The sequence below is a fragment of the Mustela nigripes genome, chromosome 5 (genome assembly GCF_022355385.1).
Source record: "Mustela nigripes isolate SB6536 chromosome 5, MUSNIG.SB6536, whole genome shotgun sequence".
Classification (NCBI taxonomy): domain Eukaryota; kingdom Metazoa; phylum Chordata; class Mammalia; order Carnivora; family Mustelidae; genus Mustela; species Mustela nigripes.
Window position 1 is genome coordinate 131245990 of NC_081561.1, and position 68732 is coordinate 131314721.

General features: G+C 40.7%; 1 protein-coding gene and 1 pseudogene across 1 annotated transcript; one reads left to right on the forward strand and one right to left on the reverse strand.

The window, feature by feature from the left end:
- Positions 1 to 29992: 29992 nt before the first annotated feature.
- Positions 29993 to 33407, forward strand: MARCKS (myristoylated alanine rich protein kinase C substrate). The gene is made up of 2 exons (XM_059401235.1): positions 29993 to 30555; positions 32410 to 33407. Exons 1-2 carry the CDS (start codon positions 30454 to 30456, stop codon positions 33307 to 33309), a joined length of 1002 nt encoding a protein of 333 aa, XP_059257218.1. The 5' UTR covers positions 29993 to 30453; the 3' UTR covers positions 33310 to 33407.
- A 25623-nt stretch (positions 33408 to 59030) lies between these two features.
- LOC132018722 (high mobility group protein 20A-like) lies at positions 59031 to 59520 on the reverse strand (annotated as a pseudogene).
- Between the last annotated feature and the right edge of the window lie 9212 nt (positions 59521 to 68732).

The window sequence follows — 68732 nt, forward strand, 5'->3', positions numbered from 1 at the left end:
TGAGCCAAGCAGCTCACACACTCTTGCCCTAGCAACTACTTCTCATTCTCTCTGCTGCCACGTTCGCACGCTACCTTGCATACCATTACGGGAGAAATCTTCCTAAAATATCTCTTTGGTCTTGTCACTCACTTGGGCATTTTTTAGTAGCTAGCCTCAGAAGAATCTAATTGCCTTAGCTTGACACTGGCAATGTCCCATCCCCTGGTGGTTACTCACTGTCTCTCATGGTCCCCGGGCTCCCCAAAGATGGATTATTTTCCACTTGTGCCATATGCTAATGTTTTCTCTCTACCCGAAGTGCTTTCACTCTGCCCCCACCCATTACCAGCCTGCCTACTTCCAAGTGGCTGTCCCTCCTCACCAGTTCACCTTCTCCTAAGTCCCTGAACATTTATTATCTGAGCCACTCATCTGCTCATACAACAGCATATATTGTCTTATGCCACTGTTATTTTTCTACGTCTTCTATGACATATTTGCTGAGTTATCTGTAAAGTTCAAGGGCATGTACAGATTAGGTACTTGATAAATGGGAATCATAGTATAGGAAGTAAACATGTGCACCAATAACATTAATATTTTTCATCACACAGTAAGTACAATAAGAAATTTAGAAAGTAGGAAACCAGCACAGAGAAAAATCACCTGCAACTGAGGGTATCAAAAAACAAAACAAAACAAAAAAATGACGCAGAAGGCAGCATTCGACTAGAATGCCTAATTTTGGATAGCATTCTATGATATCTTAGACATACTAGATTCTCCAAGAATATGTGTTGACTGAATAAATAATAGTGAATTAGTAACCCATGAAAACTGATACAAAGCACAAGGGAATTCTTCAAAAATCACCCGCTCACTTAAGGAAAAGACTAGAAAAGCGTATGTAAATGACTCATGAGCAGTTCTCAATCCAAGTAGACATTCAAGCATTTTTTTATCCTTTGATCTTCAAGTCTGCCCAGATCTTGTCTCATGATCTACTAGAGATCTGAAGTATTGTTGTGTTGTTCCAGCAATGGGCAGTCTCTGAGAGCCAACAAGGGAAGGGCACAGACTTGCCTGTCCAGTGTCTCTAACCACAAGATCGTCCTAGAAGTCTCTTCTTCCAGGGAGAGGAAAATACTCTCATATTAATCTTCCTGAAACAGAAGACTGTCTTAAAGGCTGCTCCACAGGCATGCCACCTGTCCTGTTTCTAACAGTTTCCACAGAGAGAGTCCTTCATTACAGTTGGGGAAATAGAGGTATCACACGTCAGGGATCTCCTCAAAGTCACAGAGCGAACCAGCGGCAAGTAGATATTACATCAAGATACTGCCCCAGGTCCAGTGGGTCAGGCCACCTGCAATTAACTGCTCGGAGTAGGCAGAATTAGTCCCAGGACTTCCTCCGACAGTGGAACCTTTCAATGACCCTGGTTTCTTCATGGGTTAACAGACTGTATCCAACTCTCCTGCCTGCTATGGACTGAGCTTCCTACCCCCACAGGCACTGACATTACGGGTACCTAAAGAGCAGGCTATAAATATTAATCAAGAGAGTGAAGTTCATGCCTGAGAATGTTATGACAGTCGAAGTAACACATGAGACAGAAATTGCTTCCCCTGAACACGGAGACATCTTTTCTCTGCGGGAAGCCTCTGCCTGCCATGTAATTTCCTATAGAGGTGGCGGTGTGAAGGAAAGAGTAGAAAAGCAAACCAATGTGGTTCTTTATAATGAATACACTGATGAGGTCTTATGAAAGTAAATAAAGTCCCTGTAAAACACTAGGAGATTTCTTGGAAAATAGCCCATAAATTGGTCATAAAGGTTACCCCTCGGCCTGAAAGCCAAGGCCATGAATATAATTAGGGCTCACCAACAGAATCCAGGCCAAGGGTGAGGTGGGGCCCAAATACTCAGCAGTGTGAAGGGAGCACCCAGAGAAAGCTTGGGTAGGAATGTTAACTGCCTCTTGAATAGAGACCTAAGGAGATTCTGCAGGCCCTCTTCATCCTTTTTTGGGGTAAGGCCCAGGGATGGGGAAATTAATGATAAAAAGTTCACTGCTAGCCTATGTTCCTGGCTTCATGCAATCAAGAGCAGTTGTGATTATTCCCAAACTTGGAATAGTTCTCAAGTCCTATTAATCTTAAAGACATAAGAAAGGTACAGAGTGTGGTTCAAAAATGCTTGAATTTTTATAAACTTAATAATTAAGAATTTAAAATAATTATACTGGCCCCTCTTATTGGTACTTGGTTGAGGAGGTGTGTTTATATTAATAGTTCATGTTTTTGTATCTTATAGAGATTTACAAATGATTTTTACCTGCATGATTTCATTTGAAGTCCCACCAAGCGTGTAAAGTAAATTAAGAGGCTGAGAAAATTAACACGTCTAGCTCAAGGTCAACTAGTGTCCCTGAAGGCTCAGGGGGATTCCCCCGTTAGAACTTCTTTGGGTCATTCCATCAAGGTGACCTACTGTGCTGAGGAAGGTGTTGGATGCTGGCTGGACATTACACCACGGTCAGAATCACTAGTCCATGCAGGAGATAATCTCAGTGAAAAGCGCATGAGAAACGATAAATATTCTTTCATTACTGTGTGTCCATGCAGGCTTAAGGAAGGCTGATCTGTAACGGAAGAAGCCTTGGGGACCTACTTCTCTCTGATGCTATGTATCAGAAGCATGAAAAGTCTACAAGTTCTGTAGCAAACCCATGACTGTATAAACTAAAAGATAAGAAGCTATATATATATGTACATATGTTCACACACATACACATACATAAATGTAATTTTAGTATATATGTGTGCCTGTATATGTGTATATATGTGTATAGATATAAATATATATATATATATTTCTTACTGTAAAATGGATCCAGGCATTACTAATATTTAGGATCCAGAAAAATGTGTGAAATTCAGCAATTCTTGTAAAATGTGCTAACATATAAGTGTAACGTGGAAATAACTGAATACAGGTATTAACAACTTCAGAAATGAATGATAGAACACCAAGTTCTTTTTTTTTTCTTTTTTTTTTTTTTAAAGAGAGAGATCACAAGTAGGCAGAGAGACAGGCAGAGAGAGAGGGGGAAGCAGGCTCCCTGCTGAGCAGAGAGCCCAATGCAGGGCTCGATCCCAGGACCCTGAGATTATGACCTGAGCCGAAGGTAGAGGCTTAACCCACTGAACCACCCAGGTGTTCCGAACACCAAGTTCTTAATGAGTGTATTATTTATATAGAACTTATCCCTAAAAAAAAGAATTACAGACCTTCAGACTTTTCATTGAGTGACATCATGATGTATAAGCAGCATGGATTAAAAACTGTAGAGATCTTTAATAATTACCTTTAATTGTCCCTCGTTGCATTACCTGACCAATGGGGCACCCTGGACTCCTGGGTACAATGTGGAAACATGGATACCAGCTTTAACACCCAAAAAGCTAAGTTCAAAACCCACTTCTCTGACTAGGTAGGTGATTGTGGGTGAGTTTCCTAACATGTATATGTGCATGAGTTTACACATCTATTAAATGAGGTTAATGACCTAATACCTATCTCTAAAAAAGCTTGAAAGATCTTTTAAAAAGCAATATATGTGAACATGCTTTGTAAACTGTGAAATAACATAGAAATGTTAGTGGATTTTCTCATTTTCCTTCTTAAATTCAGCCTTCTAAGTAGGTAGCTTTTTTTCCCTAAGTTTTATAGACTTAGCTTGTAACAAACATTGCACACAAGTACGATAATTTTTGAAGTCATACACATTGTGTTCACTGCTATAATCTCTTATTGAACATCTAGACTAATTTCTACAGTGACCGGTTGGGAGCAATTTCAAAATGACTACAATTTCTCTAAGCACTGCATGTGAGCCCTTTTGTTTTTCCCACCAAGAGGTGGAGTCTACGTTTTCAACCTTTGAATCTGGGCTTTGCTGTATGATCTGCTTTGACCAAAAAAATATTAGAAGATGTGACTCAAGCAGATAGGAAAAAGGCACATGGGGACTTGCCCTCTTTTGCTGCTGGGACCTTAACGAACAAGTCCACACCAGCCTCCTGCGTGATGCCACATGGAGAAAGGCCCCAGCCACTTCAATCATCCAACCCACCCAGATGGCACCCCAGCCATGGGAGTGTGCAAGACCATCCTCGATCATCCCACCTCAAACATGAAAAATAATCAATGTTATTTTCTTAAGCCACTAAATTTTGGAATTTTTTTTAATGCCGTTAAAGCTAATGGATACTTTGCCCTAAAGTGGTTACCATAGCTACAGAAATTTCTAGAAACATCTCTTCAGTGACTTGTTTAAGAAATAACTACTCCTATTTTCAAAAGACCTCTAAGACTTTAAAATGTTATATTTGTATGCAGTTATCATTTTATCTGAAAAAGTTACTTGACTAATAAGTTAAGGGACCAAGCAAATCCTATAAGACGTAGAGTTATTAAAGATGACCGGAGGTGGCACCTGGGTGGCTCAGTGGGTTAAAGCCTCTGCCTTCAGCTCAGGTCATGATCCCAGGGTCCTGAGATCGAGCCCCACATCGGGCTCTCTGCTCAGCAGGGAGTCTGCTTCCCTTCCTCTCTCTCTGCCTGCCTCTCTGCCTACTTGTGATCTCTGTCTGTCAAATAAATAAATAAAATCTTTAAAAAAAAAAAAAAAAAAGATGACCCAAGAAGTAAACAGTAGTTTGGTTAAATTTCTAAAAAAACAAACAAACAAACAAACAAAAAATTGCAGAAATTTAGCAGAGGCCCCCTTAGCTACCATTTCTCTTCAACTAAACCCTCAAATTCACTTTTCACTGCACCCTCCTCACTCACTCCTCACCTACCTCTGCCCCTTACTTAGCCAAATTCTGAACAGCTCCCTATCAAGCCTACCAAGATTTTGTTGTTTCTGAATTGTGGATGATCCTGACTGTTACACTCTAGAGAATGTAAATAAGAAATCTTTCCAACAAAACAAAGCCTGAAGTTTCTATAATCAGATCATATTCAGAATTATATCAACAGAGTTATAAGATTTGTTGAGTAAATTCAGTACTATAAATATGCCACAGTGATAACTCCATGAGAAACTGAGAAGAAAAGTAACAAATCACTGAATCAACAAAATATGAAGAAATGTGGAAAAATGTGGGAATATCCATATGTGGGAATAACATACTGGAAACAGCATTCTTCCAAAGATGATCTAATTTAAATTGCATTGAAAAGAGACACATGGTAGAATTTTTTAATCACACACATACAAAAGAAATCTGTAAATCATCTCAACAAAATAAAAAACAGGGACTATTTATTCACATAAGGTATGCATAAATGTAGTAAAATGCTGAGCACAAGAGACACATAACTTCAACTAAACATGGAAATACGATGTAATTAAATAAGAACACATAGTTATGACCCTTGCGCAATTAGTAACCATCAAAAGCAAACATATCTGGATTAAGTCCCACCAAAAAAAGAGCCAAACTACATTATTCAAACTGTAATGATCAATTAATAACCATAATACAATACATACAATAAATAATGATACTAACTATCATACAAGCCAATGAAGTTTTATTGTACTTTACAGAATTGGGTAATTATTATATTGTCCTGAAGTTTCATATCAAAAGTAACTCTAGAGTAACTGGACCACTATATAAAAATATTTAACCAGAATTTACTCAATGCCTACTATCTATAAGTCAACCATTACACAGAATTTCTTTGTTCAGTTTGGGTTCCAAATGTTTATTTTAGTCTTGTTAATTTGAAGTTGGACCGTGTTTTATCCCAAACATCCCAATGGGATTTATCACAAAAATTCATTTATCCCCTTACGTACATTTGACTTTTATTAGTACTCCAGCTACCACAAAATGCACGGCTGCATTTCAGTAAAAAAAGAGGTGCGACAGTACAGGAACTTTCCTGTGGCATCCTCTGGTCTCACTTCTTCAGGCTACCTCAACCACATTAAACTATCCAAGCTGCCACACTCCTTTAACACCATGGTAACTTCTGCATTGGCTGTTTTTTCCACCACCTCCAACTATCATCACCCTCCCGAACACATTCTCTCTCTCACACATACACACACACACACACACACACACACACATTGAACTGCTTTTCAAATCTTCAGTACATGCTTCCAGGCTAGATTCAAATATCACACCACCTTTATGAAGCCTACATGTTTCCCCAAAGCTAAATCAGACCACTATTTCATCCATTTTTAATAAATACATATAAAATAATTCCATTACAGCATCTAACAAACTGGACAATAATTTATCTGTTTATGCATTTGTTTTCCATTAGATTGTAAGCTTCTCAAGACAGTCTGTATTTTATTCTCCTTTATATTCTCAAGTTTCAGCACAAGACCTGGAAGTTAACGGCTGCATAATAAATGATGAATCAAGTATGAATAAATGAATGAGTGAGTGAATGAATGTTGAAGACTGGGATAAGGATCTAAGTGTCAAAATTACCCTTCCGGGCCTGCCACCAACCACCTGAGGAACCTAAGAGCAATAAGTCTTCTGAATCCAATTTCTTCCTATTAAGTAAGAAAGCTGGATTGGCTCAACTAAAAACCTCTCCCATAGTAGCAATAAAAAAGAAATTACATTTTTTGAGCTCCTTCTAAGTGTGAGACACCGGCTGGGTGTTTTACACTCCCATTAACACTAATCTTTGCGACAATCCTACAAAGTGGGTCCTGCTTATTCCCATTTTGCAGATAAGGAAATTCAAATTTAGCTTAAGTAATTATGGCCCCACAGATAATGAGAATAAAGTCAGGATTCATACCCAGCTCTGCCTGATTCCGAAGTCCATATTGTTCCCTAAGACACTAGTAATAGAGTATGTTGGCAACTTGTAGACATATTGTAAGTGTTAAGATTATCCACTTTAGTGTACAAGTGGAGGATTATCTATCCACTTTTGTATACAAGATTTTTATGTCATTAAAAAATGGTGATAATTCAGCCATTCTGTTCTGGGCCACTAAGCGCATATACCACACAGTTATAATTGAAATCCACTTGCGATCCTGGCAATCAACTTCTCCCTAAATCAAACTGAAGGTCACAGGATTTTCTCAATTCCCAGTTGGATAAAACCTCTACTAGTTTTGTGTTATTGATGGTAAAAACTCATTAAAATGTTAATGCTATTGAAGAAAGTTGATATCTGTTTAGAGTCTCTGTAACAGAGTAAAGACTCATTGCCAAACCCAAGGCATAGTAAGTTTCTGAATAGCATGACTTAACTATATACATATGTAAGTTATTATTTATATTGGGTCATTCTCTGCCTATTGGAAACAAAACAAAAGATATATTCCTAAAGATCAGGAAATGTGACTTTTTTATATCCTGTTATCAGCATACAATGAGTTCAATGTATAATAGGTATTTACGTCTCTCTCTATTCCCCAGGGGTTACCTCCTGATTAATCCATATTAAGACAATATCCTAAGTTAAAACTGCATTTAACACACCTAACCTACCGAACATCACAGTTTAGTCTAGCTTATCTTAAGCATGCTCAGCACATTTCTATCAGCCTACGGTCGGGCAGAATCAACACAAAGCCTGTTTTATAATAACTGTTGAATATCTCATGCAATCGATTGAATACCATACTGAAAGTGAAAAAACAGGAAGTCTGTATTGGTACAGAGCAAGGATCAGTTGTTTGCCCTCACGATCACAGAGCTGACTGGGAGCGGTAGCTTGTTGCCACTGCCCAGTAGAATGAAAAAGTATTGTACTGCTTCTCGTTAGCCTGGGAAAAGATCAACATTCAAAATTCAAAGTACGGTTTCTACCAAATGCATACTCCTTTTGCACCATCACAAAGTCAAAACATCGGAAATCAAACCATTGTTCGTTGGGGACTCTATATACCTAATCATATTTTGTTCTTTATGTTCACGTGTTTTGTCCCTAAATCTCTTTAAAACATGAAAAATATCTGTTCAGTCTACTTTTTGACTTGCTTTCACAATAACATGGGGTGGAAATTTTTGGAAAAATAAATACCAATATCTCAGAAATTATCTCCGGGAATTGGGATTATAGGAAACTTTTACTCTTTATATTACTCATTTTGGCACCATTTAAATTTTCCATAAAGATTATGCATGGCTTTGTAATCAGAAAGAGCGTATATACAATCACAATCTTCCACAATTTCAAAAAAGTGTAGCATAAAAACCTGGTCAAAAACAATATGCGTGATAAATCAGAAAGTTTAGATTTATTTTGCTCCTGGATAACTTAGTAACTCTTAGCATTAGAAGATAATGCAGATGTGCGGAGTATTATCTAATATCTGGCCTTGAATGGGTATCTAGGGATTGACAACATCTCATCAGAATGCCATGTAGTATTGAGTCACAAATGCCTTTAATTTAAAATCACCTCAAAAGTATACTCAGATATTTGGCACAGGGAATACTGTGAGTCCACGAGGGAAATGTTCTAATCCTTCAACATAAGGACTCCAGGTCGTGTTCGTCATTTAAGCCTGCATCACCTCTTAATCTTCACAACAAAATCCTCACCAAAATTTTGGCAGGCACTGCAGGAATGATGCTGCCAAACAGGCATCATTACTGATCAGTCTGGTTTCCTCTCTGCTGAAACATAAAGCTACCTAACAAAGATTGCTGGATGCAAATCACAAACAGGTTTTCTGATATTTGGCTCTTTAGTTTATGAGTAGAAGGAGGAAAAATTACCCTAGAGTTACCTACTACACTAGGTAGTAGTGCCCACCGACACTCTACATCAGACATTCGCAAACTATGACCGGTGGGTGAAACCTAGCTGTTCCCCACCCCATCCCTTCACTGTTTTTGTAGGACCCACAAACTAAGAATGGTCTTTTAAATTATTGGATAAAAATTTTAAAAGAACAACATTTCATAACATGTGAAAGTCACATATAATTCAAATTTTGGAGTCCATAAATAAAATTTTATTGGAACACAGTCCACTCGTTCATCTATATATTGTCTATGGCTGCTTTGGTGCTACAGTGGGGTTGAGGAATTCCAACAGGGACCACCGCATGGCCCTCTGTAGTGGTGGAACAATATCTCCCAAAAATCCATGTCCACCTAGAACCTCAGAATATGACCTTATTTGGAATCAGGGTCTTTGTAGATGAAATTAAGTTAGGATGAGGTCATACTGAGATAGGGCAGGCCCTAAATCCAATGGCTGGTGTCCTTATAAAAAGAGGAGAGGACAGAAGAAGGGAAGAATTCATGTGGAGACAGAGGCTGAGATTGGAATGAGGCATCTCCTAGCCCAGGAATACCAAGGATTCCCAGCAACCACCAGAAGCTTGAAAAAGGCACGGAATGGTTTCCCTGTCAGAGCCTCCTTACTCTGTAAGAGAGTAAATATCTATTGTTTTGAACCAGCAAAAGAAATAAATTTTAGTTGTTTTGTGGTATTTTATTAAGGCAGCTTAGGAAACTAATATATCTGCCAAATCTAAAATATCTGATCCTTTTCATAAAAATGTTGCTGACTCTTGATATGGAGAATTGTGCCAGAATTGTGGAGAATCTGGAAAAAAAAAAAAAAAACCTCAGCACAGGATGAAGTTACCCCAGGCTAACGTAACCAAGGCTATAGTGGGTCTAGAAAGGGAATAAAAGCATTTTTTTTTTAAAAAATTGGGGTGCCTAGGTGGCTCAGTGGGTTAAGCCTCTGCCTTCAGCTCAGGTCATGGTCTCAGGGTCCTGGGATCTGGCCCCGTGTCCGGCTCTCTGCTCAGCGGGAAACCTGCTTCCCCCTCTCTCTCTGCCTGCCTCTCTGCCTCCTTGTGATCTCTCTCTCTCTCTGTCAAATGAATAGATTAAAAAAAAAAAAAATCACATCACAGTTAAAGGACAGGGCAGTTCTTACCACATATACCCATTCTTAACTTACAGTTTTTCTTAATTTCACAGAAGAATTCCATTTATTTATTTTAGTTGATGATCAGACACTGTCAGGGCACACTGCATGAGCTTCAATAATAGCACTTCCACTTTAAAGTCCGTGAGTACCTCACCACTCTATTTTCCGTGCATGTAACAGGAATTCAGTGTTTTAGTATTTGAGGCCAGTAATCAAGAGCAGGGGTGGGAGAGGTTAGCTGACTCTGTCTAAAGAGTGATCTCCAAAACTAACTATATCTGAATCTGGCTCAGTAAGAATGCTACCCCATTCCAGTTTCTAGGAAGTATTGTTGCCATCACTACAGAGTCTAAAAGCAGTACTTTAAAATCCTTAAACTCAGAGGCACTCAAGAAGTCTATGTTGATTGATTAATGAATATCCATTTCTATTTATCAGTACTATTTTAAAAAGACTCAAGTTTTTAGTAACTTCTATCATATTTGATTACAAGAATCTCCACTGCTGCTGTTTTACTGGGTATAAAAACACAGTATGAGGGGAACAAAATGCTTCTTTCTCAATAATCATTTAATTCTTATGTAACCTGAATTTATCTTGCTCAAGACTTGATTGGTGCTCTCTTGGCTTAATTATTCAGATGAAAGATGAAATATACCTAGTGAGAGGAAGATGAAACTTCACATGTAATTATAACACAAAAATACCCATGATGCTGGCTAAGGGAGCATTGGGAACTCTGTGCCCAGGATACCAAGCAATTCAAAAAGAAACTCACATTGCAGTTACAAACCAAAGTGTAATTTGCCTGGCATGACAAAGAACTTCAAAGACTTTGCTGATTCTTACCCCAACCACCATGATTTTCCAAGTGGAGCTGAAGGTTCAAATTTGGTTTGATGAGCCCCTTGCTTCTTGGCTAAGAAAAAAACAAAATTGCCAACCAGGCAAGTTACATGACGCAAAGCTCCCTTTCAAATGTTCTTCAGGAGAGAAGATACAAGTCAGCTAAAGAAGCACCAATTCCCCAGTGAAAAGCTAGTGAAAAGCTGGTACCCTGAGAACCTGGGATGACTACTTCCAGCTCCTGTCTGGGCAGCAGATCCCAACTACTCTCATTCCGGGGGTAGCTGCCACGTGCGAGAGCGGAGGCTTACCTGACTGAGCTTAAGGGCTCTGTGTGCGCAGCCCTGGGAACAAGGGACAAAGAGAAGAGATACCGAAGGAGAGATATTGAGAGTAGAGATATGGAAGCCTACATATAATGCTTGCAGACATTTTCACTTTTAAAATGAAAACATTCCACTTTTTTAAATAATACATTTTCTGTCAAGAGGAACTGGATGGAGGACAGCAGAAGAAAGAACAGGAGTCATAGTTCATGTCCCGGATCACCTTCGGCACCATGTCTTCCCATTTCAGCAGAGAAGAGCCGCAGACACCAACAGTAGGAGCCAAAAAATACTCTGTGAGACTCCTGCAAATGGTGACGAGGAGCTTTCATTAAAACACTAGACTTTGCCAAGTCCCATCATTTACTCATGGGAGACTCCACCTGGCTTCTGAACACCAACAGGTGTCACGGAGGGGTTCACACCTGACTCACACCTGAGGTAGGAAGCGGCCCTGAAAATAAGGATGTCAAAATCCTCATCCTCACGTCCTGCTTCAACAAGACAGGTGGACTTTCTCAAGCGTTTGATGACAATCTCCACAAGTACTGGAAATGCAGATGCCTCCTGAGTCAAGACAAACCATGTCTTCTTTACTTGATTCTGTGATCTTTACCTCTTCAGCTGGCCTCTGTTCCGCGCAACCTGCCTCCCCTCACCTTTGATCCATTCAGTCAGTGCCTTTCCTACCTTATTTGGGTTTAGAGCAAGCATGTGTTTTTATCATCTACTAAATCTTTTTTTGACTGCATTAGCATTTTTTGGATTAACATTTAAATGAGCTGACTACACCATGCATCTCATTTATTTTTAATTTTTACATTTGCTCTGATCTAACTGGCATCACGAACATCGTACCTGAGGCACTGTGTTTAAGTGAGAAAAATGACAGAGGTAGCTAAATCTTTCAGAATTTTTCTGCAATGTGGAATTAGCATACATACCTACTTACTTTAAAAAAAAAATGTCTAGAGACCTTTGCATAATCAAGGGGCACAATGTATCAGGCATTCCTCCTGACTACCCACCTGTAGAAATTGTTAGGATACATCGCTAAGCCAGGGTCAATCCATTACTTGCCCTTACTTTAGGTTTTGGTAAATAATGCTGATATTGTATTTATGTATTGAAATTTGCAATTTGTCCTAACATCAAAGAACTTGATGAGTCAGTGTCCTGAGAACTGCTAGAACTCCCCTCACTTTGTTGCGTGTGGACAGCGATCTAACAACTCTGCTTTGCAACCACAGTAAGTAACAGACAAAGGCTAAGCTTAATTGTAATTATAATGGCTTTCAATTTTGTGGATGGAATGACATTTTATAACTTTATTTTGTAGATGAAGTTTCAAATTAATATTTAAGTTTTTCTGAGATTTCACTTACGCGAATCCTTTAAAGAAATAGCAGGTTAAAAATAAGTCTCCAAAGACTCTATCAGCATACATATCACTCATTTTGAACATGAATCAAATGTGAGAAATTTTAACCATAGAAGAGTCTATTCTTCCAATGGCCTGTGATTCAGGGATTTGTGGAATTATTATGTGATACTTCTTTCACTCAGATTCATTATTCAACATGAAGCTAACCTCAGAAAGAGAGACAGCGGCAAGAATTGGACTGCAGGAAAAAGCTGATTTGTTGCGTAAGTAGAGAGTCAGAAGAAGATGTGGTTTCTAATCTTCATTCTGATATTAACCAGTTAAACGTAGGCATATCACCCACTATTTTTGGGACCTGCTCTTACTTGCAGCACATATGTAGTAACCCATTTAAAAACAACAGGGGATATAATGTATAGCATGCTGGCTATAGTTAATAATACATTAAGAGACTAAATCTTAAACGACTTCATCACATACAAAAAATGTCATTAACTATGTATGGTGATAGATGGGAACAGGATTTATGCTGGTGATCATTTCATAGTGTATACTAGACTTATTATGGTAATCATTTTGTAGTGTATACAAATATTGAATCATCATGTTTATATGTCAATGGTAACTCAGTAAAAAATAAATAAATAAGACAATAGGAGAGAGATGAAACAATAGGTTATCAAGGAATAACTTACACAACATATAATGAACATGGCTTTATATCTATACCTCAGAATATAAGAGACCTGAAAACAGAGACATCTGATGTTCCTAAAGGGTAAACTCAACACTATGAAGATGTTAATTTTATACAAATTGATTTTTAATTCAGCATGATCCCATCAAATACTCAGAGAGAAAATGTTTCTGGAATTAAAAGGTTGACCCTGGGGTGCCTGGGTGGCTCAGGTCTTGATCCCAGGGTGCTGGGATTGAGCCCCGCCTCGGACTCCCTGCTTAGCAGGGAACGTGCCTCTCCCTCTTCCTCTGCCTGCTGCTCTGCATACTTGTGTTCTTGCTCTCTCTGTCAAAATAAAATTTTTAAAAATATAAATAAAAAAGTTTGACCCTAAATTTCACGTGGAAGAATAAATAACTAAGAAAATTTCCTTTTTAAAACAAAGAATAAGAAAGGATAACTTTCCCTACCAGATAATCAAAATATATTACAAAGTTACCCCAAGTAAACAAAGATCTATCGGTGTATAAATAGGAAGATAGTTTAGTCGAACAGAAGAACCAATCCAGTGACAGACCCATGGTTTTAGGAGAACATTAGTATACACCAAAGAGAGCATTCCAAATTAATTGTGGTAGAAGAGGAGAAAAAAATCAAGTGGGAGCCCTACCTCACATTACATTTCAAAATAAGTTCCAATTGAATGAATCATCATAACATTTAAAAAATTATAATAAAAATGAGGAAAATATAATGAACTTTTAAGGCAGCAAAGTCATTCTTAAATAAGACAGAAAACCCCGAAGCCATAGGGAAACAACTGACAGAAACTAAACTTTTCTGCTCAGCAAAAGAGCACATAAACAAAGTTAAAGGAAGTGACAGACTGGAAGAAAGTCTTTGCAACATGGAACAGAAAGGGGGAATTGGGGCACCTGGGTGGCTCAGGCGTTAGGCGTCTGCCTTCAGCTCAGGTCATGATCCCAGGGTCCAGAGCTAGAGCCCAGCACTGAGTTCCCCATCAGGCTCCCTGCTCAGTGGGAAACCTGCTTCTCACTCTCCCACTGCCCTTGCTTATGGTCCCTCTTTCCCTGTCCCTCCCTCTCTCTCTCTCTCTCTGTCAAATAAATAAATAAATAAATAAATAAATAAATAAATCTTGAAAGAAGAAAGGGGGAATTACTTTAACATTAAAGACTAAAAATCTCCTTCAAATCAACAATAGAAGGACAAACAGTGCCATATAAGTAGGTAAATGCGGTGAGTAAAAATGAGCAAAAGAAAAAAGTAATCAAAATGTAAAAAAATACTGACCCTGCTAGCGATTTTTCATCAGATTACACGAAACTGAACAACTGATATTATGCAGTTTTGACAAGGAAATGGCAAAACAGGCATTTCATCGCTGTTCATTGGACTATAAACAACCACATTTTGTAGATCAGTTCAGCAACACCCATCAGTATGTTACGGCTTCTGATGAGTAATCATAATCTTTTTTTTTTTTTTAAAGATTTTATTTATTTATTTGACAGAGAGATCACAAGTAGGCAGAGAGGCAGGCAGAGAGAGAGAGAGAGAGGAGGAAGCAGGCTCCCTGCTGAGCAGAGAGCCCGATGCGGGACTCGATCCCAGGACCGTGAGATCATGACCTGAGCCGAAGGCAGCGGCTTAACCCACTGAGCCACCCAGGCGCCCGAGTAATCATAATCTTTGATCAAGCAATATTACTCTGACAATCTGGCAAAAATATCTACACATCTGGATAAATGATATGAATATTAATGATGTAGGAGCAAAAAAATTTTAAAACAACCTAAATAGTCATCCATGGGGGAATGAGTAAATAAATTTTAGCAGTTCTATATGAACTCTGAAACAGGACGTGGCAGTTAACAAGAATGAGGTTTTTCTGTTATGTACTCGAGGGGGAATCTTCAAGATACGAAGCTTTAAAAAGAAGCTACAAAATAGAATACGTGGACCTTACTGAATAATTTCATTCACTGCATTTGTAAAACCCATGTACATATCTGTGTGTGAGCATGAAAACAAACAGAAAAAACGTCCAGAAAGATATATCGTGACCTGTGAATAGAGGGTAGAGGAATAATGAAAGGGAATATTTTTCAGTTTTACTATATTCTTTTGTCATTTTTTTTTTAAAAATTGTAACAAGCATGTATCTTGTTTCTCATTAAAAAACTTTTTTTTTTTAAGATTTTTAAAATGTGGGCGCCTGGGTGGCTCAGTGGGTTAAGCCGCTGCCTTCGGCTCAGGTCATGATCTCAGGGTCCTGGGATCCAGTCCCGCATCGGGCTCTCTGCTCAGCAGGGAGCCTGCTTCCCTCTCTCTCTCTCTGCCTGCCTCTCCGACTACTTGTGATTTCTCTCTGTCAAATTAATAAATAAAATAAAATAAAATAAAAAAGATTTTTAAAATTTATTTGTTTCTCAGAGAGGGAGAAAGAGCAAGCAAGGACAAGCAGCAGGCAGAGGGAGAAGCGGGCTTCCCGCTGAGCCAGGAGTTCACGGTGAGACTCCATCCCAGAACCCTGGGATCACGACCTGAGCCAAAGACAGCCCTTTAATCGACTGAGCCACCATGGCTTCCCTCTCATTAAAAACTTTAATGGATAAAATAGGCATTACCACTATGTAGTATTTTTACTAACATAGCTCCCACCTTACCCAGAACTCCTTGGTCATATAACAAACCAGCAGTTACAACGCCTCTAGTCTAGTGTTTTCTTTTGTTACATGTTCATTGCTTTTCCTTATTTTTCACTTTTATGTAGATACCTTTAGTTTTTTGGTTTTTTGTTTTTTTTTTAAAGATTTCATTTATTTATTTGACAGAGAGATCACAAGTAGGCAGAAAGGCAGGCAGAGAGAGAGGAGGAAGCCGGCTCCCTGTTGAGCAGAGAGCCCGAGCCCGATGCAGGGCTCGATCCGGGGATCCTGGGATCATGACCTGAGCCGAAGGCAGAGGCTTAACCCACTGAGCCACCCAGGCACCCTGATACCTTTAGTTTTTATAGGTGTAAGCTAATGCAGAAGCACTGAAAAGTGGTACAAGAGAATCTTTCTGGATCCATTCTAAATACACACAAAGCCACACTAAATACACACAAAACTGTCTTTTGATAAAGTCTAAAAGTCCCTATTTCTTCCTAGAGGAAACAAGCACTCCCAGCTGCCATTGCCAAATGACACTGTCCGAGTAGCTGTGCCCTGGGCCGGACACCAAGCTCGAATCACGTGATAATGATACCTCTGCAATAGTGAGAATGTGATTTGAAAGTGATGTCTTCCCTTCTATGACATTCCAAGGTTCTTGCTCTCTAAGGGAACGGGCATGTTTAAACACAGTTACCAAGCCTTTGAGACCACTTTTTGCTACTTTTTGCAGCGTGATCTAGGGAAAAACTGCTTCACTTTTCCAGGCCTTGCAATCTGTCCCATCACTGGAATGATAATACTGCCGGGATGCCTGGGTGGCTCTGTTGGTTCAGCATTTGCCTTTGGCTCAGGTCTTGATCCCAAGGTCCTGGGATTGAATCTGGCTTCAGGCTCCTTGGCTCCTTGCTCAGCAAGCCTGCCACTCTCCCTGCTTATGTGCACTCTCTCTGACAAATAAATAAAATCTTTAAAACAAACAAAAAAATGAAATGATACCCATGTAAACGTCACAGAGCTTGGACCCAAAATTAGTGTATTTGATTCCAGAATTCCTCATTGCTACACTAGACACAGTCCTGCCTCCTGAGGTAATCGCATATTTCATGTTTTATAATGATGACAATAATAATAACTATGAGGATTACAACTGGTATAAATTATCTTTTTAATATTTTTTCAAAATTAAAGAAGAAAGCAAAACCTGTAAAAATAAAATTTGCACACGGATAACAAAATGTTGCCCAAAGAAACCCAGGGTACAAATAAATTAATAGACTGCTATTAACAAAGTTTTTAATTAGCACCCAGGAAAAAAAGAGAGAGAGAATCTGAAGAAAGCTCATTACTCTTTCTGGACTCTCTATGAAAAAGGTGGGATTTTTTAAAAGTCCAAATTTTTCTAATTGTCTTTATCCTGACTCTCTTTGCTGGCTTTTCCAGCGAAGGCCCAGCGGAAATGTCGACGGAGACAAGACAAACACATACTTATATTAAACAACTCTGGTTTGTAGGATATTTAAGGAAAAGCGTAGATTAAGAAAAGATGGAAGAAAAGCAAAATGTGGGGATATAGCATTTGCTTAATCATGTAGAAGTCTAAACGTTAATTAAAATTGACATTAATTAAGAAATATAATCCCATTTGCTTCATGAGAGCCGTTGGCTTGCTGGAAGAAAAACACAACTCCTCACATGGAATCACCCATTCTGTTACAGGCCTTCTAGAAGTCTCTGGTCAGCTTCTCTCAGAATTGCTTCAGGAATTCTGCCCAAGGAATGGATTCACTGAAAATCCTTACTTTACAAATAAGTATTTAAGAACCAGTTCTGCTGATAGATGTTTTGTTTGTTTCTTTGACTTCCAAATATATTCAGAGGTTTTCACTAAATCTCTCTTATTCCAAGATGAAAAGGAAAAGCCCCACATTTATTGAGAGTTTACTAAGTGCCGCCCCAGGCTATTCCCATGAGTTAAATCAGAACACTCTACTTATCTCCTGCCTATTTTCATTCAAATCCCAACAGAAAACATCTTATACAACACACCTTAAGCAACAATAATACGTTCCCTTTTTTTAAAAAACAAGATTTATATATTTATTTGATAAAGAGAGAAAGAGAACAAGCCAGGGGTGGGCGCGCAGGGAGTTAAGCAAACTACCCACTAAATGCAGAGCCTCTTGAGGGGCTCCATCCCAGGACCCTGAGATCAGACCTGGGCCAAAGTCAGAAGCTTAACCAACAGAGCCACCCAGGCCCCCCAATAATACATTATCTTAACAACTCTTTAGAAATGAATTTTTATCCACGTCTCACAAAGGAGAAAACTCAGGCTTAGGAAACCTAAATCAGCGTGTAAGATCACAACATAGCTGCCACCTGTCTGAACCTGAAATTGAACTCCTGTCCTGAAATACCGCAATCCCACCACCCACAGCTGTCTCCCCCTGGGAGTGGTAAATTCTCTGAAGACAAGTATTAATTTTAGAAACACCCAAAAGCACTGTAAATAAACCTGTATTTTGAAAGTTAATTGAATACTGAAATGCTTAATGTACCTAGAAGGCATTAGTATTTTTTTTTAAAGATTTTATTTATTTATTTGACAGAGAGAGATCACAAGTAGGCAGAGAGGCAGGCAGAGAGAGAGGAGGAAGCAGGCTCCCTGCTGAGCAGAGAACCCGATGCGGGACTAGACCCCACGACCCTGAGATCATGACCTGAGCCGAAGGCAGCGGCTTAACCCGCTGAGCCACCCAGGCACCCGACATTAGTATTATTAAAGTGAGTGATCAAAGTGGGTGATACAGTTTATAGTAATAAAAATCATCACCATAAAGTCCAATTATAAAGTATGGAGACAGAGTTTCTCATGTGACTAGTGAAGTCCATCCCAAAGAGAAATGTTTCCCTAACTGATTTGAAGATTGGTATTGGTCTGCTGGCTATTCTGATTAAGTAATCATTTCAAAGGATAATTGCTTGTTCCTGAGGGCTGATACGATGACAACGGAAACCAATATTCTCCACTTCATATTGTATTGTTTATGCATAGCCACACACTCTAATAATTATATTGGAATATATAATATACATAATAAATGAATAATTAATAGTATATGGAGAGATATAGTAGATATACTATTCAAAATGTTATATATATTTATATTATATATTATGCACACACACACACACACACACACATATATTAATGACCATACAATGACAAAAACTATCTTTTAATACGCTTCATGAAATAGTTCTGAGATTCATGAAGGGCTTAATACTAAGTTCTTAAATAGGAATTAAGTGAAAAAATACGGAAAAAACAATATAAGTAGATGTTTGCCTATATCGTGTCAATTTTTTACTGTTTTCCCCCACAAAACTGAATGAATCTTTTGATCGTATCGGTAAAAAGAAGATAAAGTGAAAATCAAATTCTTTTCAAAAAGTACTGATGATGTCTAAAATATAACAATTATTTGCTTATTACGGGATATTCTCAAAACATCATAGTTATAATAATACAGATATTGTAAATTCAAAGTTGCAGATCTGTTTGCTTCTGATGAAAAGAATACAAAAAAATTTTGGGAAAATCACTACCTGTTTTAGTCAACTAGCAGACACTATATAGTTTAAACTCATTCGAAATACTTAGGACAGTACAGTGAAAAAATAAAAAAAATGACCCAGCCAGGAAAAGTGTTAGTGTGAGAAAATGAAACGTTAAAAGAGTATTTTGATCAAGAAGGAAAAACTTGGGGCACCTGGGTGGCTCAGTGGGTTAAGGGCTCTGTCTTCAGCTCGGATCATGATCCCAAAGTGTTGGGATCCAGCCCCGCATCAGGCTCTCTGCTCAGCAGGGAGCCTGCTTCCTCCTCTCTCTCTGCTTCTCTCTCTCTGCCTACTTGTGATCTCTGTTTGTCAAATAAATAAATAAATAATTTAAAAAAAAAAAAAAAAGGAAGGAAAAACTTGTCTTATCTACAATCGGGGGGGAAGTGTCTATTACTTACTAAATGCTATTTTTTCTTCTCTGCCTCTTATGGGAACATTTTGCCCCTACCGGTGCAATTATTGCTGTGGTTGAGTCAAACACATAAGACTGGAAAAGGACATAAAAAGTTCCAAGTCCGTGCTCTCTCCTCAGCAGAAAGGGAAATCAGCCAACATCTTCCTTTGAAACCTTCTCCTTTTCAGTCCCTAAGAAAAGAAGCTGGTGGAAAACTGGCTTCCTCAATTGTCTTAAATTATGAAAAATCTCGAAGTTCTTCACTCTTCTCTCTATAAACTATACTTAATGGGGCTATGCTCAAAACTTGTAATTACTGGTTCTTTACCAGGAGGCAGATAACACAATTTTAAGGAGGCGTTTAATATATTGCCACTCAGTAACCCAAACTAACCTTCTGCTTAGAGATTACAGAGACAGATTATAAAGAATCTTGGAAGTCGGGAATGGGGGGATTAGATCCCAGGCAACTGAAAGTCGGTCTTTGATCAGGGGAGTTCCAGGGGAGATGTCTATGGCAGAGAATGCTCTGGAGCAGGGACAGATTACCTCGGAGGTGATTCAGACAGAAAACATCAAGAACCTTGATTTCAGTTTGGCACTGAGAAGGGGGAAAATACCAGAGATGTTTGAAAAAAAAAAAAAATCAGCATGATTTGACAAGGATGATCCATGGGGTGTTCGGGGCGGTAGTAAATCATGCAGTGAGAACTCCAGTCCTCTCCTTGCTACTGGATTATTTTTGTATTTTGCAAAGTCAAATCAATGGGAATTTGAGAGGGAGAAAAGGCAACATAAGGGATCACGCGTCCAAGAAAGAGAGATGGTGAAGGTCAAAGAGGTTTGTAGGCAGACCAGACATGCAAAAGCTTAAAGCTTTTGGTTTGTCCGGGGAGTTTTTTTGTTTTAGTTTTTATTTCTAATTGATTGTAGAGTGGTTAGCCATACCGAACTCTAACAAGGCCTTCTATTTATTTGGTTCTGTTCTTCGTCTGGAAAAAGAAGGAGAGGAAAGTCCAAAACATTTCCGGGAAACCTACTAAAATTCTTTCAGAAGGTGATGCTAACTTGGATGGGAAAATGATAACCTCAGTTTAAGGCAGTGCTTAGAAATATACACACAGCAATGCCCCGATCCGTGAGCAGCAGAAGATACAGATCTGGGCTTTGGGCTGGCAGTCAGGACAAGAAATGCTGATCGTAGTGTCATTGGCATAGAAGCAGTATTCGAAGTAATGAGAATGAAACTCAAAATCGATTAGAAATGTGCCGTGACTATCTTCTTATTGAGTATCAGAATGGCATAAAAGCGGAGGACATGCTACACCAGGGCCGAGACAGGACAGGGCAGTAAGAATGTCTGCCTGGACCCGCCAACTGCAAGATACCGACTGCTCTGGGCAGCTACATTTGGAACTTCAAGCAAATTACTTAACTCTCTTATAATTAGAGATTAATTTAATTGATATTTGAATTTACTGTAGCTATTAAATGAAAAAAATACATGCGATACTGCTTTAAATTTAAAAACCAACAAGTGTTTATACCTACCACCAAAATGTAAACCCAATTCCAACTGTAGCCTTAGTGGAAGAATGCCCCTTGTCATCACCCCTACAGGTACAGCTGAGATCCTCTTCCTTCCCAGGCATCCTTACCGTCTTACAGTGGCACTGCGAAGGTCTGCACCTCCCCATCCCTAACTGCACCGTCTGGCCACGTCTCACATCTGGACTTTCTTCCCAAGTGTAACTTCCTCCCTATAGTTCCACACTCTTTGACCTACATTCCAAGTGACTTCACTTCACCCGAGACAGCGCTCACACTTTTGTCCCCAGGGAAGGTAGAGGTTAAGTTCTGGGTGCAACCTAACCACCTTTTTATCTTTTCTTTTCTTTTTTTAAGATTTTTATTTATTTATTTAACAGACAGAGATCACAAGTAGGCAGAGAGAGAGGAGGAAGCAGGCTCCCCGCTGAGCAGAGAGCCCACGACCCTGGGATCATGACCTGAGCTGAAGGCAGAGGCTTTAACCCACTGAGCCACCCAGGTGCCCCCTAACCACTTTTTTATTCAATTACACAAAATCTAATTTGCAGTGACTATTCTGGATAAAGTTACTGAACATGTATCCAGACTCAAGAATCTGGCTGGTCAGATTCTATGCACAAGCTTGTGTGTGTGTGTGTGTGTGTGTGTGTCTTTAAATGTTTACTTCTCATTTTATAGATGTGGCCTTAGATACTTCTCTCACAATACATAAACACACTTTCATATCCTTCGGTTAATTTTTAGTGTCTCTTGGGCATTTTCATAGCCTCCAAGAGAACTGGAAACATCCCATAAAATTCTTCTTCTCTCTAAGGCAGCATGGTAGCTAGGGAAACAGGGCCACAGGCTTTGGAACTACCATCAGTGAGATCCAGAACCCAGCCCAGACCACTACTGAGCAGCAGAACTTAAGCCCGTTACACAATGCCTGGAGGGCTTGGTTTGGGAATACAAGGGAAGCAATGGTTTCTACCTGTGGGGCATAAAAGGCAAAGCACTATCACCTAGTGCCTGGTATAAAGTAGACACTTAATAACTATCTGTTGAGCAAAGGAATATCAGTGTCCTTCTCAGCCCATTAGAAAGTCAGCCCAACAGCACTGAATGCACTAGAAGATCCCTCAAACCCGGGCAGGCCTAACTGAGGTCTGGTCTAGCAGTAACTTCATAAAAATGTGTCAATTTATTGACAACAACAAGTGATTTCTAAAGGTTAACATATTCTTTTTTTTTTTAAACTACGTGATCCTTTGGAATAAAAATACATGTTTGATATAACTTTAACTTTAATTTCAAGAAACACAGTTCAAGTATCTCATTCTAGCCAGGAATTTAATCTAGTATTTATATCAGAAAGTATGTATGACTTCCAAATAATAATGAAAATTATCCTTTGTATGGTTCCTATGTTATCACCCCCAAATGTCAACTTTTTTCTGTATAAATTTTGTATTCTCACTTATGCTCAGCCAGTGAATTAGGTAATTCTGTAAGACTAGGAACCTGGTCCTTTTAATGTAAACTGGAATTGCTCAAGTTTATTTACTCGCGTGTTACCTCTGGGAAAAAAGATGGAGGGAGAATTATCTCCCTTCCCCAGCTCAGTTCTTTTAAGAGCTGATATGGAAAGTTTTCAGCCTGTCCCTGGAGGGCAAATAGTACAAAGCCTAGGAAATGCTACTGTAGAAAAGCTTAGATTAAGAATTCCTGAAGAGGGGCGTCTGGGTGGCTCAGTGGGTTAAGCCACTGCCTTCGGCTCAGGTCATGACTCAGGGTCCTGGGATCGAGTCCAGCATCTGCTCAGCGGGGAGCCTGCTTCCCTCTCTCTCTCTCTGCCTGCTTCTCTGTCTACTTGTGATCTCTGTCAGTCAAATAAATAAAATCTTAAAAAAAAAAAAAGAATTCCTGAAGAAAACTTTTTCTTTACAATTTATTTTTTTTCCTGCTTTTTGTTTACCCTTCTTAATCTAGAATGTATACCACCCCTTGATAACCCTTTCAAATATAAAAACTTTTGCTAATTCAATTGATAAACCTGAAGAGCAGTGACTAAAAATCGACTCATGCTTATAGTGGTTTTGTAGCAATCACCTATACATCTGGAGGGCATCCAAAATTCCAGAAACTTCTTTCCTATTGTACAGGTGTTAGTCCTTGAGATTCCCAAACAGATAAACAGTGACTCTGATGTTTCCTAACTATGAAAGAATCTTTCCATTTGAATGCCATTGCATAGTTAATAAGGAATACTAAAGTGAAGTCTAAAGTTAAAGAAAATTTCAGTATATGGTACCAATTAAAAAATTAATAAAGGTCCTCCTATATACAAAATATGAGATCCCATTGCTTTGTCACAATCACTGGAGACCTTATTAGATTCCTAAAATCAGACAGCCCTCAACGGACAAGCTAACACACCAGTTGTATTTCACTCTTCAAACTTTGCTGAGCACCAATTTCCAAGTATCCAGTTTAAAATGGGGATAATGGCATGAGTCCATGGGGTTTGCAGTAAGAGTGAAACACAGGCCTAGCACAGGCTCACGCAGTGCAGTGCCAGGCACGTGGTAAGTTCTCTTGCCTTTCTCATTATGCTTATACATATCTGTAATGAAAGCATACAGGCTAACTAAAAGGGAGCGTTATGAGAGCAGAGCCATTTCAACCTATACTTTTTGTGCAGATATTGACTGCATAGGTGCAACACAACTTAGATAAAGGTTGAGAAAGTGAATGGCTCTTAATTTTAAGAATTGTAATGGATACTACTATTCAGTTAAAATTTCATATGAGAGATTAGCATTGGTATACTGATTAAATATCCATGGGATTTATTAACCTCAGATGGGTGCTCAAGATTGTTCTGAAGTCTTACTCTACCCCCAAATCTCAATCCTATGTTTCCCAATCCTCATTCCATAACTTCTGTTATGCAATGAAACTTCCACGCTCCCTGGCTCTTAGTCTATGATTTCAAGAACAAACAGAAACCTGGGGTCCCGGTGGCTCAGTGGGTTAAGCCTCGGCCTTCAGATTGGGTCATGATCTCAGGGTCCTGGGATCGAGCCCCACATCAGGCTCTCTGTTCAGCGGGAAGCCTGCTTCCCCCTCTCTCTCTGCCTGCCTCTCTGCCTACTTGCCTATCTCTCTCTGTCAAATAAATAAATAAAATCTTAAAAAAAAAAAAAAAGAACAAACAGAAACCATCAGAAGGGAATGCTCTCATTCTCTCTCTAGTGGATCTGTAGCCGTGCTTTGTAGGAAAGCAACAGGGTCTCTCCAAAGCCAATTTCTCAGCATGAGCCCTCTATGTTCATCCCCTCCTAGAGTCTTAGGGACCTCATCCTGTTCATTACTCCTTTTCTTGCTTATATCTATGGCATTTCCTTTCTACTGGATAAATTTCCAGGGCAGAGCAACTCTGCTCTAATATCTTTCATTCAAGACAACACAACCCAAAACAAAAAAGTATTATTTCATCCTTTTCTAGTTACAACCTATGTTTTCACACACTTTTACCCAGTCAAGCTTCATAGAGAAAGGGCCATTTATGCTGCCATCTTCTTCTTTACTCCTCAATACTAACTCTGGATTCCACTGTCAACATACTGTAAAAATGGCTCTCGAGTCTGTAACTAGTCATTTTCATATTCTGTATACAGAATGCTGTTCTAAAACCAGCGAAATACAACGGCAACTTTTCAGTCTTCCTTTTATTTGACCTCTCAACAGCATTTTACAAAACTAACCACTTCTCTTTGAAACAGATCTCCACTGATTTTCTTGACATCACATTTTCCTAGCTTTCTGTCTACTCCTTGGGGGTTCCTTCTCAGTCTTCTTTGCCACCCAGACTGCTTTTCTACCCAATCTCCTTTTTTTATTCATTTTAAAATTTGTATTATTTTATGTTATTTTATTCTATTTCTTCAGCTCTTTTGAGGTGGAATTGACAAATCTCTACCTAGCCTTGCAAAGCAGAAGACACGGAGGGTATGACTCTGCATTCTTTTGACTTTCGCATGTTCTTGGCTTCAGAAAAAATGTATATATGGAATGGTCACAAATCTATATATATTTATTTTTCAAACCAGTCTTTGAGCTCCAGACTCTTATAACAGCACATTTAACTTTTCCACTAGGATGTTTTATAGGTTTGTCAAAACGCGTCCCAACGAATCTCTCCAGCTTCCTCCCTTCCCTCCTCAGGCACATTGCTATTTCCTCCACCTGAACATAACCCTCAACCTCTGTACTTGACTAATGCCTATTTTCTCTTAGGTTTCTACTTAAATGTCACTGCTTAAAATGGCCTTCTTCGGGGTGCCTGGGTGGCTCAGTTGGTTGAGCAACTGCCTTTGGCTCAGGTCATGATCCTGGAGTCCTGGGATCCAGTCCCACATCGTGCTCCCTGCTCAGCAGGGAGTCTGCTCTTCCTCTGACCTCTCCACTCTCACACTCTCTCTCTCAAATAAATAAATAAAAAATTTTAAAAAGGTGGGGGCCTTCTTTAACCCTCCTAACTTAATTAGACTATCTTCTAGCACCCGGCAATTTCCTTCAAAGCACTCGTGACCACTTCTAATTACGGGTCCATTTGTGCTTTGTGTTCAATTCTGCCATCTCCCTGACTTTGCTCCAGTTCCCTCCTCCTCACACTTACATGCTTCTAACATTCCATGCCATTTGCTTATTTATACTTACTAATTTTTTGTTTTTCTCTCCACTCTAGAATGTAAATTCCATAAAGATTTCTTGTCTCTTTTGTTCGCTGATATGTTCCGAATGCCCAGCACATGATAGGAACTCAATAAATATCTGTTTGAATGTATGAGGACCTATGTCTGTTTTATTGTACCCTATATCCCAAACTAATCAATTTCTGTGGAATTAAAGTTCCGGTAATATAAAATCTAGGATGAAAGATGGAACACAGTGCCATAAACATGGTAGGATGTCATATTCTGTGAATGATGAATGAATGCTAAATTGAATGCTTTCAGATGATAAAGGCATATTTATTTAGGAATCTAGAACAGTGGCCCTCATCTTTTTTCTGGATTTTTGTTTGTTTTAGCACACAGTGCATCTTGCGTTTTGTTCTTTTTTCCACATTCTAAGAAGTTTTAAGAGAGAATATGAAGTGGAAGCTACAGGAGAGGAAAGACTGTGCCCATGTACTTTTGGTATCAGCTGATGTCTAGCCCTCTTCTGGTACTTAACAGGAAAAATACATAAATAAAATCAGGAACAGATGAAGGGGGACCTACCCGGTGGTATGTGCCATCAGGTAAGAGTTAGACAGCACCGGGCGGTAATGGAAGAAGCTAGGACCTTGGAATCATCAAGCGGGTGAGCTCCCTTCAAATCTCTACCATCTGACAAAGTCTGACGACTTTCCTGGGCCTGGTTTTTCATCTGGTGAGAGGATGAAACCAGATGACTCCTAAAATGTAAGTTCCCTGAGGCTAGAAACTGCATCTGTCTGGTTCACTGGTGTGAAAACAAGGCTTACTTAGATCAGCTTGTGTGGCACACACTAGGCCCTCAGGAATTTGTGTAAATCTAAAAATTCCTTCCGGGGCTAAGATTTTAAGGAAAAAATGACTTTGAGGTATTCTACATAAATAGTTCTTTTCCTAGAGAGAATCATATGCAGATTACCATCATCTTAGAAACCTCAGTGCATGGTGAAAAGAATACAAATAAAAAATAGGTGCGTTTCCTCTTGGTGAGTTGGGCACAGGCATTGCCTGTTTTACTTCTTCCCTGTGAATTCTTGAGTCCTGAAACAACATTTGCATAAATAATCATATTTATACGTTTAGTCTTTTATTCAAAACCTTTAGCCCTGGGTGCGAGAGCACCAAACTCCTGAGGAACTAGATACTCACGCTGCACAACTTGTACTGGTTCCAGTCTTGGCGGTCCTTCCCTGCCATTAAGTAGTTGCCGGGGCCGAACGGCCTCTTCCCGTATCTCAGCCCCTTCCTTCCTCACCCCATGCTCGGCCTTCACCCATCTCCCCGACTCGCGTCTTTCCCCCGGTTGGTCCCACGCTGGGAGAGGTTGGGAGAAACTGCCCCAGCGCTCAGCGCCCCCGGCAGCCGCAGACCTCTTCCCCCATCAGTTCCTGGGGACCGCGGGCTTTCCAACCTACTCTATAAATGAGCTTTCGTTATCGAAAGGGAATCACGTTTTCTACGGCCAACTAGGGACAGCTCGTGGGGAGCGAATCTTTGCATCTACACTTGTTTTCTAGCCCCGCAGCTGCTGCGGGAATTGATTGGTTCCCTGGTGCCCCCGACGCTTGGGGTCCCCCCGCGCTCCGCCTGGACCCCGCCCCCTCGCGCAGCCATCTGCTTCGCTGTCTCGCTGTCTCTGGCTCCGCAGCATCTCTTTCCCCTCCACCTCTCCCTGCTCCCCCCGCCGGCTCCGCCCCTTTCCCCTCCCTCCGACCCCCCTCCAGTCCAGGGCTCCGAATCTTTCGTGGCCGTTGCCAGGGAGACCGGCCGATACCAGGCAAATAGGCATTCGAGAAAGCAAGGGGGGGGGGGGGGGGGGGGGGGGGGGAAGCTACACGGCAGTCTGGTAACAAAGGAGCGATAAAAGCAGCCCCCAAATGGAGGGCTGGGGACGCGTCCGCGAGAAAATCCGAAAGCGAGCTAGCAATCACCCCAAGTTAAACCCAGGAGGGGGATGCAGAGGAAGGGGCAGGATTCACGTTGGGGGTGGGGGAAATCAACAGCCTTAAATGAGCTTTTGAGAATCGCCGGGATGGTGGTTTTGGATCAGCCCAGCTGGCTTTTCAAGTTGGAACTCCGCTCGTATAAGGGATTCGCGTCCACCTCCGCGGCTGGGGTCTTGGGCCAGGCCCGCGGGCTCCCTTAAGGGTGATAATATGTTTGGCAGGATACACTTCTACGGAAACGTCTCTCCATCAGCTCTGGGGACTATGACTTCGAGATCGAATGATGCATCTGAAGGCAGTGGACAGTGAGGAGACGAAGCTTCGTGTAACGATGTACGGCTTGGTGATTTGCAAAGCAATACTTGAACAAAGAGTTACTGGCTTGAACCAACCATCTTTTTCACTCAAAGTGTGACCCATTTCCCTGCAATAAGCAGAAAATAAAACTGCTTGAGAATTCAGAGCCAACACCAGGAGAAATGAACCGTTCTCTCTACTGCTTCTCACGTCCATAAGCGAAAAGATTATTCATTTCAAGATTACTAAATGTAAACGAGAAAAGGGTCTAATGTGGAACGAGAGAAAACTTTGGGAGTAAAAATGTAGGCGGTAGGAGAATGTTTATTAGGCTGTATCCTTGATTTTTTTTTTTTTTTTTTTTTTTTTTTTTACCGCCTCCTCCCCTTCTTTAAATCAGTGCCTTGCCTTTCACACACAAATAACGTCTGGTACTCCAGTGGCAAGGGGTGAGATGGAGGTACTCTGTGTCCCCCTATGGAAGCTTTTTCTCCAACCCCAGCTAGACTTGGAGCGTTCAGAGGATCTTCTTGCTGTTTCTCAACATGCAGTTTCTCCTTAGAACTGTGGTCGTCAATCCGGTTGTTTAAAATTTCATCGCCGCTGCCTCCCTCCCTTCCAGGAGCACACTCGGTTGCATGCATACTTACACATGTTCGGAAAGAGTCCATCCGATCCTGGCAATAGGCTGAAAAACGATTCATATCTACGCGAATTGCATCCTAACCGTACAAATGGATTCGTATACTCAGAGGCTGTGTCTCGTTTCACCATAGAGGAACATTGTCATTTCTTATAGTGATAAAATGCAAACTGTTGTGATTTTTTTGTACGTGGCCCTCACTTTATATTGTGGGGTGGGGGGAATCACTCATTGGGAATAGTCGGCGGTGGGAGGAATTCGATGAACGTCGCAGGCCAGTATCGAAATATTTTATTTCACGCCAGTGTGGGATAGGGTAGGGACTGTGGCTTAGGCTCCTTGCCGCTTTTGCATTTTCCACATCTGGCCTACAGACCTAATTCTAACTCGAGATGTGGTTTGATGAAATTCGATCTTCGTGGTTTAAATACCTTTCAATTTGGAGCGATTTAACATTTGCAACCGTTAAAAAAACAAACCCTGTGGAGTATCTGTGAAACCATTATGGAACACGGAGAAAGAAAACATGCTGCATACAAATACCAACCATTGTCTTTAACACTCGCATACACACACATACACATAAACACACAGGGAAGATGGGGGAGGGGAGCGAGTGGAGAGAGACAGACACGGATATAGACCGACAAGAGTCAAAGCGAGTCAAGTTAACGCTTTCTCCGCCCCCATCCACAAGTACCCCCCTCCCGCGTTAATTAATTCCAAACAAAGCAAGCCAATCAAGTGATGCATTATTATTTTCCAGCAGAGGAAGGCGAGAGGCATGTATTTTTTAATTGATTTATTTATTTGGAGGACATTAATTCTCGGTCTGAGGCTGATTTTCAAACCATTTGCAAAGCGCGGCTCCATTGTTCGCCGGGCGCGCAGGCTCCGCCCCCTGCTTTGTGTGCGGTGCGCGGATTGGCCGGCGCGCGCGGGGGCCGCGTCAGCGCCCGCGAGCCCATTCATCTGTGCACTTGGGCGTTGGACCCCGCATCTTATTAGCAACCAGGGAGATTTCTCCATTTTCCTCTTGTCTACAGTGCGGCTACAAATCTGGGATTTTTTTATTACTTCTTTTTTTTTTTAAACTACACTTGGGCTCCTTTTTTTGTGCTCGACTTTTCCTCCTTTTTTCCCTCCCTCCTGCGCTGCTGCTTTTTTATCTCTTCGACTTAAATTTTTTATCCGGAGTGTATTTAATCGGTTCTGTTCTGTCCTCTTCACCACCCCCACTCCCCCCTCCCTCCGGTGTGTGTGTGCTGCTGCCGCCGCCGCCGCTGCTGCCACCGCCGCCGCTGCTGCCGCTCGCCCCGTCGTTACACCAACCGGAGGCTCTTTGTTCCCCCCTTGGATCTGTTGAGTTTCTTTGTTGAAGAAGCCAGCATGGGTGCCCAGTTCTCCAAGACCGCTGCGAAGGGAGAAGCCACCGCGGAGAGGCCCGGGGAGGCGGCCGTGGCCTCGTCGCCTTCCAAAGCGAATGGGCAGGTAAATTCTACCTGTGTTTGTGGTCATCTCGTTGGTGTCTTTCTCCAGTCCCGACGCTTCTCCTCCCCTCCCGGTCGCGCCCTAGGCGCGTTCGGCGGAGAGAGGTGCGTGGCCAGATTCCAGTCTGAAAGTTGAATGGAAGGCGATAGCCTAAATTGTCCATTTCTCATAGGAGGTGGCCGGGGGGGGGTCTTCTCCTCCACCCCAGAGGAGTGGTTCTCGGAGAATCCTGGCAAATTCTTGTGTAGACGAGAGGCAAGAAGTGATAAATTGTCTAAAATGGCGTGTTTGGAGCTTGGCAGAACGTGACTAGCTAGGTGCTAACCCCCCCCCCCCCGCCCCAGTCAGGTTGCATTTGTGTTTGGTGGGCACAAAGGTGTTTGGGTGGCTCTCGTGTTTGTTGTCGAGACTGGGTCGCTTTCAACATTTCTGAGCTGGTGGGATGGGGGGGGCCAGGATGGGGGAGAACGGGAATGGTGGTGGAGAAAGGCAAGGAGGGGAAGAAAGGCTGTCTTATTGTATGCTGAGGCGGCGTGCCCCGGGTTCTTGGAAAGGTAGCTGGCCGCTGGAGCTGGGCTGAAAGGTTTCGGTATCTTTCCGTGGGGCTTTCCCACTGTTGTAAATCTCTATTCGTCCGCTGTCTGTGCCATTACACACCCATCCGACTTTTACATGGTATCCCTGGGGTGGGAAGACTCGGTGGGTCCTTGGAGAGAACCTGTCCAGATGGTCAGTAAGAGGCAATTCGTGTATTTCGGTCGGGATTGTTCGTGTGCGTGGCGGCGCCTGGACCACTGCGGGGGGCCGCCCCAGAGCTGCCCGGACCCAGGCAGATGGCCACGGTTGGGTGGGCGCGAGAGGTCGGCCGTGGGTGGCTGCTTCGCAAACACTGGGTACCCACCACGCCTCTTTTCCTAGAGTAGAGGCCGTGTAGCTTCGCCTACTCTAACCTAATGGGGAAGGCGAGCTCTGCCAAGAGACTCTGAACCCGTTAAAAATGCAAAATGAGCCGCCGTGGCGCGCCCTGGCTTCACAGAATCGCTGGCGAAGGTGGGCGTGGAAGCCGAGGCAAGACCTAGGAATTAAAGGGTTTCCCCCAGCCTTGTTGGTTTTGCTCGGACCAGAACGCCTGGAAGCCACCTGAGCTTTGTTTGTGGACTCGGGGCTGAGCGCTCCGGGCTCGGGGGCGCCTCGGCCGGCGGGCAGGGCCGGGCTGGGCAGGGCGGGGTGGCCCCGCGGCCCCGCCCCTCCGCCGGCCCGCCCGCGCCCGGCTCCGCGCGGTGGAGGCGCAGCGCCCCCTGGCGACCCCAAGCCCTTGGCGGGGGTGGGGGGGGGGCGCGGGGTCTTGGCGCGCGCAGCCGTGGCGCTTGTGGCTGGAGCGCCGGGATGCCCCTGGGAGTTCTCGGTGTCTTGCAGAGCCTCTCACGGTTTAGGGAAAAGAGGGCTGTGTAGGGCTCTGGCTCTGTGCCTTCTCCCAAAGGCCGTCTTGGTGTGTATCGTGTGTTACGTGGCTCTCTTTTTGCAGACCCGGGAGGTGGAGGCACGAATGGGTTATCCCTTGCTTTCCAGTCCGGGCCTCGGCACTTCTAAATCCGAAGGGCATTTGTTGAGTGGTCGACGCAATTGCTGGCTCTTTGGGGCGGCCCCAACTGCACTGCTCCGTTTCTTCGGAGAGCTCCTGTCTAGGCAGGCAGCCCCGGTCCTCCCCCGCCCCGTCAGGGGATGGAGGGACTCCCAAAGCCACGGGGGCTCGGGGGGGGGGGGGGTAACTGGTCCCTCCCGGCCCGGGGGTGGGGGCGGCAATGGCGGCGCCCGGGCCGCTTCAGTGATACTCCCGCCTTCTCTGCCCCGCAGGAAAATGGCCACGTGAAGGTAAACGGCGACGCCTCTCCCGCGGCCGCCGAGCCGGGCGCCAAGGAGGAGCTGCAGGCCAACGGCAGCGCCCCGGCCGCTGACAAGGAGGAGCCCGCGGCGGCCGGGAGCGGGGCGGCGTCGCCCGCCGCGGCCGAGAAGGAGGAGCCGGCCGCCGCCGCCCCCGAGGCCGGGGCCAGCCCCGCGGAGAAGGAGGCGCCCGCGGAGGGCGAGGCCGCCGAGCCCGGCTCGCCCTCGGCCGCGGAGGGGGAGGCCGCGTCGGCCGCCTCCTCGACGTCTTCGCCCAAGGCCGAGGACGGGGCCACGCCCTCGCCCAGCAACGAGACCCCGAAAAAAAAAAAGAAGCGCTTTTCCTTCAAGAAGTCTTTCAAGCTGAGCGGCTTCTCCTTCAAGAAGAACAAGAAGGAAGCGGGAGAGGGCGGGGAGGCCGAGGGCGCAGCCGGCGCCTCGGCCGAAGGCGGCAAGGACGAGGCCGCCGGGGGCGCCGCTGCAGCCTCCGCAGAGGCGGGCGCGGCGTCCGGGGAGCAGGCGGCGGCGCCGGGCGAGGAAGCCGCGGCGGGTGAGGAGGTGGCGGCGGGAGGCGACCCGCAGGAGGCCAAGCCCGAGGAGGCCGCCGTCGCGCCCGAGAAGCCGCCCGCCAGCGAGGAGGCCAAGGCCCCCGAGGAGCCCAGCAAGGCCGAGGAGAAGGTGGAGGAGGCCGGGGCCAGCGCCGCCGCCTGCGAGGCGCCCTCAGCCGCCGGGCCCGGTGCGCCCCCCGAGCAGGAGGCGGCGCCCGCGGAAGAGGCGGCGCCCGCGTCAGCCTCGTCAGCCTGCGCAGCCCCCTCACAGGAGGCCCAGCCCGAGTGCAGTCCGGAAGCCCCCCCGGCGGAGGCGGCAGAGTAAAAGGGCCCGATTTTTGAGATAATCGAAGAACTTTTCTCCCCCCCGTTTGTTTGTTGGAGTGGTGCCAGGTACTGGTTTTGGAGAACTTGTCTACAACCAGGGATTGATTTTAGAGATGTCTTTTTTTTATTTTCCTTTTTTTTTAAAGCAGCAAATTTTGTTCCCCCTCCTTCCCCACAGATCCCATCTCAAATCATTCTGTTACCACCATTCCAACAGGTCGAGGAGAGCTTAAACACCTTCCTCTGCCTTGTTTCTCTTTTGTTTTTATTTTTTGCATCAGTATTAATGTTTTTTGCATACTTTGCATCTTTACTCGAAAATGTAAACTTTTCTTTGTCAATCTATGGACATGCCCATATATGAAGGAGATGGGTGTGTCAAAAGGGATATCAAATGAAGTGATAGGGGCCACGATGGGGAAATCGAAGTGGTGCGTAACATTGCCAAGAATAATGTACCACTAGAAACGATGGTGTAAAGGCTTAGTTTTTGTTTTTGTTTTTTTTTTTTTTTAAAGAAAAGTTATTACGATGTATTTTGTGAGGCAGGTTTACAACACTACAAGTCTTGATTAAGAAGGAAAGAGAGAAAAAAAAAAAAACACCAATACCCAGATTTTAAAAAAGATCATAGTCTTAGGAGTTCATTTAAACCATAGGAACTTTTCACTTATCTCATGTTAGCTGTACCAGTCAGTGATTAAGTAGAACTACAAGTTGTATAGGCTTTATTGTTTATTGCTGGTTTATGACCTTAATAAAGTGTAATTATGTATTACCAGCAGGGTGTTTTTAACTGTGACTATTGTATAAAAACAAATCTTGATATCCAGAAGCACATGAAGTTCGCAACTTTCCACCCTGCCCATTTTTGTAAAACTGCAGTCATCTTGGACCTTTTAAACACAAATTTTAAACTCAACCAAGCTGTGATAAGTGGAATGGTTACTGTTTATACTGTGGTATGTTTTTGATTACAGCAGACAATGCTTTCTTTTCCAGTCGTCTTTGAGAATAAAGGAAAAAATCTTCAGATGCAATGGTTTTGTGTAGCATCTTGTCTATCATGTTTTGTAAATACTGGAGAAGCTTTGACCAATTTGACTTAGAGATGGAATGTAACTTTGCTTACAAAAATTGCTATTAAACTCCTGCTTAAGGTGTTCTAATTTTCTGTGAGCACACTAAAAGCGAAAAATAAATGTGAATAAAATGTACAAATCTGTTGTGTTTATTTATGTTCTGATAAAATGCTGAGACTTCTAGGTCGTGAGGGTAATTTTGAGGAACATCTTGCATGCCATCAAGAGTAAATTTTCTTGTGGTTTTTAATCTGAAGTTTCCAAACTGAAAATTCATAATCGGCAGTGTCAGATTACATACAGGAAGATCTTGAGACATTCCATGTCTGGTACCATTTACTTGCATTGACCTTGAGTTTTCATTTAAAAAGTCAACAATTATTTTTATCATAATTATGTAGCATGTCAGAATGAATCATTTAATATAAAAGTGGTATGACCCGAAGACTTTTTAAATGTCCTGTGAAAATTTCATAAAATACATTTTTTTTTGTCATGCAAGTCCAGAAACTTGAGTGAGAGTCTATTTAATCCAAACTGCAGATGGGCCACAAAACTGGACAAATGTGTTTCAAAAACTGATGGTGTATTACCTGCCGTTGTAATTGCTTAGTGCTTGGCTAATTTCCAAATATTGCTTAGATTATGTGTTATACCTTAGGAAACAGGTTTATGTAAAGAAGTAATGGTGACGAATGGGCAACACTGTCAGTTTATGGGCCTCCAGTACTTGCCTCAATTCAGTAGTTGCAGTTTTTTTTTAAATGAAAGTAGTGTGTTAGTATCTTGTTACTCAAAGGAAAAGATAGAGAATAATACTTTCTTATATAGTAATAATCCTTACTAGTTTTCACCTTTGCTCTTACCACCCCTAACTGGATTTATTTTTTTTTCTTCACTGGATCCTGAAATGAATTTGAAGATAAAGGTGTGTATCAAATACCATTACTTCCTTAAATGCAAAGGTAAATACACACACCTGTTTGCTGTGTTTAAGCGGTATGCCTTGTAGGGTTCACGGTGAGTCAGTGAACCACATTTGTAACAAGCACCAAATCTTAAAACTCCTTAGAAAAATAAATTAGCTTTTGACATGTGCTATTAATTGGAATAATGGATCATAAATAATAGTTCATGTCCTCTCCTTACCAAATACCCTCTCCACTAATAAAAATAGCATTTGGAAAAGAATGTACTTTTAGTTAGGGAGTATTGATCTTGAAGGATGTTTGAAAATTAAGAGTAAGATCTGGTAACCAAAGGACTGCTTTATGGGGTCTTTCCAACCTCACCAACTTTTTGCTCAAATACCTGCTTGGCCGAGTATAGGGCCTACTGTGTGGGAGGACTCCCCCCACAAAAAAAAAAAAAAATGGATTTTAAAAATTAACTCGTGAGTAGTCAAAAATACTGTGTAGCCAACTATATTGCTAGGCTTGTTTTTTTAACAGCTGGAATTAAGATGCATTATTTTGATTTTAATTGCCTAAAACACTTTGGGTGGTATTGATGGAGTGGTGGATTTTCCACCAAGTGCTTAAATGAAATTTGACATATATCTTTTCATCCAAAGTTTTGTACATCACATTGTTTTCTAATGGAAAAATGTTAATATGGCTTTTTGTATTACTAACAATAGCTTTGAGATTAAGGAAAAATAAATAACTCTTGTACAGTTCAGTATTGTCTATTAAATCTGTATTGGCAGTATGTATAATGGCATTTGCTATGGTTATAAAATACTTCCTCTGGATTATAATTATCATTTGATTCAATTACTATTGCTTGTAAAATAAAGTTTTTCCAATTGATATAATCAAGCTTGCTAAAACAGGATTTTTTACAAATTTAATTTTAAAATGCAAATTTTAGAGGAAAAACTTAAAATCTTAAGTGTTGATGGTAAGTATAACTATTACTCAGCTTAAGGGATTTGGAAGGTATGCTTAACATTATACTTAGGATATATAAATATATCCACTGAAGGTGAGTTCTATGTTAACAAGTCAGCTAAACATTTTAATGTTAGGGCTTGATAATATGTTTAAGAAACAATGCAGTGTATCTACATTTCCCTCTCATGTATATAAACAATAAAATTTTGCAATTAAACATTTGGGGAAAGGGTCCTTTTTGCATTCATATACTTTGGAAAGGGGATGTAGTTTATTTAACATAACTAAGTTTGCTTTGAAAATTTTAAAAATGGTTTAGTATCAGGGCTGTTTGCTTTTATTTTTCTTTCAATCATTCACTGCTATATTGAGCATTTTTTTTCTCTTTCCACTTGCCAGTCATGAAAGTGCTTAGAATAGGGTGTAGCAAACATGAATTTTAACATGCTTTCAATCTGTAAAGATTCCAGTCCTTGCTGGGGAGTCAAGTTCCAGCACTCCTTTAAATTACATCCAACAGTGCTATTTTTAAAATGGGAAATAAATACCTTAAAAAGATATGAATGTTAACTAGATTTTATGTACCTGAAAAGAGTGATAAATTACTGATCCCTGCAATACTTCTATCTACATTTCCTCTCCACTGCCTAACAGCAACTTCATTTGTTTTTAAGTAATCTTTAGCCAACCGGGGCTGGAACTTGCAACCCCAAGATCAAGAGTCACAAGCTTTATGGACTGACCCAGACAAGTGCCCTTCAACAGCAACTTTAAAGCAAAACAAACTACTCCATCATAAGATCTAACAGTTGTAAATACATAAAGTAATTACTGCAAAATTTCTAGGAATCCTAATAATCCTTCTTCTAGTTTTTTGATAAAATTAGAACATAAGACTTTAAATACTACTGTAAGTGAAAAATAAATACCTTTGTCAATTGCTGTTAATTACAACTTCTCTAATTTCTGAGAAAGCTGAAAGACAACAGGACTACTTGTCCCGTAGGATTTCAACACAACACATTTTGACTGAATTCATTAATTTAGCCTTACCAGTTGTCTTCCTAACAAGTGGGACACTGTTCCTTAGGTTTGAAATTAAGTTAAGGACTAGATATCATGCTATAATTCTATACCTTTGAGGGGTGAGAAAAGGAAAGGGATTGTTGGGGAGAGTTCTAAATTCGAAATGCAAGAAAGCTCTCAAAGCAAGGCTTAAGTCAAATCATAAACCCATGTTTTGGAAATCACCATCCAATAGAAATATAATGAAAGACACAGGTAATTTTAAACTTTTTTAGTAATCATTTTGAAAAGAACAAACATGAAATTAATTATCCAAAATCTTCAATATGCAATCATCATGAAACTTACTGAGATATTTTATTTTTTTTTCTTAACAAGTCTGTATTTTATACTGAGAACACAACCTCAGTTTGGAGCATTTCAAGTGCTCTCTGGTCACATGGGGCTACCGCACTGGAGTGCACAGGTCTGAAAAAACAAAATCTGAGAGTCAAGGAGCGAAGAGGAATGTTGGGTATAGACTTTGCAAAGTGTAGCTTATGTGATTAATTTCATGAGCTTCAGCTTTTGAGCCCACATTAAAGTGTTTTTCTAAATTTCAAACCATTTCAAACAGTTAATAATGGCATTGGAGTTATCAGTAAATATGGTGAGATTCTGAATGGCCTTGTTACAGATTGAACTGTGTGTCCTCTCCCTCCCCCATTCATGTTGAAGCATGAACTCCCAGGACTTTAGAATGTGACTGTATTAAATTCAAATTAAATTCAAATAAAGGGTTAGGGTAATCCAACATGACTAGTGTCCTTCGATTGTCCACACTGAGAGATACTAGGGGTTCACACGCAGGGAGAGAAGAGATCATGTGAAGCCGTGATGAGAAAGTAGCTATCTGCAAGCCAAAGAGAGAGGCCTCAGAAGACCCCAAACCTATCAGCACCTTGATTTTGGATTTTCAGCCTCCAGAATTCAGAGAAAAGAAATATCTGTTGTTTTAACCACCCCGTTTGTGGTACTTTGTTATGGCAGCTGCAGGAAACTAATAGAGGACCCTTGGTAAGAATGGGAAGATTGTCTTTACCTGAGAATGTAAAGGATTTTACAGGCTTGCTTTTGCTCTTCTCTCAATGGAAAAGAAACTGCTTTCTAGCTTGAGAATTTTATTATTGTTGTTATTGTTACCTTAGAAATTATAGCTTAAAAATTAGAAAGGTAGAGGGGCGCCTGGGTGGCTCAGTGGGTTAAAGCCTCTGCCTTTGGCTCAAGTCTTGATCCCAGGGTCCTGGGATCGAGCCCCGCATCGGGCTCTCTGCTCAGTGGAGAGCCTGCTTCTGCTTCTCTCTCTCTCTCTGCCTGCCTCTCAGCCTACTTGTGATCTCTGTCAAACAAATAAATAAAATCTTAAAAAAAAAAAAATTAGAAAGGTAGATTATATTGCTATCTTAATTATTAGTGAGTTGATAGGAACGATTCCGGGACACAAATAGTTAAAAAAAAAAGTCTAAAAACACTGTATGATGTTATGTCTGAATTTATCCATCTCTGTTTTTCCTTGCAATTTATTTGTACATGAAACTGAGTTATTTGTTTTTTAAGTGTCCAGAGTATGGATTTTGCTAATTGCACCTCATGTGTCATGTAACACATTACTTTGTCTGTCCTATATTTCTAGTATTTTCTGTAAATTGAATAATAGATCTAGAAGTTGATTCAGATTCAAAGGACTATATCACAGGTGATGTTGTATTTCTATCAGGAGGCACACAATGTTCAGTCATTTCTCTTTTTGTAAAGTTTAAAGCCATTGATTTTTCTTAAATCCATTAACTAATATAGAATTGCCAAATGGTGTTTTTCTAACTGTCAATCCTTTTTATTTATTTGTTCAGTTATTTCTATAAAGAGAAAGTTTCCTTCATCAACCATTTGGTTGTCCTTTCTTAATAGAAAGGCAGAAAATTGGTTTAATTCTTTCCCTTTATTTATTAATTTTCAGAATAATGAGTTGATTAGAGGTGACCAATGATGGTATTTGACTAGTAGCGTAATATGTTCATAGATTTAAACTTATTTAACGTAAGTAATATAAATGAGGCTCAGATTGGCTTGTGGTAGATTATGCTTTAAAGTTCTAGAATTCAATAAATAAATTAAGTTTAATTTTATTAAGATGCTACTTGAGAATGTGCTAAAAGATGGATGAAACTTAATATTTAGTTTACTCAAATGAAATGGGCTTATGCATTTAAGTGTTGGCACAACCCAAATTTTAGTTGGGGTTTCATGCCGAGAAGCCGTCTGTTTATACAATTTCAAAGAAATGGGAGGCATTGCAATTTTTTTCTTACCCTCTAATTACTGCTGTATAATCATATTTAAATGTCATCAAAATCTCAACACAGCACCTTACCCATGTAGTAAGAAAAAATGTCTGGAAATGTATGAGTTTGAGAAGACTCAGAAATTACCAGTCATGCAGACTTCCATGCTGGCACTCAATCAAGCCGTGCACTAAAGAGAACATACTGGTGAACAGGCATTACTAATTTCACCAGCGAAATACTAAAACTTCTATCCTGGGGTATGTGTCAGTGAAATTGGTAATTTTTAAAGAAAAATTATACTCATTGTATAGCACAGAGGCTCCCATGGCAGGATTAATTAACAGCTTTTGTGAAGAAGTTTGAAGACATTGAATTTAAGTGAACATAAGGAATTAACGCTTTTCTAAGCAAACTACCAGCTAGAGCTACTTATTTTAATGTTTTTGAAAAATTGGCAAGCATTGGATGAGGCAATAGATCATCCAGGATAGATAATATTTTAATAGATTTGAAGACACTTACTGAAATGGTAAAGAAAAAGGAGCCTGTAGACTTGGTCAGTTCATATTACAAAATATTAATTATTAACTAGAAAAATGCATTATCTCACAAGGGTCATTTTCTTCTGTCTTTAGTGTGCTAACTAGTTCATGAATTGGATTACAATAGTACAAAGAATGTCTTATTTTCCTTTTCTCATATGCTTCCTGATATTTTAAAAAGCATAAATTATTGGGATACCTGGATGGCTCAGTCCATTAAGTGTCTGCCTTGGACTCAGGTCTTGATCCCAGGATCCTGGGATCCAGTCCCAAGTTGGGCTCCTTGCTCAGGAGGGAGCCTGCTTCTCTCTATGCCCGCTGCTCTCCCTGGTTGTGCTCTCTCTCTGACAAATAAATAAATTTTAAAAAATAAAATCTTTAAAAAGCATAAGTTATTGCTAAGAATTTTGAAAAATTTTAAATGAGAATTTTAACTTTTTTTTTTTACTTTATTGATATATAGCTTCTAAACTTAAAATTCTATGCAATCTAGAAGTGAAACATCAGAGTCTCAAAGATGAATTTATTTAAAACAAACCAAAAATAGGCAAATACCAGAGTTTCTTCTGAACAATAATGTTATTATTAACAAGAAAGTTATTATTCAAATCTCTTGAGAAAATCTACATTATTTTAGCATTCTTACACAGAACACAAAGATCTTTTCATGCTTAACGCTTAGTGAACAAAGATAAACTTAATATACAATCCGGAAAAAATATAGTCATGGTAATATCAAATGAAGACTATTTCTTCTGAAGCATTTCTGCCATAATTTCTTGAGACTTAGAACACAAAATAAGCATTTATATTGAGAAAATGCAAGATTTTTTTGTTTGTTTAGATCAAGAAGACCTGTTAAGGAATGCCTGGGTGGCTCAGTGGGCTAAGCATCTCCCTTCGGCTCAGGTCATGATCCCAGGGTCCTGGCATTGGGCCCCGCACTGGGCTCCCTACTTAGCGAGAAGCCTGCCACTGGACTCCCACCCCACTGTCCTGCCCCTGCTTGTGCTCTCTGACAAATAAATAAATAAAATCTTAAAAAACATATATTAAAAAAAAAGTTTTGTTTAAAATAGTTGTTTGTAAAGCATGTTTCTATTCTGAATTTCAATTTTGTTATCAAAAGTATATTTGCAAGCAATAAATACATACTTCATACATAAAAATTTATATATAAAATTATTAATAGAGCACAAGTTCATATTTATGCATATTTTGATATGTTTTATAAATACACAAATATTACATAATGATATGTATTTATTATAAATATATAATATATTTAAAATCAGGTTTAAATATGAATATGTGCTATTTTTAATATTAAAGCTTTCAAACAAAAGTTCTCTATTTTCAATTTTGTCACCTCCTTTATTTCTCCTTGAAGTCTTTGGAAAATATAGTATCTTCTAAATGCTACCTAAGATTATAGAGAACAATGGTTGAATGAGGTTTTAGATTTGGTTAAATGAGGGTAGTCTGACCAAAAGTTGACTTTTCTAAAGATTCTTTGTGTGAAAATCTTTAATTTATTTTACCACTCATTAATTTTTCATAACATGTAGTTATAGCAATAATCATCAGGCACATCTGATCTGATAAAGAAGAAAGAAGCAGAATAAAGATTACTGACATTTCTTTCTTTTTTGTTCTTTTACAGATCTTATTGATGAGATTTGTGATTCTATTGTTATTTCCTAAGGAAAGTACAAGAAGGAAGTAAGGATTAGGCACTTAGGTGTTGGGAGTCACAATCTGGCTCTGCCTCGTGCAAACAACTATTATAGTTTTTTAATGTTGTTAGGGGCACTCCTTTATCTGTCTGGCCTCAGTGTTCTCATGTGTAAAGCTGAGAGTACAAAGAGTTCCAATTACTAGGTATGTTTGCTGTTGTTTATTTCCTAGTATCTGCACTTTTTGGTTCAATATTGAATAATCTACCTTAGATACTCTGCTGGTCCCCTGAAATCATTTGCAATATGTTTTAATTAAGGTGCTTTAGATAAAGATTTTTTTTTAAAGGACAGATTTCTACTTAAGAATCTGCCATACTTCATTTTTTATTTTAGCAAACATTTGTTAAACAAATATGTTTTAGGGGAAGGACTGCAGAGTCTAGAAACATTTCATATGTGGATATACAGCATGCCTAGAATCTGTTCTGGTGGGAAAATCACAAGTCAGAAATAATACCAATACTACTACTACTAATCTACAATGTGATTTTTTTTTAATGCCGGACAAATTTAAATATCATATAGCCTAGATTACAGACATTAGATGAAAACAAATCAAATATTATAAAGACAATGCTTGGTATATCTTTTAAATTTGTATGTCAAATTTATATTTTAATAAATAGCAGGAAAAAATAAAATACAGAAGATGCATATTTAGGTTATCTAATGTCATATTATAAGCCACCTGAAACTCAGTGGTATAAAACAACAACAACTTATTTTTAAAGCTTTATTGATGTATAATTGATACACAGTACACTGCATATAGTTAAAGGACACAATTTGATATGCACACATATGTACACACCTGTGAAACCATCACCATAATCAAGAGAACGATCGTATCCGTGATGATTCTGTGGATCAGGGATTAGAGCAGACACAGCAGGGACAGCTTGTCTCCGATACATGTTTGGGGCCACCAGCTGGAGTTGCTTGAATAGTTGGAGACGGTTGGGATACCTAGATTGGCGCCATATGTCTGGGATCTTCATTCTTCTTCATGAGGTGTTTACTAGGATTAAAAGGCCTAAAATGGTTCCTTGACACTGGTCTTGGTGCCTGGCTCGGATGTCTGCACCAACGGATACCTAGCAGGTACTCTCTGTACTCATGGCTGTCTCGGCATAGTCAGACTTACTGCATGGCTGCCTACTTCTCCCAGAGGTGGAATTTCAAGAGAGTGTTCCAAGGGACAGGAAGTAGAAGCTGCCAGTCTCTTATAGTCTAGTCTCAGAAACTGGCACAGCTCACTTCCGCTGCACTTTTATTGGTCAAAATAGTCACGGAGCCCATTCGGACTCTGGGAATGAAGGACGTGGACACCACCTCTGGGAGAAGTGTCAAATCTGACCATCTCTAAATCACTACAACATATGTTGAATATGCTATATTCCTGATTAAAAGAAGACTTCAAATTGAAAACAAGAATAAACTAGCTTGTGGGGATTACAAAGGCAGTGATAGGGGAAGGAGGTGGAAGAAATTCCATCAGCTCCTCTGTCTTCAATGCTCTTTATCAAGCAATGTTCTTCAAAGAACCTGGAGCTGTTATGCCCTGACATGTTATAAATGGGTGCATTTATATATGCACCCATATGATCATATGATCAAGTAATCAGATGATCAAGTAGTATGGTAAATACTGTTTTTATTGTAGAATATTGTATCATTTAATATTTAAAGAGTATTTTTTTTACGATTTTATTTATTTATTTTGACACAGAGAGAGAGAGAGATCACAAGTAGGCAGAGAGGCAGGCAGAAAGAGAGGGGGGAGCAGGCTCCCCGCGGAGCAGAGAGTCCAATGCAGGGCTCAATCCCAGGACCCTGAGATCATGACCTGAGCTGAAGGCAGAGGCTTAACCCACTGAGCCACCCAGGTGCCCATGTATCATTTGTAGTCAGTATATTTTTACTATATAAATTATTATCAATATTCCAAAATCATTGTGACATAATCAATTCAGCAAAATCACTTGAGATGGACTCATCAGATTCAGTTTATGTTATCTTCTTAGGGCGTTATGCTATTGGGGATCTACTGTACTTTATTTCCCTTTGTAAGAATTCCATTTTTTCTTTTTAAAGGGGCAGTGGCATCAGGGGTGGAGAGGATTACAGCTCTACAAATGGATGAGCTGTATTTTAACCAGTTTTACTAGAGATAATTTCAAATAGGTGGCTTCATATATTCTGAATAAATATAATAATCTGCCATGAGGATAGCATGTTGAAAAAGTGTCATTAAGCCATATATATTGAAATGTAAAGATACATATGTTTCTTATATGTTCAGCCACTTGTGAAATGTGTACATTTAGCATTAAAACTAGCAGCCAAAATTTTAGTTAGAGAAGTGCACTAGCTAAACTTAACTGCCGCAGGAGAACGTTTTTACCGCAGTCTTTTGCAAAACACAAGCGAGCTAGTGAGTAAATACAGTTTGCCCATGGAAAAAGGGGTACCTGATTCATTTAAGAGGGATTAAACAAATGTTTTAATCATTATTTGTAATATTTCTGTGAACAGGGAAGTGGCCACACTTGGGAAGAGAGAACATTCTCGTGTCATCCTTTTTGGTTCTTCTCAACCACAGCTCATCTCAAGTAATAATTGTTCAGTGGTTTTTTAAGTTTCTCACCATATCTTTATTGCTAAGACATTTCCTCTTTTGCCTGAAGCACACAGGCAGAAGAAGAAGCAAGATAGAATCTGTTTGCGGGCACACGTGCTCGCCTCCGTGTCTTCTCCGATCAGAGAGATGACAAAGAACCATTAAACATGTTAGTCATCTGGAATGCCAGAGTTAGAGCGGTGACCAGGTGGTGAAGAGGTTTGATCATTAGATAAATCTGAAGGTGATTTACAGAAGCAGGTAGTGTCTGTTGAGGAGTCGAGTTTAAGGCAGTGACATTCCTTGGGAGAATAGAGGCTGCACCCAAAGTGAAGCAATGAAAGCAACATGTTTCCTTTGGTTTAAGTATTTTTTTACATTTGTTTACAGAATGTTTAAAACATATCTCACATCTGTTTTTTTTTAAGAGTTTCCTAGCAGAGTTGTTTTTTTTTTTTTTTCTTTTCTTTTCTTAATCAGTTTCTCTACAGAGTTATACCACTATACCACTACCGAGAAGTTAGGAGATCATGTAACCAGTGAGAAAAGCTATTAAAATTAATTATTGTGTAGAGGTTAGATAAGGTTAAAGTATCTACCCACCCACCAACATTCCAGACCTCTGGTAGATGTGTGTGTGTGCAGGATGATAAATAAGTGTTTGGTATTTGTAATATTAATTGATTAGTATTAGAAGAAATAGCAGTCACTCCTGGTGAATGAGTAAATGACGCTAGAGAAGAGAGAGACTCAGAAGTATCCCATGTCACCCAGACTTACGTCCTCGTGTTTCCAGCATGGGTGGGTGTTCAAAATAAAGCTTGTTTGTTCTTTCTCAACAAAATCCTCCCAGATGATCTCAGAAAAGAGAAAAGAGTGGTTTTATCTGTGGAATTCCATGCAGAACCAGTTTCTCTCAAATTGTTATCAATTTGAGTCTCCTATGTAGGAGCTATGACGCTAGGTTTTCAGGATTACAATCATTAAGAGACCAAATTTCCTGTCCCTCAGGAATACAAGGGCTTTAAGCAAGTCTTGTAAATAGATTGTGAAATACAACAGAAAGCCACCTGGAAAGAAAAAAAAAATAGTAGTAGATACATATCTTAGAGAAGATTTCAATGCTAAAAACAATTAAAATTAAAATGTGAAAAAGAAGTACTAGAAGAGTCTAAGGTAGCATTTCTAACTCTCAGATTGGGGAAGACCCTAGTCCTCTGTAACAAATTCAACCACGAAATTCTAACCGAAATCAAAGATAAATGACAAACGGGGAAAAAAATATTTACTGTTTATATTTAATGTATTTATTTATTTAAGACTTATTTACTGTTTATATTTAATGTATTTATTTATTTAAGACTTATTTACTGTTTATGTTTAATGTATTTATTTATTTATCTAAGATTTAAGATTTATTTATTTATTTATTTATTTGATAGAGACACAGCAAGAGAGGGAACATAAGCAGCGGGGGGGGGGGGTGGTGAGGGAGAAGCAGGTTCCCACTGATCGGGGAGCCAGGCTTGGTCCCAAGAGCTTGGGACCATGACCTGAGCCACCCACGCACCCCTTACTTACTTTTTTAAAGTTAGCCTTACACCCAACATGGGATGTAAACTCATGATTCTAAGGTCAAAAGTCACCTGCTCTACCAATTGAGCCAGCTGGGTGCCCCTTTAATGCTTCTACTATAAATAAACGGTTAAATTCCTGGAAGAATTTTTAAAAGTTTATTGAGAAAACAACATCCCAATGAATCTGAGCAAGGGACAGGGACTGGTCAAATAAGAGAAAATATAAATGACTCTAAAATATACTACAACATGTTCAACTCCATTTATAAAAATGGAACTATAGATTGAAATGAGATCATTTCTTGCTTATTAGATTTAACAAAAATTAAAAAGTCTGATAACACAGTGTTAGTAAGGATGTGGGAGAACAGTGACTTTCATATATTATTGCTAGACGTTCAAATTAGTAAAATCTCCGCGGATAACAATTTTGAAATATCTATCAATGCTATAAATGCATGTTCTCTTATATCCAGCAGTTCTACCTTTAGGGACTCATCCCACAGATACACGCACACAAGCAAAATGACATGCATACCTTATGATTAACTGCAGCATTATCTGTAATAACAAAAAAGGAACAAAAGAAAAACAACCTGAATGTCCATCAACAGAGGTTGGATTATATAAATTCGAGTACATCCATATGAGGGACTACTATGTACTTTCCCTATTTATTGCTATTCACAAACCACCCTAAACATAGGGGCTTAAAACAATATCAATTATTAACTTTTTCTCAAAATTCTGTGGGAAACTGGACTTAGCTAAGAAGGTTCTAGGTGATGTCATTTGGAGTTGCAGTTATCTGAAGATTCAGTTACCTTGGAGTGTCCAAGATGGCTCAGTCACAGGGCTGGCAGTTGGTACAGCATTGGGCGGAAAATCAGCGGGGATTGTGGACCATAGTGCGTTGGCATAAACTCTCATCTATGTGGCCTCTTCTCACAGCTTGGTGTTCTTCCAGGGTGATGGATAGCTTCCAGAAGGGAGTATTCCCAGGGCGTAAAGCTGAAGATTGCGTAAGGCCCAGCCTCAGAAGTCATACACTTCTACCTCATTCTATTGACAAAATAAGTTACAAGGGCAGGCCAGATACAAGGGGAGGGAAATAGATTCCATCTCTTTAAGTAGAAGAGGGGCAAAGAATTTGTGACCATCTGTAGTCTACCAAACCATGTATCTATAAAATAGAAAGAGGTAATACGTTATATACTGACTCGGAATAATTTCTGGTATTCATTGTTAAGTGATGGGTGTATAACAGTGTGTATAATATGATAGTATCTATGTATAAAAAAATGTGGGTGGGTAGAACATACTTAATTGCTTACATGTGCCAGAGATTATCTTTAGAGAAATACACAAGAAACTGGATATCTAGTTCCAGGAGTGGAAAAATGTCCGCTGGGTTTCTCATTGTACCTTTCAAATTTTGTACAGTGTGAATGTGTTACCTGTTTTAAAAAGTTAACCCATAAGTATTATAAGTATTACAGGCTACATTTTCTGAGCTAGAAGTTAAAATATATTTATTTTAGTATATTTATTTAGTAATTTAGTAATAAAATATGCTTATTCAGTAGACAGCAGGAGATTTGAAATCTATCCCTAAAAAGTATCAATTTTGATAGTGATTATATTCATCATGTGACTGGAGAGCAGGAAACAGAGGACTGACTACGTGTGTTGTGAGAGAATGACCCAGGATGGCCAGGCAAAGAAGTCGCTTTTATACTGGGCTGGAAAAGTGAAACACATCCTGCGTTGGGCGCCTGGGTGGCTCAGTCAGTTGAACTTCTGACTTTTGGTTTCAGCTTGGGTCATGATCTGGGGTCCCATGATCAAGGCCCACATTGGGTTCCATGTTCAGTAAGAAGTCTCCTTGGGAATCTCTCTCTCCCTCTCTTTCTCTCTGCCTCTCACCCCACTCCTGCTCGCTCTCTCTCAAATAAATAAATAAAGCTTAGAAAAAAAAGAAAAAAAGGATAGCCTGCAAATATTGGTGAGTTGCAGTAAGGAGAAATTGAGAAGGGTCAAGCCTGATGGCTTCAATTTTTTATGTGAAAGATGAGGCAAGGTCATACGCTGATGTGAGTTTTGGGGAAAAGAAGGAAGGCTTGAAGAGAATCCTAAGTGTGGCAGCATTTTTGTCAGAAATGAGTAAGAGAACTAAGAGCGAGTAGAACAGCTTAGGTTAAAAAATACGAGTTTGCAACCCTGCCCTCAACACAGTGATGAGATTTTTCTCTGCCAACTCAGATACAGATAAAACAGATAACGGAAGTGATCTAAGATCAAGGCTGGAGAGGACAGGTGTGTGAGAAGGACAAAAGAACGTGGAATGTGGTGTGAGAGATTTAAGGTTATGGACCATGCAATCGTGGACAGGAATCCAGAAGAAATGAGAAATGATGGGAAATCAGCAAGACCCCTGAGGACTCCGGGGGTAGTAAGGGCAGTAAAGCTAGACCAATAGAAGATAATTCGATGGCGGGTTTAAAGTTGAAAATTTCAAACACAGCACAATTCTGGGTAAAGATACAATTCAGGAATAAATGACCATGGGGTTCCGCTTCTAGTACTGGTTGCTGGAAATGTATTGGCCGTGTTTCATTTGGGGGCATTACTTTTTGACATGTAAGTATAAATTGATTAAGTACACTTACCACACTGGGACAGGATTCTAGTAACCATATTTTATAAACCCAGCTGAAAACGTGGCTTACCGATGGCCCCTGCTTCTTGATGACTTGTTAAGTATTTATATGGAAAGACAACACAATGTAAAACATATTTTGTAGTTTGTAGTTTTGTAGTATTTTGGTAGCGTGTTAGAAAATTCAGGAATCACAATTTATGTTGACACTATAGAAATAATTTAAAAAATGACAAATGATGATGAAGAAAATTAAATACTTTCAAACATATTTAAAATACAACAATCCTGAATTAGGCTGTAAACTTCTTGAGAGAAGAGACCATTTTTTTCACTCTGGGCATTCCAATATTCCCTTTGCATCCTGGCTCTACTTGAGCTCTGCCATCTTTGGAACAGTGCAGATCATAGTAAGAGATAAATAATACTTCTTGTTTAAGTTGCTGGTTGGTGATTTTATTTGTATCTTTGGGGCAGTTGGATTCCAGCTAGAATAATCGCCCCCCATCCCCCCAAGGATGGGTGTGTTCTTTCTTATTCTACTCCTGAAGAACAGGCTACTTCCCTGCTTAGATTCCAAATTCCTTAGGAAAACAGACGCTGCAACAAAACCACACCAGTAACTTCCACTCACATGTCAGTTTTAAAACAACTTGGGAAAGGTCAGCCTATTTGACTTCCTGCTATTGTTGAATTTACCCAGTTCCTGATTATATTACAGTGTGGTGGTGATTTTTAAAGGCGATTCCTTTATCTGTTTTGGTTTTCTAAGCAACATAAATTAGCCAGGAACTTTCTTTTCACCCTGAATACTATTTGCCTTGGGAAAAGATTAGCTGTGATAAAAGCCTTTATCTTTAGTGGCCTTTGCAAGAACATCTATGGCTCGATGAGTGGAAACCCGGTCAAGTGATAGGGTAGAAGGGAGCCATGGAAAGCACACCAGTGACACGGAGAGGTCATCTGTATGTACTGAATCTCAGTAGCAAGGCCAATGGCACTCCTTGGTAGATCAAGGACTAAAATTTAGACTTACTGGAAATTGGGGTTTTAGTGTTCTGTGGCTTCACTTTGTTTTTATTTCTGTTGCTTTGAAGTTATTAGCTTTGCCCCAGTCATCTGAAAATACACATTTATTTACACCATGTAATGGTTGACACGAATACGGCCCGTAGAAAATGTACCTAAGGAAGATTTTTAACCTGTCTTCTGCAAAATTCAGAACAAAATATCATTTCAATATTTTTCATTTTATCTTTTTTCTTCCTTACTTTTAACTACCAGTACAGTCTAAAATTTTCCCTAGTTCTCTATATAGTAATCTCTACATTTTTAGTTCACTTTTAAATGCTGCACAGACAGTATTTGGTCATTAAAATGAAATTCAGTGTATTCACTATGAAGGAGGAGTTGAATATCAAAGGTACCATTGCAAAACAAACAAATGAAGAAGTAGAGTGGGAGTAGTCTGGGTTTGGGGGGCACTGGACTAGACATGTTTAGAGCATAATTTCTTTCCCTGATGACTTGAATGAGTTCCATAAGCAAGCAAGTTTTTAGTCTTGCAAAAATTCTACTTACCAGAAGAATGTTCTGAAGGTAATTAGGTATATGGGATCATCAGCGTTTAGAAAGTTGGCTACCAAACAAGTAGGCTCAATGTAAGGATGAGTCGGGTAAAACAGTGGTTAAGAGCCCACATTCTTCTCTGCTTACTTCCAATAGTGTGACCTTGGGTCATCTACTTAACCTCTCTGTGCCTCCGGTTCCTCACCTGTAGAATGAGAATAACAGAACTACCTCTTAGAGTTGGTGTGAGGATTAAATGAGGTAATTACACACAGTATCATGAACAGTGCCTGGTACATTGTGAGCAGTCAGGCATGACAGAGAGTGTTCTACCTAGCTTTCTCAAATTAGATGTAGATTTCAGATGAGTCATTAAAATGGTGGATGTTTTAAAACAATGTCCTTTTCTAGAGATGGAAAAGTAGAGGCAGACCAAAGAGTCTTGAATTCTATGGATGGATTGTGAAATAGGAGAGTGATAATTAAGCATTGGTTGGGAACAATAAGGAAATGGGCTTAATTTATAGCAGGAAAAGCTACGCTTTCAGTTTGTAGATTTCCTGGTACATGGCACTGTAAGATACTATTGATCTGGGAATTGCAAAGTAAAGAAAAGCTACTTGATTTCAGTCAACATGGTTTTAATAAACTTTGAAGCGTCTCTGTGTCCTTTTGGTTTGATATGAGGTATATTGATTTGACATAAATATGCTACTAACTAAAGGAAAAGAACTGGATTCTAACACTATTAGGACCACCTAACAGGGAGAATCATTTCATCAAGGGTTTCTTGTTAATGATTTAGTCATTAAACTCCCTTATTTGGGTTCCAAGACCAATGATCCTCCTAGGGAGGTATTTATGGTGATGTTTATGCCCTGAGAATATTCCATATGAATTACAATGGAAAGCAACAGTGTTTGACCTCCAGTAAGCTATTTAAATTTGTTAGCAATCTCAATTTAAAATCACTGTATAGATATCTTCCCCCATTCTGTGGGTTGTCCTTTGGTTTTGTCTACTCATTCCTCGGCTGCTTTATCAGATAAAGGATTAGTATCCAAAATCTATAAAGGACTTATCAAACTCAACACTCAAAGAATAAATAATCCAAATAAGAGACAGGCAGAAGGTGAAACAGACATTTCTCCAAAGAAGACATACAAATGGCCAATACACACAATAAAAAATGCTCCGGATCATTTAGCATCAGGGAGATACGAATCAAAACCACAATGAGAAACCACTTCACACTGGTCACAAAATGGCTAAAATTAACAAGTCAGAAAATGAAAGATGTTGGCGAGGATACAGAGATACCTTCTTACACTGCTGGTGGGAATGCAAGCTGGTGCAGCCACTCTGGAAAACAGTATGGAGGTTCCTCAAAAAGTTGAAAATAGAGCTACCTTATGACCCAGCAATTGCACTACAGGATATTTACCCCAAAGATACAGATGTAGTGATCCAAAGGGGCACAGGCATCCCAATGTTTATAGTGACAATGTCCACAACAGCCAAACTACGGAAAGAGCCCAGATGTCCATGGACAGATGAACGGATCAAGAAGGTGGGATATCTATATCCAATAGAATACTACTCAGCAGTCAAAAAATGAAATCTTGCCTTTTGCAATGACGTATTTAGAACCAGGGCATTATGCTAAGTAAAATCAGCCAATCAGAGAAAGAAAATTATCCTATGATCTTGCTGTTATGTGGAATTTAAGAAACGAGAGGATCATAATGGAAGGGAGGTAAAAATAAAACAAGACAAAATCAGAGAGGGAGACAAACCATAAGAGACCCTTAATCATGGGAAACAAACTGAGGGTCATTGGAGAGGAGGTGGGGGATGGGGTAACTGGATGATGGACATTAAAGAGGGCACTGATGTAATGAACACCGGGTGAAGCACTGACCTCTACCTCTGAAACCAATAATACGTTCCATGTTAATCATTCGAATTTAAATAAAAATATAAAATTAAAAAAGGAAAAAAATCACTGGGTAGATCCTCTCTATGACATACTATTATGAGTTACAGGATTTTGATTTTTGAGGGGTTCATGAAGTTTTAAAACTCAATTTTTTTTAATATTTACTATTTCATTTTCTTAAAAGTAACACATGAACTTAAATTCAAAATATTTTTAAACCAAATTTAGTCCAGAACATATGTTAAAAAAAAATTGGTAAAATGATATTTTAAAAGCAAATGTGAGGAAATTTTAGAGAAAAATTGGAGTACCACACTGACATCATAATTAAATTTTCACTCAAAGGGATTTTAAAGATCATTTAATTTTCCCACCCCTCTTCCGATTATAGACAGGCTGCCTTTGCCGAACCGTGAGATGAACCATGTTTCTGAAACTTGTGTGATAGGGAAGCTATGTGGCCCTAAATGGCATCCTGCTGACAGACGGGAAAATGGAAATGGAGGAACTTGCCAGACTTCTTGAGACATTTGGTTCCTTGTTGGGTTCTAGGGCTCTTTCCAAACTCCATAGGGTTGAAATAAAAGTTAACCTGTTAAATCTAAATTCACATTATTACCAGGACACATCATTCAGCTAAAATCAGCTAAAATGGATCTAAATAATTAAATCATTAAAATCATCTCAATTATTAAAAATTCATGCTTCACAGGAGACTGAGTTTTTTGGAAACAGCTGAAACATGCATCCCAAAGGAAGGACATAGGTCAGACTAGAGAAGATATCGTACAGCTGTTTAAGTAGCAATAGTGTTACTTCTTTAAAAAAAGGAAAAAAAAAAAAAGTAGCAGTCGGCCTGAGGTAGAAGGTGGGCAGAGACCGCAGGGGAAAAGCCCAGGTCTGGAGCCCTTGGACAGCAGAAAGCTCTAGGGATTTGCCAGGAGCTGTTTTACCCTGCAACGCTCTTCCTGGTTTTCCATATCATTATTTTAATTGTGTAGGATCATGGTTGAGTGAGGTGGCCTCACAGAAGGAGAAATTCTTTGGGGAACCTATAAAATATAGGTGATAGCAGTCATTGAGAGCCAGCTGAAGGGGCTCTTGGGTGGGTAACAGAGAGTGCGTAGCAGAAACCCGGGTAAAAGGAAGATATTTCCTTTTGCATGTGAGATGGTCCGTCACTCCTATCCTTTGGATTTCAAAGTAGGTAGAAGCTTATGTGAATAGAAACTTGCAGTTTTATTATTATTATTTTCTATCCTGGTAAGTGACTCATTCTATGGTCATATTGTGATCCAACCTCCCTCCATCGGCCCTTGATCTCTAGGATGTGTCCCCTACTTCTTTGGCATTCCTCACAACACAGAGCACTACGATGGGGTTGTACTAAATTTGTCCCAGATTATTAAGGTAAGAGAAAGGGAGAAAAGGATCCCTAGTTTTCTCGGTTGTTGTTGATCCTTGCAAATACATCGTGTACGTGCCCTCGTTTGTCCAAGCTTGTTAATTGGGTGCAAGCCCCGTATGTTCATTCGCCTCCACAAAGGCTTCCTATAAATCACAACCTGCTCCAGTACCAAAAAAAACCCACAGAAGCACACACACACAAAACAAACCCAAACAAAAAAAGCCCCCAGCTAGCTGGCATTGAAAGTGCTGGCAGACAGAAGCTGTAATCTGTTGGTAATTTTCTAAAGTTTCTGTGTTGATTACTATTTGGGTAATGTCCACGTCACTGATGAGGAGTTCACAACTCACAGCTGCCCCGGGAGCAAGACAACATCTGCACAAAAAACACACCAGGATTATTCAGACAATGAAAAGAGCTAGTGACTGCTAATGCTATTGTCAATGATCTTCTACAAGAATTTCAATTAAGAGAAAATCAAATGCCGGTCCTTGGAGGCCATATGGTGTGGTAAAGGAGCCCCCACCCCCCGCCCCCCGGCCCAGGTCCAGCGTACGTTCCTCCCCTGACTCTCTCAACACCTGGCCACGAAAGACAACGCTCAGTAGACACAAGCCCAGACCCAGGCACAGGTGTTTAGAGCAGGAAGAAAAGACCCAAAGACACCAGAAAAGGTAAAGTTCATTTTTTAATTTTTTTAACTTTTTTTTTTTTTTAGATTTTATTGTATTTTTTTATATTTGAGAGAGAAAGCAAGTACCAGCAGGGGCCGTGGCAGGCAGAGGAAGTGGGAGAGGCAGGCTGCCGACTGAACAGGGAGCCAGACATGGGGCTGGATCCCAGGACCCTGGGATCATGACCCGAGCTGAAGGCAGAGGCTTCATGGACTGAGCCCCCCAGGTGCCCCAGTAGAGCTCATTTTAGACTGAGACACTGGGGAAGACAAAAGGGAAGGATCTGGCCCAAAGAGAAAACTGCTGAGAACAGGGCCAAGAGAGGTAATAACAACTCAATTTTACGGCCTGTGGTACACCACACACTTTAAAAAGAAAGTTACTAATGTATTTTTGGAACATGGAATGAGATGACCGTATAATCCTTCAAGACTTCATTAATTTACACCACTCAGCAGCTGCGGCCTTGCAATGCCATAAAACAGGCCTTAAGTACAAGATCTAGCTGTGTTCCATTGAGGAAACAGATTCAGAGAGGTCGGGGTACCTGGGGCCACACAGTGGTCGCATGGCGCCATTTTTCCTTCTTTGCCATTGGAGATTTGAGCCAAGCTTTGCCCAGGGCAGCTTGAATAAGAGGGATTCCTATTCTCCCTAGTCTGAGATGTTCTCTCTTGGTGATACAATGCCTCCTCTTCTCCAAGGAACTTGCAGGGAGAGGAGGGCTGAAAAAAGGAGAGAGCCCGCAGGAGGACTCTGAGTGAAGGCAAAGGAGAAGGGGAAAAGGAGAAAGAGAAACACCAGAAGGTACGAAATAAAGGGAAGAGCTAAGTGGGGTCATCATCACAGAAGGGATCTGGAGAAACACTCTATTTTCTGAAAGTCACCAAGGGCACAGAGGCCTGTTTTCTCTGGGTGTGACAAATGCTTCGAAGGGAACTTCACCCCCTACAGAAAGCATTTTTTGTAAAAAAGGAGTAGATCTACCTTATATTTATTTCGATAGCTTCAGACTGGTTTTGATCCTAACATGACCATAACTTCTATACCAGATATATTATAAAAGTATATATAAACCAAGAGTTTAATAATAGGGAGCCACAGAAAAGTTCTAGGATATTATACTATTTTCAGAGAAGCAGGGTGAATGTGACCTCCCTGAACATGTGTGTATGATTACCTTCTACGTTGGCCATCGTGGTGTGAGATTAGTTGGTCTACTCACAGACAATTACAAATATGATATGTTATATAATATATAATATAATAATTATATTATTATACAATTATATAAAAATATATAATATAACTATATAAATATGTAAATTTATATAAATATATTCATGAATATATATTTATGTTAAAAATATATGAATATACAATTATATTATATATAATATAAATATAATAATTTTAACTAATATTTATTAAACTTATTCTTTCTTACCACAGCCTTCCCTAAACAATCTGCTTAAAATTGCATCTAACATTCTCTCCTCTCACCCCAATATTTTTATGGCTACTCCAAAATTTTATCTTATTTGTTATCGTCTGTCTCCCCTCAGAGAACGTAAGCTTCCTAGGGCTGGGGTTGCTGACTGGTTCCTGCTACATCTCCAGGGCTGGCTTCAGGGCTGGCTTCAGAGCTGGCCCAGCAGAGGAGCTAAGTATCCCTTGAATGGATTAGGAACCAAGGAATGCGTTATTTCAAAAAGTATGCTTTTGCTGGGGCACCTGGGTGGCTCAGTGGGTTAAAGCCTCTGCCTTTGGCTCAGGTCATGGTCTCAGGAACCTGGGATCGAGCCCCGCATCGGGCTCTCTGCTTAGTGGAGAGCTTTCTTCCTTCCTCTCTCTCTCTGCCTACTTGTGATCTCTCTTTCTGTCAAACGAATAAATAAAATCTTAAAAAATAAAAAAAGAAGTATGCTTTTACTTTAAACTCCTTATCTTTCTTGATTGTCCACATGATTCTAAGATAGGAAGTGAGTCTTCAGAAAGTTTGAGTTAGGGGTGCCTGGGTGGCTCAGTGGGTTAAAGCCTCTGCCTTCGGCTCGGGTCATGGTCCCGGGGTCCTGGGATCAAGCCCCACATCGGGCTCTCTGCTCAGCAAGGAGCCTGCTTCCTCCTCTCTCTCCGCCTGCCTCTCTGCTTACTTGTGACCTCTGTCTGTCAAATAAATAAATAAAATCTTTAAAAAAAAAAAAAAAAAAGAAAGTTTGAGTTAGTTGCCCAAAGTTTCACAGGTAGGGAGTACCACATAGGGCTTGAGCCAGGCTTTCTGATTTCAAAATCCTTTAATAACTGCCACATGGCAGAATAAATAGCTCGTGTGTACGTGTGTGTAGGTGTGCGTACGTGTGTTTAATCTCTGCAATTAGATTTATACATAACAAAAGACTCCCTCACTGGAAAACTCCATTGTATTCAACCAAAAGATGATGACAAGACAAAATGGAACAGTGAACAGTGAAAAGATAAAAATAAGGGTTTAGCTTTCTCTAGTGGCTGCTAAAAAGAGAATTGCTTGTGGGAGTGGAAAAAAAAAAACTCGGTGAAATTTTCCTTTTCTGTACATTTTTTCATAATCTGTTACACACATAGAAGTCCAATTTACCATTTTCCCTTAAATGAAACCAAACATGTAGGCATAGTCTTTCTGAGGGTGCTACGCTGCATGTCTTCCTGTCTTAGGGTATTAATCCTAGCTCATCACGCTCTGCAGAGTAAGAGAAAGTTGGCTTTTCTTTTTGCATCCTGACCAACTAATTCCAGCTCTCTTCTCTGAACTCCTTTCCAAAGGAGGGACACGCTACACATTTTGGAGTCGGAGACGGTGTCCAGCACTCTTGGGCAACCTCCTGGACGTCTAAGAATAGAGACATGGAAGCTGCGAAGCGTAAAATGCAGCATGTTTAAATTACGATGGTGTCGTCAACAGAATAGTCATTTAAGTCTTACTTTTCTCTTTCCAGTCTCTCAAGCTAAATTTAAGCCTTTCACGTATGAATTCTGCCCCGAAATTGGAGGAAACATCATGGCACCCATGCCGAGCCAGGAGAACTGGATTCAAATCCCACTTCCACCGCTTGTTTGTTCTGTGGCCTTGAATAAATCAGAACTCATTTCCTCGGCTGGGATGCGAAGAATTGGGCCTGCTCTGGCTGCTTCTGTGGCTGAAAGATCTTAATCAGACCGGGCATATGAAGGCCTTTCCAAACTTCAAAGTGCTTTACAAATGTTAACGTTTCACTCAGGAGATTTTTGTGACTCAGAGAATAAGAAAGGAGAACAGAAGTAATACAGTTTGTATGTATTGCCTTATACTATAATGCAGGTATAATTGATCATATTTAATATTTATGACCATTTTAAGAAAAAAACTCATTTGTCAAGACCAGTCAACATGAAACAAAATAAACCTATGAGTGTTTATCTATGGGAAAGATCTGATTTACACGAGGTAATTTTTTCCTGGAGATGTATTTCTTATTTATTTTTTATTACACCTTTGTTGAATGGGTAATATATTTATATGGTTCAAACACTAGAAGCTTAAAAATATATGCAACAAAAATATCCTTCCTATTTTGGTTCCTGCATTGCCTGGCAGGTAGTCTCTGGATGAGTGTCTTATATAGCATTTTGGACTATCCTTATGAATATGCAAGCTTTAGGGGTTTTTTGGTTTTGTTTTGTTTTGTTTTGTTTTTTGCGGGGGCTTCTTTGGGTTTCAGGTAGGACAAGAAGAAATAGGAAGGAACTCTCCTAGGCAATGTAATTATGTGTCCAGGATCACATACCATCTCAGTGCAGAGCCAGATTAATTCTTAATCTGTTTGACTGCCAAGCGAATATTTGGTCCAGTGTGTCAGACTGGAGAGGCTGGAGTCAGAGGTCACCAAAAGACAAAATGAGGGTGCGAGAGAAATGATAAAAGAAGCAGGAAGAAGGCAGGAATCTATTCTGCATCTTCCCAGGGAAAGGGGCCCAGTCCAGGAGCACCCATGGATGAGCCCAAGTGACGTGTCCTCACGTGCAAACAGGCTCCCAGCCACGCCTCCAGCTGAGGACCTCAGGGCTTTGGGGTGCCTTGCCCATAAAGGAGTGTAGCGGCTTTCTTGATGTCACCATGGCTCATGATGAAGAGTTAGGTTAAGTAGAGTAGAATAAGCCCATTAGACTATGTTTGTGCATCTGAAGGGAGGGGGCGGGGCGGGAAGGGGAAGGTGATGCTTCAGGGAGAAATTTTTCTTCCAGGTGAAACCCAGCAGTCCACTTGACCCCTTTGCTTGGCATCGTCGGAAACTAGAGAAAAATCAGTGAGTGATCCCCGAAGGTGAGTCTTCCTCGGTAAGTTTGTTTGTTTGTTTGTTTTTAAGAAAAATGCTCTACTCGGGATTTATTACTCAGCTTCCATTATTCTGAATATCAAATTAAGCCTAATAGAAAGGAAAGTAAGTTACATGAAAATATAATTGGAGAAAAATGTAAATGGCCGGAGAGCCTGAGATTTTGGATGACTGTAGCCAATACTGAGATACTGTTACAAGACCCACAGCAACCTCTGAGCGGAAAAAAAAAACCCTTATTCTATTGATTTTCTTCCAGGTGGGGAGACCTCACGCCACTGATACCAACCCAAGACAGCACCTGCTCCCTCCCCCATCACAGAAGTGCCCAGGTAAGGGTGACATTACCAGGCAAGGGCATGCTGGCAAAGCTGCTGGTCAACCTGCCGCAGGGTCTCCAGGTGCTGCTGTAGGACGGTGTGGCAGCTCCGCTCCTGGATCAAATCCACCTCCGGCTTCTCCACCGCGGTGCACATGCTCTCCACATGCTTCTGCAGGGCTGCATTCCTCTCCTGGAACTCCACATTGGATTTTCGGAGCTGGTGGAGCTCTGCCTCCCGAGCTTTGCTGTGGCTCAGGAATTCCTCTGTAAATATAGGAATGTCAAAAACAGACCGTTCCTTTACCTCTGTTTCTTTCTCATGATCATGAGTTGCCTGCCGGGCCACATCTTGCCTATGAGATTTGCTTTTCTGATGGTCCTGGGTTTTCCTACTGAAGACCTTGTAGACCTCAATCTTCTGAGGGGTAAGTCCATGGAGGGGCGAATTCCCAGAGGAGGGCTGAACGAGAGTTCCAACGTTCATTTTCATCCATTTGCCAAAAGCATTGGAAACACTGGGCCTAATGAATGAGTCGCCTCTGAGGTCAGCCTTCAGCTAATCAGTGTGTTCTTGGGGACTTTGAGATTCTGAGATGCCATCAGGTATTTGTCAGAAAATTCTTAAAACTTGGGAAAATCTATTTATAAATGGTTAGTCTGGTTTTTTTCTTTCTGAACACTGTATTCTTTTTTTTATTTTTAAGATTTTATTTATTTATTTGACAGACAGAGATCACAAGTAGGCAGAGAGGCAGACAGGGAGAGGAAGGGAAGCAGGCTCCCCGCTGAGCAGAGACCCTGATGCAGGGCTGGATCCCAGGATCCTGTGATCATGACCTGAGCCAAAGGCAGAGGCTTTAACCCACTGAGTCACCCCGGTGCCCCTTGAACACTGTATTCTTAAACACACACACACACACACACACACACACACTATCCCTTACAAAACAGCGACAGAATTGGGGGGGTTGTGATTTGTTGGTGTCTGACATGGATGGTTCTTCCCATCTGCCTTCAACCACTCCAAAATAACAAGAAATCTAGTTTGAATTTCAAAGATGTTTCTAAACTTGTGTTTTTGCTACATTTTGTTATCCTAAAAATTCTTTTAACTTTTCTTGATTTTTTTTTCTATGTAATTGTTTTCATGTGCTTCCATCTTCTTAAATCTGAGACGCAGCTCTGAGGAATCTCCATCAGTTGCTCTGTCCCAGAAGAGCCGCTCAACAGGGACACCTTGGCGTCACGAAGTCGTGGAACTTTGTGCTTTCTCTTCATTTCTTTCTTTCATTGATCTTATGCTGAGGTTTGTAGTCTGTCCTCATCAAAAAACTGGATAAAGAGAGATGCAGGGGACATTCAGTTTATTTGTATATGTCATAGCTATTTGGGGATTTAAGCAATGAGTTCTGAGTTAGGAATGTGCCAAAAAAAAAAAAGAAAGAAAGAAAGAAAGAAAAGTTAAGAAGAGTGCTATATAGTGAATATTTAAAAGCTTACGATCTCTTAGCAAAACATAAAGCTTGAACAGAATCTCGAATGTGATTCTTCCTTGTCTCTGGATTCTCGATCAAAAACCCAATTCAAATGCAAAGGGATGTGGATACGTCAAGACTGATAGCAGCATTATTTTTATAGCAAAAGATATTAAAACTTAATTAACCGCCTTAAGGTGACTTTTAACAAACTATGATACATCGGTACAGTGAAAGAGTTTACTTAGTTCCAAAGAAGAAACAGTGATGTGGAAAGGGTTGCTGCCAGAAAAATCTAAGGGATCTGTGAAGAGCCTGGTCCTCTGCCAGCACTAGGAAACGCAGGTAAGGTGTTCGCGATTGAGAGATCACCGTTTGCCAAGACTGAGAAAGTATCTCCAAGAGGTTATGGGAGGTACAAGGGCTGCACACCGGAAGTCGCAGAAATCCTTCCGGGTGGGGGCGCCATCTTAGCTCTGCACCTATAACAAAACACCACAGCCGGGAAGTCAAGAGTGCCAGCCGATCTGGCGTCTGGTGATGGCTTTCTTCTCGGTTTCCTTCTGTGGTGGGGAGGTAGAAGTAAGCTCTCTCAGGTCTTTTCTCACAAAGGCACTAATCCCACCCATGAAGGAGGGTGCCAGTCTCGTGACCTAATCACCTTTCAAAGGCCGCACGTCCTAAGGCCCTCACTTTGGAAGTTAGAGCTTCAACCTGGGAACTTCAGGAAATATACACATTTAGTGTGTAACCGTAGTCAAGGAAGGCTTCGGTGAGTGGGAGATCCTTAAGTTGGATCCTGAGGAATGAGAGGCACGTCAGGTTGCCAAGGTAAGGAAGGCCTTGCTCACAGAAGTCTGGATTGGCAGGCAAGGCTGATTTGCAGCGCTACGCTTCATTTCCCATGATTAGAGACGGTAATGATAAGCCTCAACAGCTCCTAGGCCGCCTGGGGAAAATGTGATAGCAACTCATCCTAGGGTGCTTGCATTACTTTTTGTTTAAAACATTCTGGAGGTGCCTGGGTGGCTCAGTCGGTTAAGCGCCCGCCTTCTGCTCAGGTCATGATTCCAGGTTCCTGGGATCAAGCCCACAGCCGGCTCCCTGCTCCGGGGGGGTGTCTGCTTCTCCCTCTCCCTCTGCTGCTCCCTCTGTGGGTCCCCCTGTTTCTGCTCTCTCTCTCTCTCTCTCTTTGTCTCTCTCAAATTAATAAAAATAAATAAACAAAAATTTAATTTAAAAAAAAATTCTGTTAAAATATTTATCTTGATTATTGAGTTTCTGGATGCCCCCTTAAATTCTCTGCCTGAGGCAGGTGCCTCATTCTCCCTGCTTCTGAGACCATCAGTGCTGAATGCTCGCTAGACCTAGGGGTCCCCAATTCCACTGGAATGGACACTTCTTTCTTCTAACCCCTTCTCCCCTCAGGCTGAGGTGGGCAAAGGAGAGAGAAGCCAGCTGTGTTTCCTCATCTCCTCCCCTGAAGGCCTGCAAGCCTAAAGCAGGCCTTAGCCAAGGGAGAGGTGGAGTTTTCAGTGTGACTTGAATTTGGAGCTACTCTGTTAGCTTGGACATTTTATTTTATTTGCTGAAATTAGCCTCTGCTTATGTCTGAAAGGATGTGAGCTGCTCAGATCTCTCTTCAAGAAAGCTGTCGTTGCTCCGCGGGGGGAGGGGGCTGCACTGAGAGCCTCCTGCTGCTGGTTCAGTAGGGCCCACCCCAGCCTTCCAGGGAGCTCCTGGTCTTTTCTCAGTGGCCCCCACCAGCGACCAAGACAGGAGCACAGAAGCGTCATCATTTTCTACCAGCCCATGACCACCCATACGGGCAGTCCTTACTGCAGAGATCCCGGTAAGCAAGGGAGGGACCTTGTCAGAGCTGTGTCATGGTCTCATCTCCCCCTTGTCTCCCACTCCTTCCCTGTGCTCACCCGGACCCAGGCACACTAGCCTCCTTGGTGATTCTCTAACACCCCAGACCTCAGGGCCTTTGTACTTGCTGCACTCCACTGGGAATCCTTCCCCCCAGCACACTTCTGTGTGGCTTCCTCATACCTCTCTCCTTCGCTGAGCTCTTACTGGAGTACCTTTTCAAAAAACGACCACATCCTTCCCTCCAACTCCTATACTCCCGACTGCCTGTTTCTGCTTCTGTAACACTTCCAACTCTAACTTTTATTATGTTTATTGTCTGATCTTTTCCATTAGAATAAAAGCTTCAGGACAGGGCAAAAACTTTGCTTAGTTGTTTCTGTTTTTCTAGCTCCCAAAACAGTGTGTGGAGCATAGTCAGGATCCAGTAAATATTTGTTGAATGAATGCAAGATACCAGAAGTCCAGATGTTCTAAAACATCAGCACTGATTATTACTGAAACTTTCCAATCAGGTATGTGTTATTGTACAGACGCTGTCTCCTCAGCCACGGTTCTTCATATACTCTGGGTTTATGGAATCACTTGACATAAATACTTTTATTAAACATACGGCCTGTGAGTTCATCAAGGAAGAGCACTCACAAAACCTGCAGAGTGACAACTCAAAGTCCCAATTTTCCATTTGGTAAGTAACATTGTTTGTCTTGTATCTACGATCTCAATTCACAGAGTGTTTTCATTTCTACATGGACACCAAATGTTCAGCTTGGCTCTTGAAATACTTTTGTTTATTTTCTTCTCAAATTAGTTAAACAGCTGAGATCTTACAGGTTTTTCTTTCCTTTCTCCTTTTCCCTTTGTCTTTTTTTAGTTGTCCAATTTTTTTCAAGACGATCACCCTCAAGGCTCTCACACATGACATACTGTTATAAAGACCATTGATCTGACTCTTAAAATCGCACCAGTGTGTTCATTCAGAGGGTTGAAAACACTGTTGAAGGATTATTGTGGCAGGGAGTGTTTTTACTCTGTAGATTGAATTCATCTGTCATTCACATTCTGATTCCAGGCACTCAAGAAAGTCATGCAATAGTCTATATGTTACATATTAGACATATTGTATATCATACGTCATGCGTTATTATATGTAATCTATGTATTACAACATACGATAGTTTAAAAAGTGTTTTACTATGGGCATTTTCAAACAGATCTAAAGTAAATGAAATTGTAAAAGGAATGCCATGTTTTTTATCACCGAGTTTTCATAACGATCAACTCCTGGCTAATCCTGTTTCATCTGGACCCTCACATAACTTCTCTGCCCCAAAGCTATTTTGATGAAAATGCCAGTCATCACAGTATTTCATCTGTAAATATTTAAGTCTACCTATTTAAAAGACAAGGCTTCTTCTAAGGTAGTTATACCCTTTTAAACAGATTCAATTCTTGAAGGCCAAAGGGAAATTACTGCTGCACAAATTTTGACATCAAGAAATCACACCATTAATGCATTCTGCTTGAAGGCTTTGCTTGTTACCTATATGAACAAGTAAACAAGGTTTGCTGGCTACCTATGCGAAGATTCTTTTTGTTTTGTGGGGTTTTTTGATTGTTTGTTCACTTTAGGTTTTATTTATTCATTTGTCAGAGAGAGAGAGAGAGAGAGAGAGCGAGCGCATAAGAGGGCGGGGGTGGGGCAGGGGGGCAGAGACACAGACTCCCCGCTGAGCAAGGAGCCGGATGCAAAACTCCATTCTAGGACCCCAGGATCATGACCTGAACGAAGGTAGATGCTTAACCAAGTGAGCCACCCAGACATCCTTTGTTTTTGTTTTTGTTTTTTCCCAGCCAAGTATAATTTTGGACAAACTGTAAAATGCCTGACTGGAGATAAGTCTAGAAAGAAATAATAAGCATTAGGTTCTTCTACGAAAATAAAAAAAAATAAAAGCATCAGGGTAATCAGATTTTGTGTTTTCTTTGAGTTCAGATTCTGATTTTATGCTAGGAGGCAAAAATATATTTCCAATATCTATTCCTACTCAAATCATGCAGGGCCTGAGAAAAGACAGAGTATAAGAGAATCAACTACAAGATATGTTCCTGGATTCACGGCTATTTCCCAGTTATACAGGCACAGTATTTGTTGAGTGAATGAATTGCTCTAGAAATGTAAGGCGAGGACTGTGTATCTATTTCCAATTCTCCAATAAGAAGTCCTGTCTGCCTGAAGGTAGCAATATGCAGATTTCGGAGAGCGGGTGGGGGTCTACTGAGTAGAAGGCAGTCCTGGACCCCGCCCCTCCCTTCTTTCTCTTCCTCCATCAGTCTCCTGCTGTCTCCTGGGTTACATTGTCTTAATCTTTAGAGGTCTTTAATAGGTTGCCTGATGTGGTATTTTACATTCATTTTCTTTGTCAGAAAACAAAACAAAACAAAAAGATCGCTTTTGAAAAGAATGAGAAATTAACACTATTTGGGGGCTCATTCATGTTTCTTCCCATTGAAAGTGGGAGTAACAGTTTGATAGAATTTGCCTCAGAACCCTCAGATCTTTGATTGTTCTCAGAAAAGCCTGTCCGGAGACCCCATCCTGGGAACACAGTGATGATCACAATCCCCGATGGACAGATAGCCTCCAAGGGGGGGAAAAAATTATTCATGCAAAGGGAAATCAGGGCTGTGAAGCTCCATTCAGCCGTCTTCATTCTCTCCAGGGAAATAATGCTGATGAATTTGTAGTATTGTGATCCTGAAACAAATCAGGAAAAGTTCATCCCAGAATGTCATTACAATAAACAGTAAATGGTCTTCACGTCTGTATGCCAGGCAATGATCAGGTCTGTGATGCATAGTAGTCTAGAACTTAGGAACTGCCATGATGGGCTTCTCTTACCCTGTAGCTGTTACATGATGTATAATGTCTGTCAGCTCCGTCTTGACAGAGAGAACCCACTATAGTTCACATTTCCCATCCTGTGAGGTTGGAAGCATCCTGAAACTGCCCTAAGGAGATTAACTTGTAGGAGATTGATAAGTCCGTGATGAAATACAGATTTCTAGAATATTACAGACATAAAAAACAATAGATAACGCTGCTAACTTAGTAGGAGATTTTGGATTATTTGAGTTGACTTCTTTATTAGCAATTTTGTCAATAATATCAAACAGACAATTTTTAAGAAACTATTTATTATTTGTTTTATGAATGTGGCCGATAGACTTCTAGATCTTAAAAGACCTTAGAGTCAGCTACCTCATGATACCCATGAGAAAACTCAGGGGTGGGTTTTGGGGTAAAGGATTTGGCCAAGGAGACTAAACTAATTAGAAGCTAAGCCATGGAAGAAAATAGAAGTCTTTTGACTTTTCTTGGAAAGTCAGGTGTCCTGATTTTAAGTTTGGCTTCAAAATATGAATATTCCTTATTTGAGTTATAGATATTTACTCTACTTTATTAAAATGAATGTGTACATTATTTAACACAGAAGAAAATGGAACAAAAATGCTAACATTTTCTGAAAGAAAACATTCTCTTTGAATAGCAGTGAAGTCCGGCAATACTGCATGGAGACACAGAAGCCTCGTGGCTGTTAAAAGCAGAAGGAATATAATTTGCATTTCCAGCTCTCATTCTCTCGAGAATAGTCTTCTCCACCTGAAAAGTTGCCTTAGAATGACAGCTCATGGCTTTGTGATCTGTCAGGGTAGCTAGTCTGAACTCTCCGTGCAAACTCCCCGTCTAACGTGGTTCTGGATCGGGTGGGTTACAAGGGTATTCATCATGAGAGCTGGAAGAAACAAGCAGACAGGGGCCGTTTTATAGTGTGCACACATCATTATTCAATCAAGCACTAATCTTGGTTCTGCCACCGAGGGATTATGCAGATATAATTAAAGTCCCAAGTCAGCTGATTTTGAGTTAATCAAAAAGGGCTATCATCGTGGCTGGGTCTGACTGAGACAAGGAGAAGCCCTTTCAAGAGTGACTTGGCCCTTTCTCGAAGCTCGGAGACTCCCAGCTTCAGCTCAGGCTCAAGTTCATGGATTCCCAGATGGCTCCTGACCTTCTCTTTTCCCCCGCCTGTCTGACAGGCATCAGGCTTGCTTGGCCGGCCCCTGCAGTTGTAGAAACCAGTTCTCTTTGTACATACATACACATCCAAGTGTCTCTGCTTCTCTGACTGAACCCTGAGCCAGGCAGGCAGTTCCCAGAATATATGTCTTAACTCAAAATACTCTTGATCCTCTCTCCATTTAAGGTTCTTTTCACTCAAATGTTTTTTTTTTGCTTTCTTCTTTGCAATTTCTAGAGTAAATTAATCCCTAACTGTCTTATGACCCTCCCTAAGTATTCTGAACTGTACAATATATAGCATAGCACTAAGTCTAAAAATCATGGGAATTTAGCCCATGTTGTTGACTTGTCCCAAACCTGGTGTTCTCTTAACTAGTATTTCCTGGCAAATGGGATTTCTGGCCATTCTTTAAATAATCCCCTTCTAGGCAGTGGTCTTGCTTTTACTATCTCCTCCTTTCAATCTGCCATCCTTACCGATGCCAGCGGGGTTTACTCCTCTCTTCTCTTTTCTTTCCTTTCCTTTTCTTAATTAAATATTTTATTTATTTATTTGAGAAAAACCGAGAGACAGAGCTCGAGCCCATGAGCAGGGGGTGGGGCAGAGGCAGACGAGAGAGAGAGAGAGAGAGAGAGAGAGAGAGAGAATCAAGCAGACTCCCCACTGAGCAGAGAGCCCGATGCGGGACTCGATCCCAGGACCCTGAGATCATGACCTGAGCCGGGGGCAAAGGCTTAACCCACTGAGCCACCCAGGCGCCCCAGGTTTTTCTAACATGTACATTTGACCATGTCATTCCCTGATTTGAAAAACCATCACTGATTCCTCAGTACTCATTGAGTAACACTAAACCTCTGGACATTAGTATCTACACTCTCTCTGTGTTAATCTTCCTTTTCCCAGTTTCACCTACATCCCCCTGCCCCCCCACCCCCACCATGCTCTCATATTGTGGTCCTTACAATTCTCCAAGTGTGATTCCCAGCCCCCAGGAATTGACTCTCTGGAAGAAACCACCAACTGCTACATGACACGCTTGTGGGCCAAACCACCATCAGTCAACACCCAAATAAACAACCTCCTGCGAATTCTCTTATATAATCCACAGAGAATTTAAACATGGTCTCTAAACATCAACAACTGGATTCATACACCACAACTGTCTGCCAACTCTGACCCCTCAGAAAGCTATCGCATGTCACGTTCTACAGCAGAGATCATTCCTTCCTGCAGCAGCCCCCTGCCCTCCTACTGCCTCCGCTGCTGTCGGTGGCCTTCCTTCCCTCACATTCTCCCAACTTGTTACCTCAGGCTTCCCTTCAACCAAAATATTTCTCCGCCTCACCTCTAATCCTGAATTTGCTCTCTCACAGTGGTTCTTTCCCCACATGCACTGCTTTGAACCTTTCCCTTGCTAACCCCTGACCCAAGTCATGGTCCATTGTCCCCCATGGTGGACTCCTCAAGTTCCTTTGGGCTCCTTTCCTCCAGATTTTAGAGACTAAGAGTGATCTTTTTCATGTCCTCTTTAATGACATCAGTCTTCACTCAGAAACTTACCAACAGCCCCCACTGAATCATTCCACAGATCCAAGTTGCAAGTTTTCCACTGGTTTAAATTAGAGCCTCTCATCATGAGTTTAAGGCTCATTACCAAATGGCACTTCCTCGAACAACATCCCTTTGCCTTGCTGCACAGGCAAGATGTCTCTGTTCCAGCCAGTAAATCGCACTTACCCTCCTCGTCACTTGACACCTATCCTTGCAATGCCTCGACTCTGCTCTTCTACAAACTTCACTCTGGCCTCTCCTCTCCACCGTCCTTTTCCTTCACTGAACACTTCTTATAAATCTTCTTTCTTAAGTGATCCACATCACTTGGCATCAGGAAAACACAAATCAAAACCACAATGAGATACCACCTCACACCAGTCAGAAGGGTTAAAATTAACAAGTCAGGAAATGACAGATGCTGGCGAGGATGCAGAGAAAAGGGAACCGTCTTCCACTGTTGGTGCGAATGCAAGCCAGTGCAACCACTTTGGAAAACAGAATGGAGGTTCCTCAAAAAGTTAAAAAGTAGAGCTACCCTATGACCCAGCAATTGCACTACTGGGTATTTACCCTAAAGATACAAACGTAGTGATCCGAAGGGGGACGTGCACCCGAATGTTTATAGCAGCAATGTCCACGATAGCCAAACTATGGAAAGAACCTAGATGTCCATCAACAGATGAATGGATAAAGAAGATGTGGTGTATATA

Bases quoted from the DNA above. Each gene is read 5' to 3' on its own strand.
- MARCKS (XM_059401235.1), top strand. From the start codon at position 30,454: ATGGGTGCCCAGTTCTCCAAGACCGCTGCGAAGGGAGAAGCCACCGCG. The intron at 30,556-32,409 runs GTAAATTCTACC...TCTGCCCCGCAG, and splicing joins CTTCCAAAGCGAATGGGCAG to GAAAATGGCCACGTGAAGGT.